Raw genomic sequence first — 58,671 nt, 5'->3', positions numbered from 1 at the left:
GGGCCCATTTGTTCTTTGCTCTTTACCCTTCCCTGATCTCCTCCCCAATTTTCCTGCCTAGAATGCTGTCGTGATACTGGAGTTGAAGCAGCCACTTTGCGCCGTAAGGATGAAAACCACATGCAGGGAAGCCAGAAGGACATCTCAAGAGGCTGCCCCGCCTTGCGTGTGCTTCCTGCTTACATCAGCATGGCTGCGGTTTCTGTGACTTGCCGCTAACTGCAAATCCTGGACTCATCAACAGGCTTTCTCAGGACTTTCAAGATGTTCAGCAGAAGGGCCAACCCAAGCAGCTGCTTAATAAACACTGAGTGAATGGATGGACGAGGGTGACCTGAGACTCCAGGACCTGAACGGCCAAATGCAGCCCGAAAGGGAAGCATGTCAAACAATGCTGTCAGGCCTCAGGAGGCCTGCGATTCCTCCTGGGGCCAAGCTGTTGTGACCCCGAGTATGTTCCTTCCCCTCTCTGAGCCTCAGTTTTCCTATCTGAAAAAGTGGTGGGACTTGGTGGTTTGTAAGGTGGGTCTGGTGGGGAATAAGGAAGCTCCTCTCGCCTTCAGATACAGATTCCGAGGAGAGATCAATAGGAAAGAGGCAGAACCAGCACTGATGGAGCACCCCGGGCCAAGAGCCACCTGTCACCTCTGAATCTCCATGCCACCCAGCAAACGGGCGCCCTGGTCAGCCCTATGTAACAAATGAGGAGACGCGACCTGGGCAACTGAACAACCTGGCCCAGCTCGCAGGGTGAGCCTGAGAGTGAAGAGGAGGCGGGGCTCACCGTCTCCGTCACCGGGAAGGGCAGCGGGTCTCACGTCACTGTCACCTGCGGGGGGGCGGGGCACTACAGGAAGTGGGGCGGTTCCCCAAGGTGCAAGGCAGAGTCCCAGGACGGCAGGTCTTCTGCCCCGCGGTGGGTGCCCTGAGCGCTGCTTGCCCTCACAGTTGGCGCTGACTGCAGACAGACACCAGGGGACCCAGCCCCCGGACACTTGCTAAGCAGAGCTGTCCAGTCGCAGAGGCGAAGAGCAGGGAATGTCCCATGGGCACACCTGGGAAGGCTTCCTGGAGGAGGCGGCACTGCAGGGGGGACATTCTGAGGGTGGGAAGGGGAAGGGACCCCCAGGAGGACTGGAGCCCGGCCAGGCTTTCTCATCCTCTCAGCTGCCCTGAACTCTGCCTCCCCCGTCAGACATGTGCTCCTCTGGGGACTCCCTCTAAGCTGGGCAGGGCCGGGAGGGTGGGGAGGCAGGATTGAGGCCAGGAGGCCAGATGAGGTGGAGGTCGAGGTGGGTCCCAGGGCACTTGGTTGGGCAGGGGTCTCGGAGGGTCCTGGAGGCATTCAGCATGGCTCTCCTGACGGGCTCTCACCTGTTCCGGCCTCTCCCTCCTTCCAGAAGACCTAGGGGATCCCGGCTGCCCTGGGGAGGCTGGAAGTGCCAGCAAGAGGGAAGCGAGGGGGAGTCTGGCCTGGAGCCGGTCAGCGGGTCAGTGTGACCTGGCCTTCCTCCTGGGACTCTGCATGACTGACGAGTCCTGGGGTTCTGAGGCCAGGCTGGTGAGCCGCCGGCTTGGCGCTCACAGGTCTTTCCTCCTATGGAAAGTGAGTCCCACCCTGGCAGAGCCAAGAAGAGGGTGAACTGGTGCATGAAGCTGGGCGTGGGCATGTGACCATTACCCACAAACTCCCCAGGAACTGGCAGAGCCGGCATGGAGCCAGGGGCCCCTGGTCACTGCTAATTACCTACAGCCGCAGGGTGATGGCCCTGACCTCTATGGAGACCAGAGACCACGAGAAACTAGAGGATCATCCAATTTGTGAAAAGTTCACTGCGACCAAAGTCTTTTGGCATCTTCCAGATCTTTTTTTTTTTTAGTTGTAGGTGGACACAATACCTCTATTTTATTTATTTATTTTTACGTGGTGCTGAGGATCAAACCCAGTGCCCCACCTGTGCCAGGCAAGTGCTCTACTACTGAGCCACAGCCCAGCCCCCAGATCACTTTTAAAATGCAGATTTTTATCAATGAGAAGAAGAGTAATTAGCCCAAGGGAAAGCAGAAAAGTGAATAAACCAGAAAACCAAAAATTAGCCTATCTCCACCCTCCCCAAGCCCACTCAGCAGGAGTCAGATATGAACTGCCTCTTCCCTTGACCAGTGTTTGCAGGATGCATTCATGTTTGCTGCAACACTGCAGGAGATAACCAGCAAGACCCATCTCTCCAGAAGAGCCCAAAATTGCCAACAGAAGCAGACACCTGGCTGGCCCCAATTTTCTCCTAAGACAAAGGTACCCCAATTTTCAGTTATTTTTATATGATACCAAGGAGCAGGTAGGTGTATTACATTTACCTGGATTACAAGTATTTGCAGGTATTTGGAGCTATTGAACACTTGCATTCGTGAAAATAGTAATCCCAGAGAACTTGTACTAATGCTCATACAAAGAGAGTCAGAAAAATTCAGCAAGTAGCAAAGTAAAACACACTCCCAACACAGGAAATGAAATATTAAAATGCATAGCTCAAGAATTATTTTTAGAAATCAGACTTGGTGGAAATTTGAAAATGTTCTTCCAAATGACTCTTGAGATTAAAAAAAAAAAGGGAACTCAAAAGGAAATTCCGCACTAATTAGATGTTTCATGCTATTTGAACATTAAATAAAATGAGAAGATTGTACAGTACAACTTTGAGGATGCAGCCAAAGCAGTACTCAAAGGCAAATTCATATCCACCAATACACCTAAAAGTTCTTAAGTGCCTGAGAGAGTCCTTTAGCAGAAAGTCGACTTTCTCATTAAAAAGCCTTTAATAAGGTGAAAAGTTCTAAGAATGTCTGGTTGTCTAATTTTCCTTAAAAGTTATAAAATAGAAAAATTGTTAATACATGGTTTTCCCTCCCAAAATTCTCCATCTCCAAACATGAATACAATGATGGCATTTTAGTAGTCATCACAGATGCATCCAGTAAGTATTGGTCCCTACTTACAGTGGTTCTGCTTAATAATTTTTTGACTTCCCAATGGTGCAAAAGCAACATGTACTCAGTAGAAACTGCACTTTAAAATTTGAATTTTGTGCTTTTCCTGGACTAGTGACAAGCCAATATGATACTGTCTCATGATGCTGGGCACCCACCAAGAGCTGCAGCTCCCTGGCAGACACAGATCTCAAGGAGAAAAAAACCAAGTCAGAGCTCCACAGTGGACTGTGTGCTGCAATGTGACACTTGGTGGGTTAGATGTATTAAGTGCATTTTTTACTTAGTGATATTTTCAACTTACAATGGGCTTATTAGAACATACCTGCACCTTTAGTCAAGAAGTACATTGGTTCACTGTCTCCCTTAGATACAGAAGGCGAGATAAAAAAAAAAAGTCCCTGGGGCCCACGGGGAACCCTCCCTCCTGATTCTGTTCTCATTCCTGGGCTCATTTCCCTGAAGTCTCCACATGTGTATGGATGGGAGATCTAAGGAGGCCAAAATTCTAGACGCCAGTTCTTCTGCTTCTAGATATGTGGCCTTAAGTCACTTAACGCTGATGGAGCATCACTAACCCTAACTGTGCTATCTTCCAAATCACCCTGGACCCTCAGAGCTTCCCACAAAGGCATTTCTTCTCATGCTCACTGGTCCTCAGTTGGACTGTGATTCAGCTGGGTTGGGCTGTGCTCACCCCAGTCATCTGGCTTCAGGTTGTGGGTCTAGCTGTGGGTTGAGCTTAAGCCTGCACACTGTCTCCACTTCCCTTTCAGACTAGAAGATAAGGAGGATATGTTTTGCCATGACAGATCACAAATGTGGCAGAGGTCAAACAGAAACAATAATCTCCTAGGATCCTCCTAATTGGTATGTTCGCCCTTCAACCCACATTCCATTGGTCAAAGCAATTCATGTGGCCAAGGCCAAAGTCAGTAGGGCAGAGAAATTTCTTCTGCCCCAGAAAAATGAAAAGTTATTGAACAATAATCCCATCTACCCCATTTTCTGAGCCTCAGTTTTCTTGTGTGAAAAAATGGAATTGCTGAAAGTTCCTACCTCAGAGGAACCCTGTGCTGGTTGACTTTCGGCATGGGTTACATCCACTGCGCAGCCAAAGCAACACTCCAAGGCAAATTCATATCCACAAATACATTTGAAAGGTTTTAAAAGCCTATGAAAGAAATATATTCTTTTAACAGGAAGTTGACTTTCTCATTAAAGTGCTCTCGGTGGGAGCGAAAACTTGCCGAGCCTGGAGCTGGAGGCAGAGCCAATGCCACCCAACCCACGGGACTGTTCCTTAGCTGAGAAGAGCCGGAACCTGAGTCAGGAAGTTCACCACAAAGCCCACCTTCTGTGGTACACATCCCTGCCGATGCACACCAAATGTAGCTGCTGACTTTCCAGAATTGCTTAAGCCCCACTAACATGTCCATGACAAGGATCACCTGGAGCCCTCCTGTGCCACAAGCTAGGCTGGCATTGTGCCTTTTATCAGCTGCTTTGTCAGCCCTATTGAGCTGATTTGCTCTGGCCCAAGGCCAGCTGGTTCATGTGCTCATCCAGAACCCCAGACAAGGAGGGCCTCGCAGACTTGTCCTCCAGGTAGGGTCTCAGGACCACTCCCCATCGGCCCATTGGTGAGACACTCAGACACAGGAGAGCAGAGCTGTTAGCATTTGGCTTGTAGGCAAGAAAAGACATGGGTTCCAACTCCAGTCCTGCCACTTTCTGATGTGTAAATCTAAGCAAAACAGGGAAGCTCCGTGCACCTCCGTTCCCTCACCTGGCAAATGGGACGATGACTGCATCCTGAGGTGGGTGGCGGCATGGTGTGGTGCAGGGATGCATGCAGACACAGGCTCTGAGTGAGGCAGTGTTGAACTCGACTCAGACTCTCTCAATGAGGGATTCTAGAAAAGCTTTGGGCTCTGAATCTGCAGAGTGGGTACAATGCAAACCCTCAATGGGGTGTTTGAAAAGCCCCAAGCCATGAAGCATGAGCACACAGCCCAGTATGTGCTCAGTTCTCAATTTAAAAAGGTCCCCTTTCCCTTCTCTAAAATACCACGTAGGCCACCTTAACCAATCTAAATGTCCCTAAATGTGGAATAGAAGATATGTGGTGTAACATGCCTGCCTTATAAATGCTCACTATTCCAATGAGCAAAACACCTAGCCCTTGTCAAATATAAGAGGCCACCAACAGTAAGACACTTTCTGATTTCAGAGATGTCAGATATGGGAATGAGGGTGCTTTAGAATAGATTAAATTCAGCATATGATACTATGGATGAGAAATCAAGCTATGGTGGTTGAGTGCTAGCCCAGCTAAGAACATTTTAGTTTATTTTTGTCTCTAAAAAGCACCTCTCCTTTTTTTGCTTTCTTCAAGGCCTTTGTGCCCATGACAAAGCTGTATATTCACTGAAGTGGGTCATAGGCTGCCTGAGCACATCTGAGGACTACATTTCCCAGCCTTCCTTGCACCTATGTAGAATCATGTGACTCACCTCTGGCCAATGAAAAGGAAGAATGCTAATGAGGGATTCACACTAACACATCTTGCTTCTACTATCAATGTACTTTCCTGCCTTCCCCGTCTGCCTTCTGGGTTGGTAAAACCACAGAATGAGAGGAGTCTGGAGCTGGAGGACAAGGGTCTGACCTACATTGAATTGCATTTCTTTTTTTTTTTTTGCACCAGGGATTGAACCCAGAGACACTTAACCACTGAGCCACATCCCTAGCCTGCCTGATGTTATTCATTCGTTTGTTTGTTTGTTTGTTTGTTTGTTTGTTTGTTTGTTTGTTTGAGACAGGGTCTCAGTAAGTTACTTAGGGCCTCCCTAAGTTGCTGAGGCTGGCCTCAGCCTCCCAAGTAGCTGGAATTAGAGGTGGGTGTCATTGCACACAGTTCACTGCCATTTTCTTATGAAGGAAGCAGTGGGTCTAAAGATGTCCTTGGAACTGCAGGAAAGCCAGGAACTGAGGAAAGATCCTGCCACAGGGAAGCACGAGGGGAGATGAGGCTCCAGGCTGGGCCATGGCAGGTGTCCCTGTAGGAGCATGAGGCAGAGCACTGCACGGTGAAGTCACGCTGCAGAGATGAGCCAGCAGCAGGGAGGTCCGCTGGTTCCCACGCACATCCATGCACCTCGGCTCCGAGTCCCAGGCGCCACCTTCGACCTGACACTGAGAGGGCTCTGGAGCCACCCACTTTGCCACATCCTGGGGTCAGTTCTGGGGAGGAGTGCCCCCGCCCTGAACAGACCACTGGGAGCTGCTCTGCAGGTCTCTCCCCACTCTTTCCCACCCCTCCTAAGGCCAGCACCTCGGCTTTTGGGACCTGTGGAGCTGGGGGGCGTGGGAGGAGCCCGGCTCCGCGCCTCAGGGGCTGCCTCGCTCCCCTGTGGATGGGACAGCCCTCCGCGACGCGTTCCTGCCTCTGCCTCAGTTTCCTCATTGGTCCAGCAAAGGCGAGCACGGCGCCTGAGCCCCGAGGGGCCGGGTGGGGGCCCTGCCTGCTGCCCCTGCACCAGCACCAGGTCCGGAACTGAAATTCTATTTGGCCCTGTTTGGGGTTTTGTTTTTTAATTCAGCAAGAACGGAAAGGAGCTCTGGAGACCCCTGCGCGGCCCGGGCCGCGCTCCGGCCTCTGCGCGCACGCGCACACGCATGCTTGAGAAATGAGTTTTTGAGCAATGCTCTCGAAACAAAAACAAAAACTCTGCTTTGTTCCGCGGAACCAACATTAAAAATTCACCAGTTGTGGGAAGCGGGAGGGACAGGGAGCAGCAGCCCCAGCTCCTGCAGACTGCTGGAGGGTGAAGAGGTGAGCAGCCGGGGAGGCCTGGGGGGACCTGCCCCGGGAGGACTGGGGACCCTCTGCCCACTGCCCTCCCTCCAACCAGTCTGTTTTCTTTATCACCCTCCTGGCAGTCTTGTTTGTTTTTCTGCTTACTTACTTTTTCCCATTTGGAATGCAGGAAAGGTCTAAGAGGCAGGGACCGCCATGGGTCTGGGTTCCATCCCCAGCACTGCAAAACCAATAAGCAAATAAATAAATAAAGACATCTTTCCCCAGCTGGGACCAGGGGCTGGTACCCGTGCAGTGGCCAAGGCATGTGTGTTCCTGGATACAGAGCTTCACTTCTGTGGGTCTCAGTTTACTCAAATGGAGGTTATAGAACTACCCACCTGGCTAGATCGTTTTGAGAATTAATGAAGAGTAATTTGTGCTCAACCCTGTCCTGGTACAGTGGTGTCTACAGTTATTATTCACTGAGTAGGGAGTTGGGGGGCAGGCAGTGCATTCACCCGCCCCCACCATGCAAATGAAAAATAAGATTCTAAGATTCAGTTCCTAAGATCCAAAGAGCTTCTCACTCCTTAGAAACTCCCAGCGGAGCCCAGGAGGGGACAAAGGTCTGTACTAAGTGAGTTATAAAAACAACTCCAAGCCAGGGGCTGCTGAACTGCCCCCCACCCACCTATGCCGCAACACACCCGCCCAGGCTGCCCAGGGTTAACCCTGACCTGCCCAGCGTGTGAAGCTTCCTGCAGGATTTGGAAAAGGAAGAAAAGAGGGAGGGGAAGTCTCCTGTTTTGTTTCCAGCTAGTCCAGTGTTCCTTCCAGCCATCTGACGCTCAGTGCATCTCCTGGAAGAAAGTGAAAAGTGAGGAAACCAAGGCCCAAGAGAGGCCATGCACGTGACCTAGGAATGACGGCCTGTGAGGGACTGATACCCATTTTCCTGGCCTCTGGCCCCACTCTCTGTGAGACCACCCACATGTCCAAAGCACTGAGCAGATCCTCCATCCTCCAATCCAGCAACCTTGCCATAAAGACTCTGCTGAGCCTTTTCACATTGCTAATCAATTGGGCACATGTTAGATCCCAGAGCTCCAGGCAGACACTACCAGTTGATCAGACCAGGTCCAGAAGATAAAAAGGCTCCCCAGCCCAACTCTGAGCAGTGAGACATGCATGGAGTCTCCCCGTAGCTTGGCACAGCGCCTACACCTTGACCAGCACTCAGCCCAGGTTGAGTAAGTGAATGAATGAGCAAATGCACACCCAACCATGTCAGAAGCCTAGAGACCCAAGACCTGAGAGGTATTTGCAGTCTACACAATTCCATCTACAAGTTCATGTACAAGTTCAGAATAACACGTTAACCTCCACCTGGGCCAGTGTCTGGTGTGGTCCTGCAGGGCTGGAAGTGAGGGCTACCCTGGCTCCAGAACCCAGCCTTTCTCCACAGTGCCCACTGGCCATAGGCCTTCCTGAGATGTAGCTCAGAGCTCCCCATCCAAGCCCCACTGGCCTCCCTGCCTCAGAGGGGACTCAACAGTGACCCTGCACTGGCCAAAGCCCATGGTGTCAGTCCTGCCACAGAAATGCACACTGGATCAAAGAGATAGGACTTTGGGGACGTCCTGAACTGGGAAGCAGGACATCTGGGTCCTAGCTCCAGCTCCTGGCCAGTGTTCTCAGGTCTCTGGACCTCAGTTTATCCATCTGGAAATTGGGCAGAGGGAAGCCTGTTCTCTAGGGCCCTCTAACACTAACAATGCCTTCTTCACAGTTGTGTTCATTGATTCACATAGGCATTTATTGCATACCTACTGTGTACCAGGCCCTTTGCTGAACCCCTTGCTGATCCAGAAGGCCCTTCCTCCTCCTTGGTCTCTGGTCTTCGCTCCCCACAGGAAGCTTCCTGGACTAGCTCTGGGCCCCTCTCCTGGGCCTCTCCGGGCAGGTGTGTGCTTCTAATCAGGCTTATCACTCCGCATTGTCCCATCCTGTCTGTTTCCCTGTGAAGTGTGACTTCCCAAGGACAGAATCACATCTTGTTCCCTCACCCATTTCCAGGGACGCCAGAGGAGGGTTCTGGGAACATTTCCCTGTTGAACAAACACATGAATGAATCCATGAAGTCCAAATCTTTCTCCCTTCCTCCCAACACGATGCCCCCAATTAAGCACTTTGCTGCTGCCCCTCTCCCAAACCCAGTCCCTGAGAGCCACTGGGCAAAACCTGCTGCTGACCTTCCTAGCCACACCATAGCCACAAGCCTGGGTGACCAGAAAGTGGCCACAGGCATCTATGCACTTGAAAGATGTCTGTGCTCTGAGGTGGGGCCGACACCCCCTGGGGCTTGACAGGAGCCCAGGTCCCCAGCGGTCCCCGCGCCCTGCTCCATGCTGTCCCAGCAGACACTCGGTAAATACTGAGCCATTAATTAACTTCCTCCAGGAGCGGTGACTCAGGCCAGACATGATCTCCCCAGCTTCAGGGGAAAAGGTGACCCCAACCTCATGCAGGTGCCCAGACAAAAAGGCCAGCCCGTTCTCCCCAAAAGCCTCACCACCCACTTCCCAGGGTGCAGATGGAGGGCACCCCCACATGAGCGTACAGAACCCCCACGTGGCATCCTGCCTGAATCACTGTGCGCCCAAAGAGGAGAGACGCGCACAGCCAACGAGCACCTGTGAATTCCTGCCCGAGCCCCAGCCCACTGCTCCCAGGGCCCCCACACAGCCCAGCTGTTCCATTGGCTCCTTCGGCGAGTGTTTTCTTACAACAGCTGCGAGAGCTCCCCTGCCCAGGCCACCCCAAAAAAGATCAAGGGATTTTATCAAGCTAGACAACTGCTCAGCCCTCCTTAATAGCCCACCTCTCGACTCCCATGGAGAGACCGAGTAAGTGTGGACCCAAGAAGCGGGGGACTGAGCACATCTCAGCTGGCCCCAGGGCGTCACAGGCCCTAAGAGAGCTCAAAACGGGCCTTGCGGCAGTGGATGGAGACAGGACTAGGAAGTACCAAGATGAGGGCCCAAGTGAGGAGCCAGAGTCAGGTTGTGGGCACAGCTCCAAGAATGAGGCGGAGTGAGGAACCGAGCTCACACTGACTTGCTTCTGTAGGGGCTCCTGCAGGCCCTGGCCTCACAGTTGGCAGAAAGTGCTTGAGGTCCGTCAATCAATCAAGGACACATTCACCAAAAGGTGCACCAGGACAACCGGGCTCAGCTCCACTCACGGCAGCAACTGATTTTCAGCAAACTGTTGACCTGGGTTCAAATCCTAACTCCAACTAAAACCGTCTTACTTTTCCCAGTAAACTGGGCAAGAACAGACTACATCGGGGCCACACTACATCGGGGGTGCCAGACTCGTCTGTTGTAGGCCGAGTCATCTGGCTACAAGTTGGACAAGAGTTACAGATTCCCTCCACATGCTGGTGACATCTCAAAGTCGAACTTAAATTAATAAAGCCTCTGTGTGCCTTTGAAACAGGATTTAAAGAAATACAGGGCAGTGTGGTTTTATTCCTACAGGTATCACGTCACAAGCAGGTTCCCCGGCCCTGGGGGTCCCTACCACCAGATGACCAGTCAGAAGTAAATAAAATGTGCTTGCTCTGAAGTTCCCCTACACATTAATCCCGGCTTCTCTGGGACTGGCAGAAAGAAGTGCTACTGGTCCCTGGGGTCTTGGACCAGTTTGAGAACGCTCTCAGAAGGCATGGGAAGGCCAGGGCACTACACCTGGAGCCCTGCAGTAGTAAGCAAATTCCAGTGTCCAAATTTCCTCATCTGAAAAATGGGGCAAACACCCTGACTTTGTCTTCACTCTTGACACCAGGCATTGACAATGTGTTTGAAGAATCAAGTCATGGGCTGGAGATGTGGCTTCGTGGTGGAGCACTTGCCTGGCATGTGTGAGGCACTGGGTTTGATCCTCAGCACTACATAAAAATTAATGAATAAATAAAATAAAAGATCCATTGACAACTAAAAAAAAAAATTACTAAAAAAAAAAAAAAAAAGGGAAGAAAGTTGTGAGAATTCTTAGGGTTAAAAGGAGACCCTAAGACTGCAGGATGGGCTGGCTGGGTCTCCTGACATTCACCTAGGGACAAAGGAGGTACTAAGCACAGACCAAGGAACAAGGAGATTAAGGAGAACCCCAAGGAGGATGTGAAGCAACAGAAGTGGCCTCCCCTACCCCAGCCCCAACCTCTCTCTGTGGATAGGTTCTACCTATCCCTCCTGGACTCTGTGGACCATGTGCACCCACTTCTGGACCCCACTCAGGCAGCCGCAGCCTGGCACCCTGGAGCCCTCCTCAGAACACCAGGCATCCCTCTTCCCCTCAGGTCTCTCAGTCTTAAGAGCCTCCAGAACCCGCTGCCCTGTCCCTCTCTGTCTCTGTCCCCAGCTGGGAGATGGTGGGCCATGGATAGCTCAGGATAAGAAGGAAAACGGTCCACAAAAGTTGTCAGCAAGTTCCTCAGCGTCTTGGGGACACACGAGGGTCTGGAGCTCAGGGTCCTGGTCCCTGTCTTAGCTCTGCCCCCAGGAGCTGTGTGACTCCCAAGTCATTTCACTCCTCCAGCCTCAGGTCCCTACTCAGCAGTAAAGGCCTTTCTGGCAGTGGCCTGCTCCATAGGAGGCACATAATAATTGTCCCTGTTGTCATTATTAGTAGTTAGGAAGGGAATCGGTTTTAGAACCGATGGTTAGGAAGCTCAGGGTCCTCTCAGAACCGTAGAGTCTGAGCCGCAGGAGGGTCCTTAGCTCCCTGGGGCGGGCCTGGGTGCTTCTCTATCAGAGATCAAAATTCACCATCCATAGGTTTTTCCCCATCAGATGAATGGGGAGAGGCGGCTGGCCCTAGCGCGCGAGCATTCCCAAAGGCCCCTGGCCCAAAGAGTCAGCAAGTCATTCTATGCGGTGAAAGATACCCCCAAACCTCTCTCCCTTGAAGGGCCCCCAGTGTCAAGCAGCGGCCCCACTAGCCTCTTGCAGAGACCTTGGCTCCCACGAGTCACTTGGGGGCGGCAGGTGAAAAGGAGGAGGCGCCCTGTGGCCGTCAATGGGGAGCCGCGCGCACCTGCCGCAGGTGAGGCCCAACCGTGCGGAAGGAGGAGGAGCCATCGTCGCGGCACTCAGGTGAACGACCCCCAGCTTCAGAAAGCTAGGCTGAAGGAAGCTGCGGGCTCCTGCGTGGCCGCTGCGAAGCAACCCATGTTGCAGACCGCAACCCCGGCGGCTCCGAGTCCCGCGCTGTGCGGCGGCCCCAGGAGAACATTCGAGGCAGCAGCGGCGTTGGAGGCCCGGGGTCCGTTCGGTATTTGAATAGCACAAAGGAACCGCCTTGGTCTGATTGGCCAGCCTAGTGGCCTGGGGGCGGGCAGCGCCTGTCACTCGGGAGGCTCTGAGTACTGCTATTGGATCGTCAGGTGTGGGGCGGGGCTCGGGTGCTCAGCTAAATAGCTGGGGCCGGGGCCGGCAGAGGCTCATTGCTTTGGCGCCGTCTGGGGAGCGCGAGCCTGCGGGTGGCGCGCAGCGCATGGTGGTGGCTCCTTTCGGAGCGCAGCCGACCCGCTGACCTGGGCTCCGTTCCCCTGCCTGGCGCGCCCAGGCGACCTTCTTGAGACAGAAACAGCAGCAGTATTAGCAGCAGCAGCGGCGGCGGCTGCTTTGCCGCCGCCGTCTCCGCGGGAGCATGGAGTGCGCCCTGGACGCCCAGAGCCTGATCAGCATCTCCCTGCGCAAGATCCACAGCTCCCGGACCCAGCGCGGCGGCATCAAGCTGCACAAGAACCTCCTGGTGTCCTACGTGCTCCGCAACGCGCGCCAGCTCTACCTGAGCGAGCGCTACGCCGAGCTCTACCGGCGCCAGCAGCAGCAGCAGCAACAGCAGCAGCCGCCCCACCACCAGCACCAGCACCTCGCGTACGCAGCGCCGGGCATGCCGGCCAGCGCGGCCGACTTCGGCTCGCTCCAACTTGGCGGCGGCGGGGACGCGGAGGCGCGTGAGCCGGTCGCCCGGCACCAGCTGCACCAGCTCCACCAGCTCCACCAGCTGCACCTCCAGCAGCAGCTGCACCAGCACCAGCACCCAGCGCCCAGGGGCTGTGCGGCGGCGGCGGCCGGGGCGCCCGCGGGCGGCGCGGGGGCGCTCTCGGAGCTGCCCGGGTGCGCCGCGCTCCAGCCGCCGCACGGCGCGCCCCACCGCGGGCAGCCCTTGGAGCCGCTGCAGCCGGGTCCTGCGCCGCTGCCGCTGCCGCCGCCCGCGCCCACCGCGCTCTGCCCGCGGGACCCTCGCGCCTCAGCCGCCTGCTCTGCGCCCTCCGCGCCCCCGGGGACGGCCCCTCCGGCCGCCGCCGCCGCCTCCCCGCCAGCCTCCCCGGCCCCCGCCTCCTCCCCGGGCTTCTACCGGGGCGCGTACCCGGCCCCCTCGGACTTCGGCGTGCACTGCAGCAGCCAGACCACCGTGCTGGACCTGGACACTCACGTGGTGACCACGGTGGAAAACGGCTACTTGCACCAGGACTGCTGCGCCTCCGCCCACTGCCCCTGCTGTGGCCAGGGTGCTCCGGGACCCGGCCTGGCGTCCGCCGCCGGCTGCAAGCGCAAGTATTACCCTGGCCAGGAGGAAGAGGACGACGACGACGAGGACGCGGGCGACCTGGGGGCCGAGCCCCCCGGGGGCGCTGCGTTCGCCCCCTGCAAGCGCGCCCGCTTCGAGGACTTCTGTCCGGACTCGTCCCCGGACGCGTCCAACATCTCAAACTTGATCTCCATCTTTGGCTCGGGCTTCTCGGGGCTGGTGAGCCGACAGCCGGACTCCTCGGAGCAGCAGCCGCCGCTCAACGGGCAGCTGTGCGCCAAGCAGGCGCTCGCCAGTCTCGGCGCCTGGACTCGAGCCATTGTCGCCTTTTAGGGACCCCCGAGGGCACGGGGCCCCGGGGGCCCCGCGGGGCTGGGGCCAGACAAAGACTCGGCCAAGGGGCGAGAGGAGGGAGCGAGCGGGCGCCTAGCCACTCGGGGCCGAGCTGGGGGCGACCAAGGGGAGGCAGCTGATGTTTTATAAATTGTAAAATAAAAAAAAAAGAAATCTAAATTCTTGGACTTTATTTTTGCAGAGAAAAAAGCGCCTATTTAAGTATGCTTTGTGTTTCTCCTACTCTTTTTTCCCCTTCTTTTTATTGTAGTGATTGCAGTGGTGTTTAGCGAGGAGCCTGCCACGTGAGGGAGGGCTGCTGCCCGGAGGAGGTGCCGGGCAGCCGGGGGCGAGGCAGGGCGCCCGGGCGGCAGGGGCGCGCTGGGGGCGCAGCGCAGGAAGGTGCGGAGCCCGGGACGCCGATTCCAATCAGTTGTCAGACCCGGGAAGCCCGACGTTCCGCTCTCCTGAGTCCCTCTGTGGCGTGAGGAATGGGTCTTGTGAAATCCTGAGCAAAAAACAAAGGCAAACTCTATCTCCAAAAGGGACGTTTGGGTCACATTTCCTCTCTGGGGGCGGCCTCCAAAGTTCTCAAAATGAGAAGGCAGAAATGAAAACACTTCAACTTTTTTTTTTTTCTTTTCTTCCCGGGGCGGGTGTCTTGAGCCCCTCCTCTCCCCGCCCCTCTGGCTCTGTTCTCCTCCCCTCCTCCACCCGTCTCCTGGACTCGGGGGTGGCGCCGGACACCCCAACACTCTTGGACACTGTTTGGGGAAGGGGTGGGGGGCGAGCACGGCGGACTACATTTCCCATCATGCCCAGCATTGCGGTCTTCACTAAACAAAAAAGGAAGTCGATTTCTTCACCTGGATCCCGGGCGGCCCCAGGGGAGGGAGGGGCCGGGACCGCCGACTGCGTTGGAGACTTTTCACTAAGTTCCTGGTCAGCTGTGGTGTTTGTGTGTGTGCTTCTAAGTTGCACTGTCCTGGTTCAGTCTTCGGTTGCATTTCATGAAACCAGCATTGTTCGAGCCTGTGAGCACCCTGTCTTGTGTCTTCAGCTCGATGGATTTTGTTTAATTTAAAATCCTTTTGTTGTAAAAAGGTGGGGTTCTTCTGCAGCCCCTCTGGTTCTCTGCCATCAGCATCGTGCGGACTCCAAAACAAGTCGCCAACCCGTCCTTTCTCGGCCCTTCTCCCTGGTCCTCCTGTATTTTTGTGCATACTGAATTGTATATCACCGGATAAAACTGTTCAGATTATTTGTTTAAATTTATAATCTTAATAAAAAGTCGACTGTAGAGTATGGTGGTGTCTTGTTTTCGGATGGGCCTGGGGTCTGAGGAGAGGATAGAGGGAGGTGGGAGACACACACACACACACACACACACGCACACACGCAAACCCCAGCTCTCCAGGGCCTGGGCGGGCGGGATCTGCCCACATCCGCAGGGCTGGGGGTGGGAGCGGGAAGGGGGAGAGGAGTGGTGTTGTTGGGGGGATGGAGCCGGTGCCGCGCGCCTCCTGCCCCCACCCCTCGCCTGCGGGTCCTGTCCCCCATGGGAACCGGCCGCCCCGGGGTCTCCAGCAGGAAGCCGAGCCAGCCTCCAGCACGTTCCCTGCGCAGCCAGGAGCGAAGGGCCTGGTCGGCCCCAAGTCTGAGCTTTCCTCGGCTGAGGGACGCCGAGGGGCTTCTGGGCCACCCACACTCCCCGCCCCGCGCCTCCGCCCGCACGTCCGCATGTCTCGGCTGCAACTTGGGGAAGTTTTTTTCCTTTTTTTTCCTTTTTTTTTTTTTTTTTTTTTTTTAAGTTGAGTTTGTTATCACTGCTCGGTGCCACTTGGTGGTGTGCTGGCGGCGTCTCCCTCCCTCCTCGCGCCCCTCCCCTCTCCTTCTCCTCTCCTTCCCTCCCGCCTCTCTTCCCTCCCCAGTGGATGGAGGCAGGAAGGCTCCAGGCGCGCGCTCCCCTCTGACCACCTACGGAATGACCTCAGAGTGGGAGAATGTGCCAAGGCCCGGAGGAAGCTCGCGTTCTCCACACTGGAACCAAATTCACATCTGGAACCGCGGCTCAGGCCTGGGGGCGCGCGGGGTGGTTCCAGCTTCGCAAAGAGGGGACAGGAAAGAAAGAACGGAGGGGGGCGGGTATGAGCAAAGCAGCAGCTTACTAGCTGCTTGAGAGTGCCTCTTTCGGTGTCTCTGTCTCCGTCTCCCCAAAGCTCTCGCTGGCTCTCGCCCCCGCGCTCCCCTTTCCTGCGCAAGCCTCCCAGCCACCCGGCAGGACGGCTCACGCCCCCCACCCCAGCCTTCACGCCTCCCGCAGCGACAGGAGGGGCTGCTGCCAAGACGGCCCAGCCCAGACTCCGAGAGGCGAATACAAGCCAGTCTCGGGGGACTGCTCGGCTCTGGATCCCGGTGTCGAGCGAGGCGAAGTTCTCGGGGACACTCTCCAGAGCGCGGGGGGCAGCGAAGGTCCGCGACACGAGTGGGGGAAAGGAGGCTGTGGAGGCGTGAGTTACGGGGAGGAAAGGCACCTTCACACACACACACACCCCAGGGCTGTTTTCTCGGCCTCCCACGGGATGAGTCTGAAGCTGCTGAGGAGGGGGAACAGTGCGTCTTCCCCCTCCCCATTTCCCCCCTGCAAGTCCAAGGAAATAGCTGCTGGATGCACGCTTTTGATTCAGTCCACCAAGCCAGTTGCCAGAGCTCCCCCTAGCGCCGCTTCGAGGGCGCTGCAGCGGTTGTGGACGGGAGTGGGCGAGGCACAGCGGGGGCGGCGGGGCTGTTGGGGGCTGCTCCGCGGCACCCTTGGCGCGGCGCAGCGTCTTCACCCAGCCCTGGCGAAAGCTGCGGCCGAGCCGCTACTGTCCGAACTCCAGGTCCGCATGAGACCGGCACGTGGTCGGCCGCCTTTGTTGAGAGCTCCGTGCTGGGCACAGAAAGCCAAGGGGTTTGGGAACTCCGCACCGGTCCCTGGGATCCCTACGGCAAAGTGTCAGTAGTGGGATGCAAAATAGGAGCCTTGAAATCAGCGGAACACCAGATTAGGGTGCGCCTCCCAACCACCTCCCCACCAGGTTTTCTGAGCCTAAGCTTAGAACACCCTGGGCACATTGCATCTAGGAAAACCTGGGGCCGGGCTGTAGAGTGCTGGGAGCCCACCAAGAGAGGTGCTGTCCCCCTTTAATCTTTCTAGAGCCCAGGGATCTTGGGCATTCACACAAAGGGTTAATGCCCTGAACATAACGCGTGACCCAAAACAAGCCCCTGGCAATCTACCAGCACGCTAAGACATTCCACACGGAGCAACGCTGTGCTCAGCCCTCAGCTGCGCACCCATGGCTGGAGCAACCAAACAGGTCTCCAACACACGAAGCTGTAAGCATCCTCCTCACCCCGCTCGCGACCCCTAGGGCCACCGGCACAGCATGCAACATGCCAGCCTTGAACATTCAGAAAGACTAATGCTCCCAAGCATAGCACACAGAAAAACTGGCTCTGGGTGGGGCTGGGGTGGATGGTGCTGTCAGGCCATTGCATCCTCTGAAAGTGGTGGGCTCAGGCAAACAGGGAAACCAGAAATCCAGCCAGGTCCACCGACAAGCCCCACTCCCTCCAGTAAACAGACCAAGACAGAGCCCACAAGAGCCCCCAGGCAGGACTTAGGGTGCCCCTTGGGAGCTGGGGGATTGAAGAGACTGGAGGCTCCAGGGAATGTGGAGGGGGAGCTTCCAGAGAGAACAGCAGCTCAGGAAGCCAACAAGCCCCTGGTTCTCTCAGGTTCACCAGCACCCCTACACACTTCCCAGTTCCTAGGACCCTGCAGGTCCTGCTGCCCTTGATACATGGTTCAGGGCTCAGCCAGGCCCCAAGCTGCACTCCCAGCAATGAGGAGCTGCTGGGCTGACAGCCCAGTGCCTTGAAGAGCCGCAGGCTGCCCTCCAGGAATGACAGGGGCTGCCCTCTGTCCCAGAAAGGCCACTGAGTAGGGCACAGACCTGAGTTTTGGGTATATGTGTGTGTGTCTGCTTGTGTCCCAGGAGCTGTGTGTTGGACACACTCACAAAGTGTTTGCTCGGTATCTAGCCCATGCAAGACACTAACCTGACCACCATGAACGATCATGGCAAACAGCAAGAATGGCAAGTGCCTCTGTATGGATTAGTTCATTTACTTTTCCCCATGACCCTCAGAGGTAGACACTGTTGGCATCCTCATTTTAGGATGAGAAAATTTGCCCATTAAGTGCCCAGCTTCTACCTGTTGGGGCTCACAGTCTAGTGGGGAAGAATTTGTAACATTACAGTGCAAGTTGGCAAATGGCCCTGATGTCATTTAAATGCCATTTTGAGAATTGCCAGCTGAGCCTAGGCTAGATTCTGGGATCGGGTCGTGCCTGAACCAGCAGGTCCAGAGCATTGCAGCATCCCTAATGTTTCAGGCTCCAAATTTCAGGGACAAGGGCTGGAGAAACACAGGACAGTGGTGTCTGTACACTGCCCCATGTGGGGCAGGGACTGACCTATTTCTGTTGGTTTTTTCCCCCCCCTTTCTTTTTGTAGTACTGGGGATCGAACCCAGGGCCTTGTGCTTACAAGGCAAGCACTCTACCAACCAACCTATATCCCCAACCCCCTGACCTATTTCTGTGTCCATCAAGACTCCCTTGTGGAAGGGGACAGCAATGTGAGTGACACCAGCTTGGGCAAAAGGTGGGATTTCTTGGTTCATGCACTAAACCGTAGAATGAGCAAGTATGCCTCTGGCTTCAGGCACAGCTGGATCCAGGCACAAACCTTTTGCATAGTGCTCTCTCTGTCTCTTGTGACTTTTCTTCTCTGGACTTGAGCTCCCCACTCTCTTACTGCAGACCAGCTTCTCCATATAGCTTCAGAAAGCAGTCTATCTGGCCTCCCACCTTACAGCTTTGCAACCCTAAAGAGACTGTCTTCTTCCCCTATTGCTAACTCAGAAAACCCCAGGAAAAGACTGTGAAGTCACAAACCTGGGTCCTACCCCGAACCTATGACCAGGATGAGGGGCAGTTGGTACACCCTACTGGAAGCTTATGGGCAGACAATGGTGATCTCAGAAAAGAATGGTACCAGGTGACAGATCAGGGATGTCCTCCAAAAGCTGCAAGCCAAGGACTTGGGGAGCCAGAGGGCTGCCTCGGTGCTGAGTGGTGCCGCGCACCGGCAGCTCTGGGGAAGGAAGCGTCTCCCTGCTCCTCGCCTGGATAATGAGGCTCAGCGCCATCTGGTGCCTCCCGGGTTTGCCACTCAGGAATCACCAGGGGAGGGCGGTGCAGCCCCCAGGGCAGGGGACTAGGTTTTCCCAGCAGGCTCTTGGCAGGGAGCTCAGCAGGAGCCACCCTCAGGGGACTTAGAGCAGGGACATCCACTAAGAGGACAAAATGGAAGAACCTGGCTGGGACCTCATATGTGGCTCCTCCAGGGGCTCCCAGACGGACCTTAGATAGGCTGAGGAGAAGCCAAGTGCCAGTCACCAGGGCGGAGGGAAAGGGCCATACAAGCCAAGCGTCACCTTCACACCCCCAGGTGGTTGGGACCTGGGGCCTCTGAGGTCCGGTAACACCATCTATTTACAGTTCAGATGTAAAAGGCTCCAGAAAGTTGAAACCATTCCTAGGTGGTGTGATTAGAGATGACTTGTAACACTCATACATTTCTGTTTTCCAAATTTTCTACAATAAGCCCGCATCACTTTTATATTAGAAGAAAAAATGAACCCGTGACATGACGGGCTATTGTCAACCTACAGCGTGCTGCGGAGCAGAGGAGGAAACGCAGGAACACAACCCCGCACCCACAGCATGCACGACTGGAAGTCCCACTGGCGGGCATCGCTCCCAGGTCGCTGTTGTTTGTTGTGGGTGCTGGGCCTTGAGCACGCCAGGCAGGGGCTCGGAGCCATGCCCCCAGCCCTGCACCCTGTTCCGGTGAAAAGGAGTGGCAGGCAAACACAGGTTGGATCGAGGGGTGGCCGAGTGGTGGGGGGTTCGCCCAGCACGCTTGCGGCCCTGGTTGATCCAGCATCATTCAAACGCACGCACACACAAAGTAACAACAGAAACCACCGGCTCATGTCCAGGGCTGTTGCAGGGCTTTCTGGAGGGAGCCTGTTCATCCTTATGGCTCGCCCCGTCCCAGCTCCCCCAGTCGAACCCATCAATCATCGCGGGACAGTTTGCTGAGAGCTTCTAGATGTCCTGGCAAGGTGGTGCATAAGAGGCAAATGTGCCTGGGAACTCTTTCCAGCAACTTGGGCAGAAGCTAAAAAGGAAAAGGCAAATCTCCGTAGGAAGAGCTGGGAACCAGGCATCCAGAAACCAAGGCAGGTCCTGGCTTAGCTGAAGACTCACCTAGTGACCTGAGATAAGTCACCCCACGTTCTCTCCTCTGTAAAGTGGGTGAGAGGAGAGGTAAGGCTCTGAACCAGCTTGGATGCTTTGAAAGTCAGAAAAGCAACCATTGCTTCCAGCATTCTAATGACCTGAGCCTTTTCGTCCAGGCAGATTAGGTACAGGTTGAATGTCAGATTCCACAGCTACCTACAGGCAGGCACATCAGCCTGTCACTCGCGCAGTCAATAAGCATTCATTCATTCATTCATTCATTCAGAGATGCCTCAGGTTCCTAAACCCGTCCAACAGCGTGCTAGGCTGGAGGATGCAGACACAGGACTCACACCTCATGGAGTTTCCACTCTAGTGAGGGAGGCAGACAGTGAACAACGGCACAGTGGCCCTCACCTGGGATCCCAGTGACTTAGGAGGCTGAGGCAGCAGGACCACAAGTTCAAGGCCAGATGGGGCAACGCAGTGAGATCCTCTTTCAAATTTCAACAAACAAAAGAAAATTAAAAAGTAAATGTTAAAAGGGCTGAGGATGCAGTTCAATGATAGAGTACTTGCCTAGTATGTTTGTAGCCCTGAATTTGATCCCTAGTACCAAAAAAAAAAACAAAAAAAAACAAAAAACAAAAACAAAAACACCGAACCAAGGAACAATTAGAAAATTGTTACAGGACAATAAAATCAGGGCTAGGGAGGGGGTGGGACAACTTTGGAAGCTGACATTTGAGCTGAGACCTACATGAGTCAGTATGGAACAGGCTATGCTGCAGTAACAAATTAATCCCCATCCTCAGAGATTCAATTCAACAATGAATTCTTTTTGCAGTGCTGGGGATTGAACCTAGGACCTTGTATGTGCTCGGCAAGTGCTCTACCACAGAGCTAATCCCCCAAAGATTTATTCCTTGACCATGGGAAGTCCATGCTCTGGTCTTCCATGCAGTGACTCAGCAGTTCTGGCTGCTCCTATCTCAACACCACCACCATGGCAGAGAAGGAGAGCTAGAGTCCTGCAAGGGGTCTTTATGGCCTCAGTCTGAAAATGATTCTCCTCACTTAACACTCCCCGCTCATTGGCCAGATTCAGCCTCACACCCCCGCCTGGCTGCAGGGGACTGGGAGGAGGGCGGAAGCGCATGTCAATGAGCACTAGAAACCTATCTCTGTCACACCTGCAGAACAAACAGCAACAAAAGCACATTCTAGCCAGAGGGAACAGAAAGGGCAAAGAGGAGCTGACTTGGTAGGTGCGGAGCTGGTGGAGTCTGGGCATGGGGAAGTGGCAGGGAGGGGTGCAGCCGCCCTGTGACCACCGAGGCGTTCCATTCCCCTGCATCCTAAGCACAGCGCGTGGCTTTCATCTGAGGCACTGGACAGACAGGGATGTGTGTGCCAGCTTTCCCCAGGCCCAGAGCGAGGGGCTGCAGGACTGATGTTTATGAGACTCAGTCACCTGGGTGACTCAGTGATAGCCTGGGAAGGGACCTGAGCAGCGCAGCACCCAACAGGCTCTCAAGAGATGGCGGCAGCTTCTTCCTTCCTTTCCCAGGTTGGGGGAGGGAGGTGCCGAGGGGCAGGGTGGGGACAAGGCAGCTGCCCTGACCAGTTTTCCTGGTTGTGCCTGGCAGGCTGAGGCTCCAGAGCAAGCAGAGGGATGTCACTTTTCCCAATGGGCTAAGCCCCATGGACATCCTCTCCAAGGGACCCTCAGCCAAGCGGAAGAAGGAAGGTCCCAGGCCAGGCCAGGGTCCCTGTGCATGGTGCGCCTCTCTCAGAGTGGTTAACCAGCAGGTGAGTGGCCGGGGACGGGCAGGCACAAGCACCCGAAGGCTTCCCAGGCCTCCCCTTACCCGGGGAGCCTGTCCAAAGCCCGGATGGTGGCTCCGAGCTCAGTCTCCCAGCCATGCCCACCTGAGGGTGAACCCGGCTCTGCTACTTTCTTGGTGACTGACTGCAGCTCTTACGTTCGCCCAGTACTAGGGAGGGAACCCAGAGGTGCGCCACCACCGAGCTGCCCCACCTCCGTCGTCAGTTTTCTTTTGAGCCAGGGTCTCATTAAGTTGCAGGTTGGCCTTGAACTTGCCATCCTCCTGCCTCAGTCTCCCGGCTAGTTGGGATTACAGGTGTGCGCCATGGCAACCGGCTCCTGACAACAGGCTCTACAGAATAAGGATGGGCCTGAGAGCGCTGCCTGTGCAGCGAGGCAAGCCTGCAGTGAACGCCCGGCAGGCGGGAGCTGTGAGGACGGCTGCAAGGTCAAGGCCAGTGGGCAGCTTGCCGAGACCCTGTCGCAAAATAAAAACTTAAAAAGAGGCTGGTACGGTGCCCTTGGGTTCAATCCTCAATTATTTATTTTAAAACAATCATAAGCTGGGTGTGTGGTACACACTTGTAATCCCAGCGACCCAGGAGACTGAGGCAGGGGGACTGCAAGTTCCAGGACAGTCTCTGCGACCTAGCGAGACCCTGTCTCAAAATAAAAAATAAAAGGGGCTGGCGATGTAGCTCAGTGGTAGAGTGGCCCTGGGTTCAAAACCCAGGACCAAGAAAATTTAAAAATCAATCAATAAAAAGGTTAGTCCCCAGCAAAGTGTCCGGGTTATCTTTAGGGCCCGGCTATGCCGGAGAGTCAGCCTTTCCTCAGGACCTGCTCGACAGTTTCATTAGGATATATGCTCAGTGGGCGAAGGAATGAATAAGTGGGTGAATGAGTAATGGATGGTGGTCCTGAGCCTAGTCCCACCCCGCACGCTCCCCTCCCTCTCCAGCTCCCAGGCCCCGGGGCCCATTACACACACCCCTCCTTTGACACCCACATCAACCAGCCTGGGGAGAACTGGAAAGACTGGGGAATAAAGCTTTCCTTTGTTGGAGGAAAAATCTAGGCCTAAGATAAAGCCCATGGCCTGAGGCCAGAAGAGAGCCACGTGGGGAGGGGCGGGGAAGCACAGCCATTGCGATGTCACGGACAACACCAAGACGCTTTAAGTCAAGAAGAGAGCCTAGGCGACTGGAAGCCCAGGCCTGCATCCTGTGCTCTGCAGGCCCCTGTGGGTCAGGCCTCAGAAACTCGACTGAAGCGTCTGCCCCGGGATTTGGTCATTGGCTGGAAGCTGGGAGGTCCCTAGGGTTTCAGCTTGGGCGCAGCACACGCTGCCACAGGGCTGGCACTTCCCTTCCCTCCCTGGCCTCTTCCTAGGTTCTCTGTGGTACGCATAAGACTGGGCAGGACCAGTGCAGTCACACAAGGCTCCGTGCGTAGGGTTTAACGCTCCGCGGTAGCCCTGGTGAAATCCACCATCGTTTCACATCTGAGTTTGTTTTCTACATGAAGTCTGGGACGTCGGGGGCATGAGCCAGGGGCTTTGAGCTTCAGCCCCCTTCAGACCTGTCCCCTCTCACTTCCCACCTCCCTGGGACAGGACCTTGCCCTGAGTATCCTGGCCCACTTGCCTCCCCTCCCAGCCTTGGAGGGTTGGGCTCAAGCAAATGTGCCCAGCAGCTTGCAGGGTATGGTGGCAGCTGTCACTGCCCTGGGTTGGTCACACCTCTGCTCACCTGGCAGCCAACCAGAGACAGTGTCTAGATGTTGTGGGGAGCCTCTCTCCCACCCTGTCCAGGTACTGAAATCCTTGGGGGCTACTTCTCCACCAGCTAGAAGGGAGGCCTAAGAGAAGGGGACAATGCCAGGCTCAGGACATTAGCCTGGGGATTGGTGGGAGGTGAGCCAGCAGGTGTCACCCCGGGGAATGGGGCATGTCCTCGGGCAGGCATAGCAGGGGTGCAAGGCACTGGCAGGGTGCACACCCCCTTGGTGGCACCCTTCTTGGTGGTGGGGAAAAGAGTCCTCCCCTCCTGCCTGCAGCCACCTGCCTGGGCCACCTGCCTGAGCCTGGCTTCCGGTGCACTCAAGGTACCTTCCAAGACAAGCTGGGAAATACAAATTGTGTCATTTTGATGATTCTGCACATGAATTTATATACATTTTTATATATATGTTACCAAAAAGTTTATTGCACAAAATTTAAGGAATTCCCCAGCACACTTATATTCATAAAAAACCAACATGTTTTTAGTTATAATCTGTTACACACCATGACGCCTTTCCCAAGAAGCAGTCCCAACCTAATGACTCCTTTTGTCTGCGCAAGAATTTAATGCTAATATTCATATTTAAACTAAATTGCACAATTTAAAAATGAGTGGCAAAATTCATACTAGTAATGTATTTTACTTATTATTTATTTAGGTACCTGGGCTTGAACCCAGAGGGGCTCAGCCACTGAGCCACATTCGTGAAGTTGCGTAGGGCCTCTCTAAGTTGCTGAGGCAGGCTGTGAACTTCGATCCTCCTACCTCGCCTCCCCGGGCACTTGGATTACAGGCGTGTGCCACCGTGCCCGGCCTCATGCTAGTAATTTAACATTTTATTTTTCCTTACTTTGAACGACATAAAAATAAAATGTAGAACACAAGGACAAGTTGAGAGAGAGGCCATGGAAGTGTCATTCTTCCTGATTTCTTAGCAAAAGGCCCAGAAATTTCATTTTCCACTGAGACCCATGGATTATGTACCGGGCCCTGCTAGGGCAATGCCCAGGATAACATCACCCCAGCTCAGCGACCCTGGCAGAGGGGCCGCTTCCCAACAGCTTCAACAGGAAGTGCCAGGGCTAGCACTCATTGGCACAACCTGGGTCACATGCCCACCCCCGAACCAATCACAATAGTGGGTAGGGAGATGGAGCCCTCTGACTGGCCAGGTCTGGGCACGTGACCATCCCTAAGACTAGGGTGCCTGGTCAGCTCCTCCTCCCCTCCCTCTAAAGGGCTCTCTCGGGAGGGATTCTGTGCCCAGAGGGGAGGGCGCAGCACTGTCACAAACCCCACGGTGCTCCCTCCGCGCACTTAGTACTTAGTTTAAAACGCAAAAAAAAAAGAAAAAGAAAAAAGAAAAAAAGCCCAGCTGGGCAGGAGAGAGCTATGAAGTTCCACTCTGCCGCTCTCACATGTCCCCAGTCTCCTTTCCAGGTCCCCCCCCTTCCTTTATGCGCTGGGAAGACCCAGGGCTGGGGCATGACCTGCCACCTTCAGGCCCCTCAGCCCACTGACAGCGCTCTCCAGCCAGGGCGCCTGTGCCCAGCGCGATCCTGGGTCCCAGGCTCTTGGGTCAGTGGCCCTCAGAGCTCATCCGAGCCTAAACCCAGAGCCACCACCTGCGCCTCCCCGCTGCGGCGTCCCACAGTCCTGCAAGCTGTCCGGCCCCCAAAGACTCCTCGCAAACCCCTGGGCCACTCTCCTTCAGAAGTCACCACCCGCCCCCTATTTCAGGGCTGCTCTCCCTGGGCCGCACCCACCTAGCCTGCCTGGACCAGTGCCGGCCCTCCTCCTGTCCCTCCTTCTTGCCGGTCGCTGGCGTTTGAAAATGTTCAGCGGGACGGTGGCCCCATCCCACTCCACGCTTCCCAGTGAGCCCTCCCAGCCCTCCCCTCCCAGCCTTGGACGGGGCCTGGCACAAGCAGAGAGGGTTGGGCTCAAGCAAATGTGCCCAGCAGCTTGCAGGGTATGGTGGCAGCTGTCACTGCCTGGGTTGGCCACACCAGCAGCACCGCCTCTCCCGGCCTCCCTCCTCGGCCTCTCACATCCCCCAATGCAGCAAAGCTGTTCCCACCTCAAGGCCTCCACACTCTGCTGGAAAATTTCTCTCAGTCCTTTTCATAGTTAGCTTGGGGCCGCTCAGGTGTCTGTTCACATGTCACCTGAGTACCCTGTCTAAGCCACACCCCTCTGTCACACTTGTCTTTTTTCCACAATCGTTCCCACTGCTGGTGCTTTGGTGTGCATCGTTCCTTCCTCCCTCTTCCTCCCCAGCAAACCCCATAGTTCCCAGCTGTCCTGGCACGTGGAGAGCACAAGGCATGCACACAGTAGGTGCTTCACAAACTTCTGTTGGTCGAAGGGGCCTGTTCCCTGTACATCGGGAGGATGGCTGTGAATGAGCCCTGGCCCAAACCAAATGAAGCTGCAGAGGGAGACAGGAGGCCAGCAAAGGGGGCCCGATTTCCTGGGAGAGCCATGCGTGCCAGGCGAGCCCTGGACTCTTCCTGCTGTGGCAGGTACCCACCTCCAGGTGGCTGACGCAGGGCGCAACTCCACCTGGGCTCTCCCTTTGCTGGTCTGCCTTCCTGCCCTTGGGAATGCTCTGCAGTTCAGCCCGCCCGTGGCCGTGGCCATGCGGTTTGCCCGTCTCCATCGAGGGTGCCGCTGTGCTCGGGAGGCAATTGCAGGACCACGGGGGCTCAGAGCTGTGGACCTAGGGCTTTGTCCTGCACCAGGGCCCTTCAGGGGAGCTCCCCCAGCACAGCAGGGAGAGGGACAACTTGGCACCCAGAGTAACAAGCCACTAGGTAGTAACATCTCAGGAGGCTCTCCCACAGCAACTCGGAGAAGGCAGAGGGCACGCCTGCTCAGCCTGGGCCTCGGCCAGCCTCAGCTGAAGCAATAGCAGATGCAAAGGCCCTGGGACAGCAACAAATTTGGCATCTTGGAGGACCATAGGGAGAGCAGTGTGACGGAGGCACAGGGAGTGGAGGGAGTAGCAGGGGCTCTGGGGCCAGGTCATGTAGCAGGTCTTCTGTATTCAGTGGGCACTACTTGAGCCATCTGATGGGATCCATCTTTGGTGGCTCAGGGCAGAGCCTGGGTGTGGAGGGCAGAGTAGAGTCAGGGGACCAGCAAGGAGAATGCTGCAGCCAGTGAACCACTGACAGCTGACAGCAGCCGGGATGGAGCTGGCCGCGGCTCAGCACATTTAAGGGAGAAGTGGACCCACCTGGTATAACCCAGGAAGGACACCCAGTAGGACCTACCCATGGGTGTAAAAGGAAAAGAATTAAGGGCAGTGCCAGGCCTGGGGCCTAATGGCTGTCCACTGAGATGGGCTCCTGGGTCCAGGAGCCCAGTTGGCTATAATCATCCCCACCACCTCAGAGAAGTCTTCCTCCTGCCCACCGAGAAGGGCCATGTCATGATGGCCCTTAGGACCTGCCTGGTGTCAGACAAACCAGGACAGGTGGAAGGCCCTGGACAGCCACTAAGATCCCCAAATTCCACCTTCATCATTCCTCAACAGGGCATGACGCCACTCTCCAGCTTGCCGTGGGGACTCCACCAGGGGGCAAGGAAGCACGGCCGCAGGCAGCAGGCTGAGACGTGTGCGTCAGCCAGGATGGAGCCTCTTCACCGTCTGTGGAACTGTGCCTGCCATCTGGACAGAAGCTGGGCTGGGTGCCTCAGCCAGTGCCAGGCTCTGAGCAGAGAAGAGGGGCCATCAGCCACAGAGGCACAGGCTTCAGTGGGGAAGAGACCCAGCGACCCCTGACTAAACTGGGCCTCGGTTTCCTCCTCTGTGAAATGGGGCGCTATCGGTCATGGACAGGATGAGGCGAGACAGGCTGTCAGACACTCAGCTCCTGGCCCAGCATGCGGGTGGGACTCAGGCCACCAACTCCAAGGACTCTGCAGAAACTCTCAGGGGCCAGGAGAGCCATGGCCAATGAGGACATGCTGGCCAGGCACTGGCACTGAGTGGGTAGGAGGCACTGCTGAAAGAGCTGGCTGAGCCAGGAGGAGCACCCAGGCCAGCGTGGCACAGGACAGATAGCAGGCTGTTCTTGGCTCTGGCTGCCCTGTGGACCTCAGAGCCCCACAGGTCTTTGTGGCCGACGGCTCTGGTCCTGCTGCATAGGTGCCTCCCACCCTGTCCTGCGGTGTCCACAGCTCCTGCGCACTTGTGTGGCCCCTGGCGGAAGGCCAGTCCGTCTCCCCCTTCACCCCAGTGCCTCCTCAGGCGTCACACAGGGCCCAGCACAGCACATACCCAGTGACGGCACATGGGACCAGCGTGTGGCTCTACAGGGCTGTGGTCCGATGGTGGCTCAGGTTTGATCAGCATCTGTCAAGGAAGTGCTCACCCCTCCACAGGCCACCACATGCCCACCTCCTGGGCCTGCAGAGTTTAAGTGAGAGTGTGCTGGCAAGGTCCTTGTACAACCACCCCATAAGGCCATGTTCACTCGCCCCATGTACCATGCAGACGCCGAGGGTCAAAGGGGTTGTGATGGGTCACGGTCACACAGCAGGAAGTCCAAGAGCCAACTCCTGAGCCCGGACATGCGCTGACCACCCTGAGCAGGCTAGGAACCTGCTCTGGAAGGGCTGGTGGATCCCATAAGCCCGGGCAGCCAAGTCAGCCAGAATGTCCCCAGGCAGAGGTCTGGGCAGCCAGTTCACCTGCAGTCCCGCTGAGCTGGCCTCGGGCACCCGAGAGCGCAGTCTGTGCTCTTCCCGTGTCCCTCTGAAAAGCTCCAGCCTAGTCTCAAGCAAATAAGAGTTAGGGGCTTGTCCACACGGACTCTCTGAAAATGTCCAGCTAGAGAGGCAGCTGCCGAGGAGAGAGCCCGGAGGCCGGAGGGGGCTCCAGAGGCACTGCGGATTCTGCCTCGTGTCCTGCTTTTAGATGGTCATCCCCACGTGCAGAGAAGTGACCCGAGTTCAGAGGGGGAGAAACCCATGCCCTTGGTCACACAGGTCTGTCTGATTCCTGGGTATTGTCCCAGGTGTCCCTGGTGCAGGAAAAGATGGTGGACGAAGCTGGACTGCCGAGGGTGCTGCCCTTTTGCTGGGGCTCAGGGAAACTCCCCAGCAGAAACAGCAGTGAGAAAAAGGGAACCATCATGCTGGACCTACAACCACCGCCACCCCCAATCCAGCCAGGCAGAGAAAAAGCACCTCGACTTGGGGACAGTTCTGCATTCAACCCGCGCCGCCAGTCCAGGGAGGCTGCCCTCCCCTCAGCCCCACCATCTTTCGTGGGGAGTCCCTGACTCCGTCGAGGTCCTTCTCAGATGCGTCCCAGGCACTCCCTGGAGATGGCAGAAGATGGACAGGAGAGGGCCCTGCACCCCAGGGAGCAGTGGGACAGGTCGAGAGCAGAGGCGGGCGGAACCTGCTTTTCATGAGTGACCATTTGCCCAGGCGGGAGCCCCACACAGAGGGGCTGCGTCTGCAGAGCAGGAACCCCCACCTCCAGACTCGACAGGTGCCCGCCTCTTCCCGTCCCCAGAAAGCACAGCCCACGTGGCCCAGAGCACTCATGGCTAGGGCCATGCTCAGAGGCCAGGTGAGGCCCCTCAGAAGGAGTGAGGCCTCGGCTGAGCCCTGAGAATGACCAGGGGTTCCCCAGTGGAGCAAAGGGTTCTGGGAACAGGGCCAAACTGTTCAGTCGCCCAGAGTCTGAGGAATGCAGAGGCCAGTGTGACTGAAACAGAGGGGCAGGGGCGGCAGGAGCCTAAGGCTGGAACACTGGCCCGTCCAGGGGGAAGATCCTGGCTCCCCCACCCCACAGGGGTGGGACTGCTGGCTCTGCCCGCTGCCATCGGTCATGCCAGCACAACTTTTCAAGCTTGGCACTCCTTGCTGAGCTCAGCATCTTCCCTTGCAGCCTTGCTCCTTTGTCTGTGTCCTCTCAAACATAGCAGGCAGGCTGGGGTCACCAAGAACAACTCCTCCTCCTCAGCACCAAATCCTACCTCCACGTCCCTCCTCCCGGCTCAGGGTCTGCAACTCCTCTTACCTGGGCCCAGGCTCCAGCCCAATCCAGCACACACCTGGCTGCCCCTGAGGTCCCCAGCTCCCCAGCCACACACATGCACAGGAGCCTGTCCCCTGGCCTTCCCCTGACACTGCTTCACACTGACTGCGTGCCTGCTGCATGTCAGTCTCTGCTGGGCTCCGGGGTCCCAGCACCAAGCAGGCCCACTCATCCCTGCCCTCCTGTGGCTCATCAAGCAGAGCAGCTTGACATGAACATGTACACCCTGCAGAGAAATAAATGCAGCTGGGTCGAGGGTCAAGGCAACGTGCAGACTGCCATGGGTGTCCACAGCGAGGCCCCAGCCTGGCCTCAGCACCCCCCCGTGAACCAACCCCACTCAACCCTGCGCCGCCCCCTGCCACCTACCCGGCACACTTCTGCCAGGACTGCTGGGCCCTCCTCCGCAGCCATCCTGAGCACAGACCTGAATCTGGCTGCCTTCCCCCAGCGTTGGTCCATGAGCTGGCAGGAGGGCCTCGTCCCCCATCTCCACCTTCCCCAGGCCTTTTACTAACACGCACCTCATGCTTGCTGGATTTGGGAAAAATGTGCCATCTGACCAGGGCCTGAGTCCTGAGCTGCCAAGCCCTCAGCGGAGCCAAGGGGCACTGCCTACAAGCCCACCTGTTCTTGGGTCTCTTTGGCCCAGGTTGGTGGGGAGAGGCACCCCACCCTCCACTCTGATCCTCAAGGGATGAGAGCAGGCAGCCATCCTTTGCCAGGGAGGGAACTCGCCCAGGTCCTGTCTTGGAGGCCCAAGCATGCCTCCCACCTGCCGTCCTCTCCACTGCCCCTGCTCCTGCCTTGCGGGAGCTGATGGCACTGCCTCACCTTCCCTTGCAAGGTGACCCTGGCACAGCTGTCCTTCCCTCAGGGAGGGTGGCACAACATGGGCCTGGTTGCCTGGGAAGGCTGCCTGGGCTTCTCAAGGACCAGCTCCTTGTCTCCCCTCTGGCCCGCCCTGCAGGGGTGACCTTGTCCTGCCCCCAGGATCCCGTCCCGCCATGCACCAGAGGAAGCAGCACGCCCTCCCCAGCCTTCCCTGCACCTCCAGTCCCACCACTCAGGCCTCTGTTCCTCCAGGAGCCTGAAGAGAGGGACAGGATATGCAGCTAAGAGCTGGCCTGGGAACCAGACTCCTCCCAGCTGGGTGGGCTCGGCAGAGGCCCTCAGGGGAGGCCCTCTGGTGACAGATCTTGGGGGTCTTGCCAAACACCAACCTGTCCAAGGCACCCCCAGCTACCCCTGGAAGAAGCCCTTAGCAGGATTCTGCCTTTCCCCTTCCTCCCACACCCCCACCCTAGTCACAGGGGTCAGGTGGCTGTATCCTCACCACGCTGCCCATCCCCTGATCTTCTTGGGCAGCCCACCCTGCCCAGCCAAGGGCAAGACTGGCACCCCAGTGCCTGCTCCCTGTCTCCCAGGGGAACAGGCATGCCCAGCACCAGCCAAACCCTCTCCCTCTGGCTCACCAGAAATGCTACCAAGCCATACAGGCCCAGAGCTTGGCCCCCGCCACACCTCCCAACACCTGAACAGTACCACTGCTCAGCCCAGCCTGGACCCTCACCTGGCCACCATCCTGTGCCCAACCACAGCTGTAGCCTCCCACATGGGACCCATGGGACTCTCCTCCCGCCTCACCATAGGCCCTTCTTAGGCACAAATCCCCAGGCTGGGAGGCTGCCGCCTCCTCTGGGTCTCACTCCACACCCTTTGGGGTCCTCTTTTGGACCCTCTAGCTTCACCCTAACTGCTACTGCTTTCTCTCCAACACACCCCAAACCAGCATCAGCACTTTTTGATTCACGGCTGCCATGAACACAGCCACTACCAGAGAAAGGAAGGCATCTTCTAGATCCACCAGGATCACTGCACCCACCTTTCAGATCTGGAAGTTGAGGCTCAGAAGGAAGCCTGTCATGGGCTTCCTTGTCAGTCACAAGCAGCAGGCCTTGGGTTTGGCCCCACATGTGCCTAAAGGAACTCCTTAAAGGAGGTACAGGTGACCTGGCGCTGAGGCCTCCAGGTCTGGGGGAAAGACTTGAGGTCCATTTAAGGAGCCCCAGGGTAGAGCAGCCAAGACTCTCCACTCCAGCACAACAGGGACAGAGGGTAGAAGAAGATCACCCCCTTAAGAACTGCAGAGTGTCCCCATGCCATGCCTCAAAAACAGCTACAGGAGGCTGGGGACAGCTCAGTGATAGAACTCACGCTTCACAGGCACGAGATGGAGTTGCACCCACAGTACCAATAAACAACCAGCAGCAGTGACCAGGAGGCATCTGCTCTGTGCCGGGCCTAGGCCACGGATTCACATCCAACGTCCACCTGAGAGATGAAGAAGCTGGACTGAGGACGACCCACCCACAACCTCGCCACCAGGGACAAGGACAGCAGGGTCTGAGTGCCATGTCTGCTTCAGAGCCTGTACTCGGTGTGTCATATGACCAGGGGCTCAACCCAAACTCAAATACTGCAGGCCCAGACACAGTGGCCCTTGGGACAGGACCTACGGGGCGAACGATCACACAGAAATGAGCAGCATGTGGCAGCAAAAGATGGGCCACACGCTGGTGACAGGTGCAAAACAGAGGCTTTAATCCAAACAGCAATGAAGGCGCAGGCTGCAGGCCTGGGGGCACGTGGGGGCTAGGAAGGTGGTGGTCTGGCCCGGGAGGAAGGCAGGCACCGGCCTCTCCTAGGAACTTTGTCTGTGACTCAAAATCCTGTCCCAGCCTCTGCCTGGACCACTGGCTGGTCCTGGCTCCAGCCTTCCCTCAGTTGTGCTTCCCGGTGCCCACTCCCTGAAGGTTCCATAGCCAGACCAGGGAGCGGGCCATGGAGAAGGGCAGGCCTGGGCTGGGCAGGCGAGCCTGCGAGAGCCAGCCCAGGATCAGCCCCAGGAGAGACGTGGCCAGCTGCTGTCAGCACCCCACCCTTGGGGGCCCACCAGGCAACCCGTCCCATGCTCTAGCCAGGGTCTGGGGGCTGTTGCTCACCTCAGTCCATGAGAGGCTGCAGCTCTCTGGCCTCCCACCGCTGGTCCCGCAACCTGCTAGGGGAGCAGGGCGGAGGCCCAGGGCTCAGGGAGGCTTGTGCAGTGAGGAGGCGGCAGAGGCAGCTGGGCCCAGGACAGGCTGACAGAGTGAATCCAGGCTCTCCACAGACCCAGGAGCCCACGCCCCTCCCTGAGTCTCCGACACCCCTCCTGCTGGGGAGAGCTCTGGGAGCACAGGCCCTCCTGGGTGTCCAGAGCCTACCCAAAGGGTGGCTTCCATAGCTGGGCCACCCGGGGAAGGGAGCTGGGTGGCTACGGACAGGAAAACCAGCAAAGTCAGGGGCCAGAGCACAGAAGAGCCAGGACAAGCCTCTGGACACAGGTGCGCTCTGGCCCCGAGGGCCGCCTCAAGGAATCTGGGAGGTCACTGGCCGCAACAGTCAAGGCCTCCCCAATGCCCATCCTGCCCACCCCATGGCTGTCCGCCAGCCTCAGCCTCCAGCCCAGGTGCTGCCCGACATGGCTTGGGAGTGGCCCATCCCTGCACAGGGCAGCCACTCCAACCTGTAGAAAGGCATCACTGGGAACTGGACCCAACAGCAAAGGAAACAGCGAGAGGCCTCTCCAGTCCCTGCCTCAGAGTGGGACTGGGCAGGAAGAAGAGGAGAGGGGCCAGAGGCATGAGTGGGGGGCAGATCCTGTCCCTTTTTTCTTGCCCGTCCACTCAGGGGAGGTCAGGAAACTGGCCACACTTTGGTCACTTCTCCTTCAGCTTTAGGATCTGAGCCCTTCTCAAGCCCCCACTTCCCACCCCCCCAGTCAACAGCCTCTCATCAAACAGAAGAACAGAGGGAGGGGCAGGAGGAGGCGTGCCAGGGTCAGGGAGGGCACGGGAACCCCAGCCTGGATGGTGCTGGTGGCTTGGCCCCTCCTAGCCAGACGTGACAGGATGGATGGGCAGCAGGCTCCCGAACTTGAAGTGCTGGATCACAGGGAACTTCTCCAGGCACTGTGAGGAAAGGAGAGCAAAGAGGCGAGGTGTGAGGCCACAGCACCCTGCCAAGACCTGCCTGCCACTCAGGTCCCACCTGGAGGCTGAGACAAGCTGCTTCCAGGAGGTGCCCCAACAGGACCCAGGAAATGGCCCTGTCAGAGCAGCCCGGGGCCTCCGAGGAAGGGTGACAGCTACTCTCCTGTTCCCCATGATCAAGGAGAGAGACAAGAGGAGGTGCTGCCCAACCCCAGAGTGGAAGCTGAGAGACATCGCTTGGCCCAGAGAGAAGCTGGGCGGGAGACGAAAAGAACCCTCCCAATCATGGGACCGCCAGTCCAGCACAGGTCCGGGCCTTAGAGGTTTGAGGCCATCAACATAAGCTTACGAAGAAGCTGGGGCCTATGGGAAGCTAGGGCCCATCTCCTCCAGTTTTCAGTTCTCTGGACTGAAAAAGGCATGTTGGCGGTTCAGAGTGAGACAATGGGCACCAGCTGAAGCCCAGGGCAGTTCCCTGCAGCCTGTGTGGGCACAGGGGAAAGAGCACTGGAGGCCAATAGGGGGACGGCTTGACACCCGAAGCCCAGCCTAGCCCAGGCCCCTCCCAGAGGGCAACCAACAAGATCTGCCCCATAAGCTGGCCTGGTGCACAGGAAGCCCAGGTCCAGGCCCACGGCCCGCACTGCCTGTGCCCGCAGCGCAGTCACCAGCCAACTCTAGTCTCCAGGCAGCAGCCCCAGAGGGGAGACAGGGTCTGCCAGGCTGGTCAGCATCTCCTCCCATGCCCTTAACCATGGAGATACCAGTGTGCTGGGTACCTCGTGGCTGGGCTGGAACAGACTTATGGCCTCAGAGTGGGGGAAAGCCTCGCTCTGGCTGTGGTCTTGACCTCAAGCTAATGTAGAGGGACAATGGGTCCTGGGGCTGGACCAACTTCCCTCACCTCTAGTCACTTGGTCCACAAGTCAGAGGAAAGGAGAGGGAAGGGACCAGGCTCAGGCCCTGGTGTGGCTCCTGGAGGAGCAGCAGATCCAGACCAGAAACAGAGGCAGCTGCCATTATGCTCTGGTCATCTGGAAGTGGTGGGAGTTTGGAAAGCACTGCCCCACCTGCAGGGCCTGGAATTTCAGAAAGGGTCAAAGGTCAACCTGCCTCCAGCTCTCACACAAGAGGCCACAAAGGGAACAGGGTCAGAAGTTGTCCCCACTCTGCTGCCAGACCTCCAGAGCCAGAGGAGAGGCCAGGGCAGGGTGAAGGTCAAGGCAGTGGGAGGAGTCCAAGGCTCCCAGGCTGGGGAAGCCTCCCGCAAGCCCTTCTGCAGGGGCACCCGGGCAGGGCGCCCTGCCCGTCCCCTCACGGGACTTCCAACACTAGGCCCTTGAAGGTCCCAGGGATTCAAGCAGGGGGAGGGTCTCTCCCTGGACACAGTGAGGCCCTCAGGACACAGGCCCCTGAGAGCATCTGAAGGGCCAGGCCGGCCAAAGCTCATCCCACACCTGAGCCACCCAGCGTCAGGCCAGCTCAGGCTCTGTGGCCGCCCTTGTGGGCCCCTGCCCTCCAGCAGCCAACTCTGGCTAGTGGCCCTGGTCCTGCTAACCCCCTTCGGGACTTCAAAACTGATGGGTCTCCAAGGTCCGCTGTGTATGAAAACTAGGCTGAAAAAGAAAGTCCTTCCTCAGGGACCACAGGTAAGGGCTGCTTGCTACCAACTCAGCAGTGAGAGGCGGACACTACAAGACCTGCGGCAAGGGCGGGGCAAGCCCAGCACAGTGGAAGCATCTCCTTGTGACCTACGGCTGCTCCATGACTCGTCCTGAATTGGTGGCCATTTTTAGTGGGGTCCTCCTTGTGTTAACAACCACTGAAATACCGGCCGCCTTTACCCCTCCACTCTCCTGCTGTGTGCAGACCACCCTTCTGAACCCATCTGCTCCCCTCAGCCTGCTGGCCCGCAGCTATCTCTGGCCTGCCTTGGGGTCCTGGGTCAAGATCCCAAACAGGAAAGGTAGCCACAAGACTGTCCTGACACTGGGGCAGCCATGTACCCTACCCCTTGCTGCCAGGCAGCGAGAAAGTCCTGAGAAGTCAAGAGCGCCCAGCACTGTGGTGAAGCTCCCAGCAGCGATGTCAGAAAGGACAGGACTAGGGACAGAGGGTGCGGGCCCAGTGCTCCAGGCCAAGGGAGAGCTGGGCAGGTGGCTGCCGGAAGGAGCTTCTCAGATTAGAGAGGTATGTGGGCTGGAACCCAAACACAGGATGTGAAGTCCAGAGGAAGGGGATCCAGGGGGAGGGGCGGAAGGAGAGCAGGCCAGGCCCGGTCAGTTCAAGCAGCTTGCCATTAACCCCTTCAGGACCAAGTGCAAAAAGACAGGCCAGCTAGAAGCATCTGTACTACCAAGTGTCGCTGCCCTCTCACACCTCCCTGGCTCCTGCCTCCACCCATGGAGAAAGCTCTGGGTACACAAAGCAGACCTGGAGCACCCCTCACAGGAAAGAAGGGTCAGCCGGGACTCAAGACACGGGCAGCCACAGACAACACTGGAGACCTTAACAGCTGCCAGGGTCAGCCCCAGGACAACCACCAAAGGCACTCTGGGGTCTCATGGCTCGGGTAAGGGACCACAGGTTCAGGTCTTCCTGGGCCAAGGTCAAGCAGCTTCAACCTTACTGTGCCGAGAGTGGGAGGGGCGGTGGAAGGCATGTGGGCAGGAGGCAGCGGGTGAAGGGCAGCACCTCCCAGCAGGGGGAGCTCTAGCACCCAAGGCCCCGCCCAGCCACAGGCCCAGGAGCAGGAAGAGCACCGGCCATGGCTCCCCAGCCTCTCTGCAGACCCCGCCCGCTCGGCAGCCACACCACTACACTGGAGAGCATGTCTTCAGAAGGGGCCTTTGGAGGAACACCCCTCCCAAGGATGCCTTGTTTTCAGTCACCACGGGGACAGAAGCTCGGGCTGCCTGAGCTTCAAGGACCTCTGGGCTCACTGGGGCAGACCAGGCTCAGTTGGTGCCCTTCTGACTGCCCACACACCACATGAGAGGCTCTGAGGTTCAGGGGTCACAGGTCCTGGTCTAAGCCTCAGAGCAGAACAACAGGGTGGGCGCAGCAGCCTTGGCCCCCACCTGCTGGGTCCCCAGCCCCAGGAACAGCATGGCAGCAGGGGGAGGGCAGCAGCCCAACTCACCTCAGCCTTGTACATGCGGATGAGGCCCTGGTTCACCTTGGACCAGGAGGGGACGGCACTGATGTTCCACAGCTGGTTGGAGTGTTCTGCAAACGGGCCAGTCTTCATCTGGAAAGGAAGATCACCAGCTGGAAAGCAAGCCACCTGGAAGGCTAGCCCTGTCCCTGCGGCATGTTTCAATCACACACACACCAGGGCCAGGCCACAGCACATTTTCAAGGGGCGTGCGCGCGCGCGCACACACACACACACACACACACACACACACACACACACAAGCACAAGTGCCAGAGACAGGGGTCCCCCTTGGCCTCTGAGGCCCACTGGAAAAATACAACTGCACTTGTCCGTATCCCCAGTTGGCTCCTCCCGCAGACAAAAATAAGGGCTGGATTCCTGTCACCTGCCAAAACCTGCAGCCACAGAAAATGTGATCTCCACCCAAGTTCCTGGTGTGGCTCCTACCAGCTTCCTCAAGCCATAGAGCACCTCTCCAGCAGAGAACTCGTTCTCACTGAGGTAACAGCAGCAGCAGCTTGGATCCCACTCCCTCCCCGGGCAGAGCTAGGGGACAGAGGAGGGGCTGCAGGAGGGCTGTGGTGGGTCTGGCCAAATCAGGCATCTGTGCTGCCCTCTGCTTGGCAGGCGGGGGAGGGAAGGAATGAGAGGCGGACAGGAGGCAGGGGCACCAGCCACAGATTCAGGAGGAGGATGTGTTCAGAAAGGTACCCCAGCTGCCAGGAGGGAAGAAGAGATGACCACACAACAGCAAGACTTGCAGGGGACAGTCCATCCCTTAGCCCAGAAGTCTGACCCTCCAGGAAGAAAGAACATTCTGCAGCAAACCCAGTGAAGTTGCCAGGACATTAGAAACCACAGCCTGGGAGAGGGAAGCGTGGGGGCGTCTGCCCTCCACAGCTGATGCGCACACACCCTCCCTGCCCCCCCCCCCCCCCCCCCCGTGGCCTGCAGGCAGCACTTATGCTGGGGAGCAGGGCTCAGCACCTGGGGCCCCAGACTGCAGAGACAGAAAAGCAAATAGGCTTGAGTCTGGCAAGGAAGCAGTCTTGGACTCTGAGTGGGTGGAAAGTTCCAGATGAAGCTGTGCATGGAGGCTTGAGAGTGGGGGCTGTTCAGTGTTCCAGGAGAAAGGACAAGCCCTAAGCTCCCTCTGGGCAGTGGGGCAGCATAACCACAAAGCCCTCAGGAGTACAGAGCAGCAGCCCTGAGCTGTGGCTGCTGCCTGGGGGCGCAGCCTGGGGACCCACCCGGCAGACCCCTCATTTCTGCAGATTCTGAGATTCCATCTATGCCTCAGGCCCAGTTGTGAGGATTCCAAGGAGGCACCCAGGCACCAGTGACCGGCCCGCCTGGCCCCAGGAGGCTTTTCCTGGGCCCTTCCTGCACCTCATATCATCAGTGCACCCCAGCTGACGGGGAGCGGGGGTGCCTCTCTGTACAGCTTTATTAACGGTCCCACTCGCCAAGACGTCACCCAGATGCCCCTTTCCCAGGTTCTCTGCAGGTGCCCGCCCAGCCTGCCCCAGGCTGCATACTCCCAGGCGGCACCGTGTTCTCCAGGCTGCTCAGGAAGGGCTCCGAGGCAAAGGCAGGCAGATGGGTGCTGGGACTCTGCTCTGCAGGTCAGCCTTGCCGACCAGGGGCATGGGCTGCATCCCCCACAGCTGCTCTGGCCTCATGGCAGAGCCAGTGAGGCTGAAGCTGTATGGAAAGGCAGATGTTGCTTCTCTGGAGGCTGTGTCCTGGCCCCAGGCTTCCAGAGCCCCCAGGTCTGCCTAAGTCCTTCAGAAGGAGACTGCAACTCTGGGATAGGAAAACAGATGAGGGGAAAAAAGAAACTGGGGGCGAGGAGATGAAAAAAATTAGCTCATTCTAGCCACAAAGGGAGAAGAGCGCGCGAGAACGAGCAGGCAGGCTGCAGTCCCGCAGTGACCCCAGGGGAATCGTGTGAGTCAGAGCAGCCATATTGAGCAGGAAATTACTCACAGACGCTGCGTTCCTGCCTCTCCACTCCCCAGAGAATCGGCCTTTTGTAAATGGTTCCTCTGTCAGTAACTGAGGGGGATGGGCAGGGGGTGGGGGAGGCTCTGCACAGCGCCTTCCTGTCAGCTCCTTCCCTTCCAGCTGAAATCTGATCCCTCCCTTCCCAAAACTCCAAATTTAGAAGCCAGATTGAAACTGAAATTCTTTTCCTGCCTGCCCTGGGCTCTTAAAGGCGCCAGAGCTGCATTTCCCAAAGCAGTGGAAAATCTCCAGGGCAGAGAAGGTCCTTCACTCAGGATGCGGGGCTGCTAGGGAGGCCCAGCAGGAGACCCAGGAAGAGCAGCCAACTTCTGCTCTTCTGCCTACCTCCTAACTGCATCGACCCTTAGGGATTTCCAGGTCTCCAAGAGCTACAAAGCCCCCTTTCTAACTAAAGAGCACACAGCTTCCACGTAAGCCCCCAGGTTCCTGAGCCCCAGGGTCTGGGTGGACCAAATCAGGCCACTCACTTACCAACCAAGGGGGCCCATTGCGCTCAAGTGCAAGGGGGCTCTGGAGATGAAATAAACACAAGGTGGGGCTGCCAGCAGTCATCCAGGCCCTGAACGAAGACCTCAGAGCCTCTGGGGCACGTCTCCCAGAATTCACTGCCTAACAACATGTATTTCAGTGAATCTTGACCCACCGGAAACCAGCCCATGCAGAGAAGGTGCAGAACAGCCCCAATCTGCCCCAGTTCCTACATTTCCCTCAATTAAACGTTAGCCAATCCTTCCAGAGTTCAGCGTTGTCTTTGGTGCCACCTACTGGCTACAGTTCAGGAAAGCTTTGGGCCTTTTATACCACCACACAACTAAACAAAAACCACAAAGTTTTAGCATGGAATCAATTCTTAGTCCCTGAAGCCTGCACAACATTCCTCCTTCTCAGAATCATTGATGGGGATCTGGGGCGTGGAATCTGCACCCCAGCTTCCCACCGGCTCTCCACCTCATCCTGGAGACTCCCAGGGCTCTGCAGACCCCTGCACTGAACTCCTAAGAAAGCAGCACGTGACTGGCTTTCAAGGCAGAGATCCAGACTGCCCCCAAGTCCTCCTGACCTTGGGCCGGCTACACTGCTGAAGGCAGCAGATCTCAGAAAACGAAGCGGTAGCTGTCCAGCCGTCAGTCCCAGCTACATTTGCTGACTTGGGAAAAATGTGTCATTCCCCTCTGGCCTCCGGAGTTTGGCAGAAGCCTGAGCCGAATGCTGACCAGGAGGAGCTGGAAGCTCTGGGCTCCTAACCAGGCTTATGCCTGCCTCAGGGGGCTCGGAACAGGCAGTCAAGGAGGCAGCCCCCTGGGGCGGGAGTCCCTGGGTGCCAGGGGACAGGCATACATGCAGCTTTAGGAAAGAGACAAGGGGCATCTCTAGAGAGCAGTCAGGGCACCCTTTGCAATTTTAGGGCTGGCAGGATAGGAGCTGCAGGCACAGGGTAGAGATGGTAAGGTCTTCACGCCTCCTGGAAGCACGGCCGAGAGACCTGGGCCCCCAGGTTTCCTGTGCAGTCAGGTGTTCAAATACAGGTTCCTAAGATTCTGATTCAAAAAGATGGGGTGAGGCCTGGGGATATGCATTTTAACCAAGTCCCTGTAGGTCTTGATGAATGGTGACATGGGGGTTCCCTACGAGACAAGAGCTTGCAGCCAGAGCCCCTGCCAGGTGGGCTAGGAGAGGTACCACCATCATAGGCTGCTCATTTTCACTTCCAATGCTTCGCTCAGGAACACGTCCTCAGGCACAATGAGGTGTCCCTTCAGCTGGAAAGGTGTTCACTCCAGCTCCCTCCAGCTCCTCCAGTCGTACACGTCCACAGTAATGGTCTGCAGGCTTTGGAGGCCCTGCCTGGAGATGCTGGCCCTCCCCCCATAATACCCACCACCCTTTCGGATCCACTGCCCAGGTCCCCAAGTCCAGCTAATAACTGTCTTAGTTTCTTAGCTCAAGAGTCCTGCAAGGCCCAGAAGAAGCAGATTAGCCCCTTCAGAAAAGGCCAAATGGACTTCTTTCTCAATACCCACCTCTGGTGCCATGCCCGCCACCTTTGGTAGCCTCTCTGGCTGCTCTGAACCACCCCAAAGCTACCAGACTTGGTTCACCTGGGCTAGAGGCTACTTCTTGGCCATTCCCCTCACCTCAGTGATAAACAGGATACACTCCAGGAACATGTAGTCCTTGTGGTTCTCGTTCACGGCCTTCTCATCCACAAAGTGCCTGGGCTCCAGGTATGGATGGTCTGGGAAGAGCAGAGAGCCCTGGGGTTCAGAACCAGGCCTTTGAGCCACCTGGGCACCCCGGCCCAGCACACTCTTGCCTGCAGTGTCCTCAACACTTGACCTCGCAGGAGAAATAAATAGCCTTCTCTATGTGTCCAGTCACGCATCACATGGTGATGCTCAGTCAGTGAGGGACCACATACATGAGAGAAATCCTGCAAGATTATAATGGAAGGGCTGGGGACGCACCATGTGGTAGCATGCATGGTGCCTTGGGTTTGAACCCCAGCACTAAAAAAGTGTGTGTGTGTAATGAAGCTGAAACATTCCCATCAGCTAATGAGGTAGCCATCATAATGTCACAGAGTCAGAACAGAACCTCATTCTCAAGTCCATGGTGATGCTGGTGCAACAAGCCTGCTGCACTGCCTGTCACAGAAAATACGACACATACAATCAGGTGCTACATGTAACCCTTGATCACGATGACACACGACTGCGACTGGCTTATGTATTTACTATACTGTACTTTTTATCATTATTTTATAGTATACTCTTATGTGTACAAAAAAGTACCATAAAACTGTTGTGCTCTGCCACAGTGGCCTGGAATGCCTCATTTTTATGGCCACCTCCTGCGTCGGGAGGCAGCTCAAGTACAGCTGGGTTATGCCAGCCGGCGCATGGAAGCACAGGACGCTGGCACTGAAACCACCTAACAGCACGTTTGTCAAACCATGTCCAACGTTAAGCAACCTGTGTTCTAAGGTACCAAGAGGCGCTGTCTCTCTCCAGCAGTGACCTTGGAGGAATGAGGTCAGCCCTCCAAGGCTGTTTGTTTCCTCACCTGGGCAATGAGGATGAGAAAGTAGCCCCTGGGATGCTGAGGCCACATGATGATAATGACCATAGAGCACTCAGCACGGTGCCTGGCCTTAGGCTGGCAAAGACCCCTCACCAGGTCACTGAGAACACTGTGGGGACAGGGAGAAACCCGAGCTAGCACTGAGAGCAGCGCCTCACACAGAGCAAGTCCTCAACCAACAGGCACCGAGCACCGCTTTGCAGGCAGTCCATTCTATATTAAAGTGGGATGAGCCGGTGCGGTGGCCACATCTACAATCCAGTGGCTCGCTCCAGCCACATCACTTTCCATTATCATGGTGGCTCACAGCACAAGGTCGACAGCAAACAGTCTCCATCAACAGCCAGTCTAGTGCCCACTTCACACGCTGTCACAGTGGGCCCTGGGCAGGCAGGAGGGAAGGGAGGAGGGGCGGAGGGCACGGAGCACACCCAGGGCCCGGGCAGGGACGGGCACCGGCTCAGTACCTATCAGCTGCGAACTGCCCCAGATGAAGGGCAGAAACTGGAAGTCGTCCAGGCCCCACACGCCCTGGCTGCCAGCCGGTTCCATCCTGTATGTTTTCTGGAGCTTCCGCATGACTTCAAGGTACCTACATGGGAGGGAGAGGTGAAGAATGAGAGGACAGTCCCCATCCCTCTGCCACCAGAAGAAAGAGGACAGAGAAGCACATGAGGGCACAGCTGGGCAAGGGAGGGAGGTGGCAGCAGCACTCTCAGGCACCTCAGGACAGCCTAGCTCTACCCCCCACACTCACTCTTTTTCAATTGGGACACTGGGTTTTGGTGCCATGGACTATAGCGAGTAAGACTTCAGGCAGAAGCCTCCACCGCTCCAACCTCTGGGTGCCTTTGGAAAGTTGGCGGGAGTCTACGGAGACCATCTCCTCGGTCCTTCCAGCTCAGCCTCCAATTCTGTCAGAATGGGGCTTCAAGCAGGCTGTGCCTGGGCCCCGCGGGCCTGTGCAGTGTCATGGAGGAGTGTACCCAGGAGGGGACGCTCCACACACCACGCTGCCCAGCGGGCTGCCTGGCCTCAGGAGGCTGAGTGACCTCAATGGAGGTCCGTCCCCTCCTCTGTACTTCACAGGGTTGTCACAGCACTCAGGACGGTGCCTCCAGGGCCCGCATGCACGTCACGCGTCACACTGCCTCCGTGGCTTTCACCTAGGGTGAATCTGAACCTGGCCGAACAAGGAGTTCTGGACACCCACCCACAGCCTGGACTCAGGATGGGATGAGGACTGTGAGCCACTCAGGACCCTCCAGCACCCCACCCCAGGACCAAAGAGACACCCCCTTGGCTCCCAACCTGTCCCTGCTCCCCCTCACCGATTGAACACCTTGAAGACAATAGCCATCTGGTCATCCACCCGGAGCACCCCAATCTTGCAAAGACAGCAGAGGAAAGCAGCAAAGGCCGCCTCATGCCCTGGGGGAGAAGAAACAGCCAAAGTGGACAGTCTTCCAGAAAAAGGACTGGGCTACTCCTGGTCTCCTAGAGGTCAGCAAGGAGATAACAGATCTTCTTCCCTATTCAGAAAGACCTGGGCCTTTCCAGAACCATCCACAATAGTTCCCAAGAGGCCCAGGCTACTCTTTTTTTGGTACCAGGGATTGAACTCAGGGCACTCAACCACTGAGCCACACTCCCAGACCTTTTAATTTTTTTTTATTTTGAAACAAGGTCTTGCTAAGTCACTTAGAGCCTCGCTAAACAGCTGAGGCTGGCCTCAAACTTGCAATCTTCCTGCTCAGTCTCCCTGGTGGCTGGGATGACAGGCGTTGCCATTGTACCCAACCACGCTACTGGCTTCTGAGAAAGGCATGTACATTTTATTTTACGGGTTTAACTCATCCAGCAATCCTACCCAATTTATTGAGCACTTACTATATGGGCAGACATTGTCCATGTCAACTACTGACGAGATAGTGACAAATGAGTCCCTGCTCTCAGAGAATGTATGCCTCACAGGGATAACAGACATTAAATATACAGTCCCTACTTTGATTCTAGCTCTGAAGGAAAAAGACAGGGTGATAACTGTAGGTCATCACAGGAAGACCCTGTAAGGGTTCAAGGTTTCCCCTAAGGAAATAACATTTAGTCTGAAAGATGAATGAGAAGAAGCAAGATAAAAGGGGTGACAGAAGTAGAAAATGCATTCTAGTCAGAAAAAACAGCAAGTGCAAAGGCCCTGAGGCAAGAAAAAAACCTTGATCTGTTCGAAGAACCCTAAGAAGGCCAACATGTCTACAGCAGAGAGAAGGGAGAAAGCTATAGGTCAGATGGGCCGCAACAACTATGGTAAAGAGCTCAAACTTGACAATGGGGAGCCACTGCAGGCTTCAAAGCTGGGAGCATGTGGGCAGATTACAAGGCAAAAGGCTGCTCCCCTCCTCCCCGAGTAATGTCCAGTAGGAATGGTCAGCACTACAGAAACTACTGACTGAGCTTTGGATTGAGTCTTCTGGTTCATGGGGCTATTAAAAAAAACATACACAGTCAGGCGCGGTGGCGCACACCTGTAATCCCAGTGGCTTGGGAGGCTGAAGTAGGAGGACCATGAGTTCAAAGCCAGCCTCAGCAAAAGCGAGGTGCTAAGCAACTCAGTGAGACACTGTCTCTAAATAAAATACAAAATAGGGCTGGAGATGTGGCTCAGTGGCCGAGTGCCCCTGAGTTCAATCTCCAGTACCAAAAGACAGACAAACAAAAAACATACACAAAGGTGGTAAGGAGAGAACACCCGAGGGACATCCTGCCCTGCTTCTGCAGAGGCAAGACCCTCCAGGCCCTGGGAGCATGTGAGCTCAGCTACTTTCACCTTGAAGTTTCCAAATATGACAGGCAGGATCTAGGATCTTGTTCAGGGGCCCATGGGGGATCTTTCCCCCACTGTTTTGTCAACCTGTTCCCCAGGAAGAGGGGGAGCAGAGGACACAACTGTCCCAGGCCTTCTGTCCAAGGGGAACCCTCTCCAGGGCCTGCCTGTGACTTGGGCTCTGTCCTACGGACCACGTTCTCCAGGTGAGAGAACAGGTGCACCACAACTGTCTGCTTCAGGGCAGAAACAGCGGGACCCTCTCCAAATAGGTCTCCTGGCTATGGAGCCACCAGCGACCTAAAGAACACTTCCTGTTAGGACCCACACATGCCCTCTCCTTAAAGTCCAGGTTGGCTCGGCTGAAACAGAAGACAACCAGAGCTCAGTAGCACAGAGAATGTGGGTAGGAGGCAACGGGCATCAGGGAGGGCAGGCCAGGATGCTGCTGTGGGGGCACTAGGGTTCTTTTGTCTAGCAAAGCTTCTGTAAGCAGTTGCCTTGAGATATAGTAAGTGCTCAACAAATTATTATTTGAATGATGATGCAGCGATTACAGAGACCATCTTTACAAAAACCTGCAATTAGCTCTGAGCAGCCACCATGCATTTGGCATTGGCTCCCCCTGGTGGCCCACACCAGAGCTGCAGCATCAGGGCGCCCAAGGGTGTCCAGAGGGCCCCAGGAGGCTGCAGGGGCTGGTGGAACTGCTGCCAGTTCAGAGGGCCCCCGAAACCATCCCCAGTAAGAGGAAGGCAGAGAGGCCAAAGCAGGGCAGAGCCCCACGAGCAGCAGATACCTGTGCCGTAGTCGATGCGCGTGGAGTTCCCCACAGACTCCTTCAGGTAGACAGCCACTTCAGGCACAGCTGCAGCCAGCTGTGGGGGGACCACTGTGGCCACCAAGTTTTCTGCTTCCTGATAGCACAAGAGACATAAGCAGATTAAGCAGCATCCAGTAGCAGGCACCCAGGGGCAGCATCTGGCCAGGGCCCAGGCTGCCACGCAAGCCAACCCTGTGTTCTGCTCCGACTGCCTGGTAAGGAAAATCACTTCCTTTTTTTTATTTTTTGTACCAGAGACTGAACCAGGGGCACTTAGCCGCTGAGCCACATCCCCAGCCCTTTTTATATTTTATTAGATACAGGGTCTCACTGAGGTGCTTAGCCTCGCTAAGTTACTAAGGCTGGCTTTGAACTTACAATCCTCCTACCTCAGCCTCCAGAGCTGCTGGGATTATAGGCGTGAGTCACCTGCCCTGCGGGACTTTTACATAGCAGAAAGAATACCCAGGGGTGGGCTATCACCTACTGACCCTTCCTTCAGGGCACAGGGGTCTGAGGCCAGGACAGGGAATCAAGTATCCCTCTGGTAATTCACTGGGAGCCCAAAGAGACACTGGGAGACTACGGCCATTGTCCCCATAGTCAACATCCCCTTCACATTCCAGGGTAGCAAGAGCCTGTGCCATAAATATGCCAAAGATGTACACAAGAATGTTCCAAGCAGCATTATTTATATAACCAGAACACTGAGACACAACTGAAATGACCGTCACCAGGAAGAGAACAAACTGTGGTGTATTCCCATGATGAAACAACACCACACACCAAGACAGAGCACAGAGCACAAGAGGCAAAAACAATCATTGTATGGGGCAGAAATCAGGAAAGTCTGGGGGATACCAACTGGGAGGAGGCACAGGGAACCCTGATGGAGAGCTCATACTCTGCAGTCTGACAGAGTAAGTGTGATGGTAAAAACACAAGTCATGATCCAAATAGCTGGCCAGGTATGGTGGTACACCATCTGTAATCCCAGCAACTAGGGAGGCTGAGGGAGGAGGACTGCAAGTCAAGACCCAGTCTCAGCAACTCAGCAAGGTCATGTCTCAAAATAAAAAATTAAAAAAGGGCTGGACAAAGTGCCCCAGGAGCAATCCCCAGTACCAAGCAGACATCTTAGATGAGCAGCTCAGGTCTACTCCTCCCCTCCCTGCCCTCAAAAGAAGCCTTGCTGAAGAGCCTGCCATGCACCTCCTAGGGTGCTCCCTCAGGCAAATGCGATCAACACGGACATGTATTTTATGTCCTCTTTCTTACCACCTGCATCACTACACCTGGCTCTTCTTTCATCTGACATGAGTCATAGAGTCCCTTCCAGTGAACTCCCGACATGGTTTCCTTATTTTTTACAGTTGCAAAGCACTCCATGGTGTGGGTGGCCTGGTGCATTTGACTCCTCTGGATGGGTACTTGGGACATTTCCTATCTGCTGCCAATACCAGCAGTGACTTAATAAGTAGCCTCCTGGCTGGGTATTTAGCTCAGTGGTAGAGCAGTAACTCAGCAATTCAGAGGCCCTGGGTTCCATTCCTAGCATCACAGAAAAATAATCACACAAAAAAGCGAGCTTGTTCATGGGATCGTGTAACCACAGTAGCAGACCCCAGAAGATGGCTGGGACACAGGGTAAACATATTTGCAATTTGGAAAAATGGAATTGCCATTTTAACAAATTCCCTATGACTTTTATGTGCCCGACAGCTTGAAACGCCTGCTCTACATGCAGAGGCCCTTCTCCACCCAGTGCCAGAACCGGCCTCCCACCCATCCGTGCTGTGGCAGCCTCACCTCGTCAAGCTTGGCGTACCAGGTCCTGTAGGCCTTGTTCCCGAATCGAGAGGGCTGGTCCACCGGAGGGGTCTCATCGATCCACCGGTCTAGTGTGTTGAGAAGAGCCACCAGCTTCTCAATGGCCTGCGGAGTGAAAGACAGGGCCAAGTCAGTGCCTGTGTCCTAGGCAGAGCCACTGGGAGAATCAACTGCTGCTGGACAGTGAGGCCCAGCACAGCACCTTCTGGTCACGTTCCTGGCTCTCCCCATTCCTTCCCAACTGTTCTGAAGATGAAGGAGGCTCAGAGGAGCTACAGAGGGGGACCAGCACTAGGCCAGTGGGAAGGAATGGGCACCCTTTCTACAGCCAGCCTGCCAAGGAGGGGCTGCTGGACAAGCAGGCAGTCGAGGCCTGAGCGCTGCTGAAACAGACTTTATGGTGAGCCTCCAAAAGGCACCTTCCCTCCTGCAGCCGGAAGTGTGAAGGGATGGCCCTGCCATCCAGAAAGACCCACGTCTCGCCACGCCCCTGCTCCACCCTTTCACACCTTGCCTTTTTCCACTGTTCAGCATGAACTCGGAAGGCAGATGGGCCGCATTCAAATCTCAGCCCAAATTCTACTGAGCTGCTGCGAGACCTTGGGCAAGTGACCCTAATTCTGACTTCCACCTCTTCACCTCAAACCCGGGGACGAGGGCTCCTAAGGAGCAGAGCGCCCACTCAGGGTGGTGGGTGACTGATGCGCAGATGACTCTGAAACAGAGAGCGAGCTCATTCCACAACAGCACGAACTGAATTCTCGGCGGCCTCTCCTAAGCACACACATTCCACTGTCTCAGCGCATGGTCATTTACTGGGCGATTCCTTGCTGCTAAACATCTGGCTGTTCCCTGTGGTTTCCCCAGCAGACCCCACCGTAGTGAACCATCATCAACTCAACCTCTGTGGAAATGCTCGGCCACTGTGTGCAGCACGCACCTCACCCCTTTCCCATGAAAGACAGGGACGAGGGTGGAAACGGTGCCACTAGCCGTAGGGCAGCTAGAGACTGGTTTGGAGGAACTGGCCAGAACTAAGGGCTGGAGGGAAAGAACACGCAGAGGCAATCCCAAGCCAGGCAGCAGGAAGCAGACCCTGCCTGAGTCTACAGGAACAAATGGCATCAGGAGAAACCTCCAGGAAACCCTGGCACTGGGCAGGAAACAGCAGGGCGATGCCCACAGAAAAAGTTGTGTGTGAGAGGGAAGGCAGAGTCAGGCTGCGGCAGTGTGCAGGGACTTCGCTGGGGTGGAGACCCAGGGCCGTCTACGTGTGGGGAGGACTCCGGCTGGTCGGCAGCCCCAGCTGTACCATCAGGGAAGCACCGACCATATCGACCTTGAGGTCTGCTGTGTGCCTGGCGGGGCAGCCCCAGGCCCTCTCCTCCCTCTTGCCTCTGCTGCACGTGAGGGAGAAGAAGAGAGCTCTCCTTGAACCCTGGCAAAGGCAGAGCACTGGGGTGGCATAAAGCTGTCCTGCCGAGCTGTGACACCAAGGGCTGCCAGAGCCCGGCTTTGTGAGGAACCAGGTCACCAGGAGCTGCTCATGAGCACAGCCCAAACCGATCCCACGCAGCAATCAGCGCTTATGGAGGAGGACATGAGGAGGACAGGGTAGACCTGGCTCCAGGAAGCACCAGGCTCCCTGGAGACACACCCAGGCTTTGAGCTTCCATAGGCATGAAGAAGAGCAAAGGGGTGGGGGCTCCAGGAAGCAGGAGCCAGGCCCCAGCTGCTAGTTCAGCGGAGCCAATGAATAATTAAAAGGTTCCCAGCTCCTCCTCCTGGAGAGGGCTTTTTGAATGCAGGGGCGGCCTCCACTGCTCAGTCTGTGAGGGAACAGTTGAGGAGGTCGGGGACTATGGGCTAGATTCCCTCTGAGACACAAAGAATAACTGCCCTCCTTCTGACCAGGCATTCCTTTATGGATTTCAAACCAGGAAAATCTCCCCGAAAACTCTATCAGCCGTCATCTCATTCTGCACCCTTGGCATGTTAGAAAAACAAACAACAAAAATAAACCTATCTACTATCACCTTTATTTTGCAAAAATAAAAAAACCTTTGGTTTTTTGGTCTCAAAAAGTAGGACTGCTATCTAAAAAAAAACCTAGCTTTTAAATCTAAAGTAAAATCTAAATCTAATACAAAAGACAGCTTCTAAGTCACAGGTTGGGACCAACCCCCTGCCCCAGGCCTGTATGGAAGCCATATCCAGGTCATTCTACCCTCCCCAGAGCAGCAGCTACATCTATGCAGCAGGAGGCAGAGGTGAGAGAACAAGGAGGCTGGCAGCTGTGCAGACTGGTGGGGGAGAAAAGGCCCCCTGCCATGCGCAGTGCCTCTGCTACCCTGCTGGCTGTGGGCAGAAGCTGGGAGACGCTAGAGACCAAATCAGTCATCTCTGAGGGTCAAAAAGAGCCCCAAATGAAGCGACAGCACAAATACTGGAACATTAGCAACACCGAACACCACCACTAGCGAGAATAGCAAGGGCCTGTGGTTTGTGGTAGGCTCCGTGGGCAGGAAAAACCCAGCTTGAGAGCTCAGAGGCCCTCCCGTGGGGCCATGTACAATCTGTAGACAGATAAGGACACCAAGAGTCAGAAGGGACAGAAAGAAAGTGCACATTAGCAATCCCTGTCAGCCTGACTCCAGGACCCCAGCACATAATCCTGACAAAAGAATAGCACTTGCAATAAGCCTGGCATGGTGGCTCTCTCCCAAAGAGCCTCAGGGGCAGCTGAGGAACCAGAAAGGGATTTGGCAGCTAAGTCCTCGCTGGGGTAATTATTACAACATTTCCCTTTAATCAGCCCCCTCCATATTCCTGGCCCACTGAGCACAGCTGAGCAGCCTCACCACAGGCTCAAGGAGGAACCCTTTCTCCCTGAGTCACCCTGAGCCCATAGTCACAGCCCAGGAAAAACCAACCTAAGAAGCCAGGAGTGGACTGGCTCCCAAGTTTCCCTCAGGAAGACAGAACAGGCTCTGGCTCACTCAGCAGCCAGGGAGGGCCCAAGAAGAGGTGGCTCCACCAGGAACATGGTGTGAGGGCTGAGTGGGCAAGGTCGGCCTTGGCAAGGTGAAGAAACTGGGCCAGGGCAAGCCAGCCCTTACCCAACAGGCCCGAGGCTGCAGATGGGTGGGCCGGAGCATTGATAGAGGCCACTCAAGCTCTGGTGGCAGAGATAAGAGGCTCACAGTGGCTCTGGGCCAACTAGAACGTGAACCCAAGAGGCCACTGGCAGCCTGGGACCTAGCCTGGGAGATGGCATTGCAACAGCAAACAGCCTGCAAGACCACGCCCTTCGATGGGCTCTGCCTGCCCAGCTCTTGCCCGCCCCCCCCAAACAAACAAGGCTATCTGTGGAACCACCAGGAAGCACCCACTGAGCGGTGCGAGCCAAAGACCAACAGAGCAGCTGCATGTGACCTCTGCCCCAGCATTTCCCCTTCTGAGAATGAAACCTCAGGAAACAAAGCCCACGGGTCTGGGGTCTGCGTGTCGGTGATTAGAGCAGCAGTGTCCAGGGACACAGCCCTAGCTCTCAAGTCAGGGCTGTTTAAATAAACAAGGGGCTGGCTGGATGAGGTGGTCACTCAGGCAGGGGAGGAGGCTCACCACCTCCACGGAACTGGGGAACAGGTCAGCTTTTTTTTTTTTTTAAATATTTTTAGTTGTAGATGGACATATTTTATTTATTTATTTTTATGTGGTGCTGAGGATCAAACCGAATGCCTCACACGTGCTAGGCAAGCACTCTACCACTAAGCCACAACCCCAGCCCAGAGGTCAGCTTTTTGTTAGTGTTACATACATTTTTATCAGTGATCTCTCCAGAGAACACATTTACTTCTTTGGTCATTTATTTTAATTTCAAAAGTTATATTAAAATAGCAGGTAATCCCTGGGTTCAATCCCCAGGATCAAAAACCAACATCAGCAAAAATGCAGACTATAAAACTGTCATACACTATTACAGGTGAGGTGGGGCACAACTGGGATCCCAATGGCTCAGAGGCTGAGGCAGGAGGACGGCAAGTTCAAAGTCAAAACCTCAGCACCTTAGCAAGGCCCTAAGCAACTTAGCAAGACCTTGCCTCAAAATAAAAAACAAAAGGGTTGGGGACGTGGCTCAGTGGTAAAGTGTCCCTGGGTCCAACCCCTGGTACCAAAAAAAAAAAAAAAAAAAAAAAAAAAAAACCTGTGTATTTGCCTTGATTCCAGTTATAAATTTTCAAAAACCTGTGTATTTGCCTTGATTCCAGTTATAAATTTTCAAAAACCTGTGTATTTGCCTTGATTCCAGTTATAAATTTTCATCGACTCAGACTTAAAATGTCGTTAGAGCTACGGACAGAAGAATAAACCGTGTGTCCACAAGCGGTTCAGCGGCCTGCAGCAGGCTCCACCTACCTCAGAGACTCTGTACTCAAAGGTCAGCTTCTTCCCCTTCACGCCTTCGTTGAGGGTGAGGATGAATCCAATGTAGTCAGCGTATGCCTACCAAACAGAGAGAGAGGGCGTCGGACCCCAAGCTCTACCCTACCCGTGCTGCCCCGGCTGCCAAACCAATGGCAGGGCTCAAGAGATAATGCCAGCAACGCTGGCAATCCCCGAGCACAATGACTCCTGGCTTCAGCAGAGCTCACAGAATGCTTGCTATGGCTGCCAGTGGCTTCCCTATACAACATTCCCATGAGGAGGACGCTACTGCTGTCCCCATTTCACAGATGAGGAAACCAAGGCTTCAAGGGGAGGAGTGCTTTGCCCAAGATGTTCCAGGACCAAGACCTCACCAGACACAGAGCTGCAAGCCAGCCAACCAGCCCAACTCCGCAGCAAAGTAGCCGGGCACCTGATCACTGTGCTATACCCCTAGGAGTTCAGGGAAAACCACCAAAGGTCCTTCCCCGTCACCTTCTAAAAGTTCTCCGGCTGCAGACAGGGCAGGGTATCTGGCTGCAGTGCAGACGCTCTGCTCCCAAGAGCTGTGTTCTGCCTATAGCCAGGTTCCCAGCACATCCAGCCCCAGCTTCTTGCTGGACCCTCCTCGAAGCCAGCTGGAGGTGGCCCCCAGCACAGGTCTAAGGAAGCACAGAGGGGCAGCTCCTGAGGAGTCAGCTGCTGGGAGCAAGTGCGTTCCCTTCGGTCCGGCTGCTCTTCCCTCTGTACTCTCACCTTCGTCCTTCCTCTCCCCAAGCCTTGGGAAGGGTCCTGAGAACCAAGGGCTCCCAGGGGGATTGCCCCGGCAATTCTCCTGGTCAGGGTCTTGACTGGAGCGTGTTCACTCACTGCCCCACATGGGGATCTTGACGCACAAGCAGGTGCAGGTAAAGGAGTGGGTCTCAATGGCTCCCAAAGGACAGGTGACAATGCCTGGAAACATTTTTGGTAGTGATAACTGGGAGAAGGGGTGCTGCTGGCATTCAATGGGTAGAGCCTACCATGCCCTGGACAGCCACCTGCAAGAATTCCCTGCCCCCAAATGTCCGTAGTGGAGGTTGAGAAACTCTTGAGGCAGGGCAACTGAGATGATGGAAGGACTTGAACTTGACCTTCTGGCAGCCGGAGAGGCCAAGGTGTTTATTCTGGGGAACATTCAGAACACTAGAGACAGACATATGAAGAAGGAGCAAGACGAGGCACAGGACTGCAGATCTGGGCTCAGTGCAGCAGAGCAGACCCACACCTCACAGAGAAGCTGGCAGCATGCGAGGGCCCGTGGCCTACCTAGCTGCACAAGCGACACTCTCCACCCCAGCTGCCCAGATCAGGCACAGGTGCCTGCCTGATGGGTGCTGTGCCCAAGGCCTTCCCTGAGAATTCAAAACGGGCTTTATTTCTCTCAGTCCCCAGCTTTCCACAGCTGGACCAGAAGCCTGGCCCGTACAAGTTGCTCTCTTTGCCACCGTTTGGGCTGAGCAGCACAGAGACACTGAGCCCTGTCTGTGGTCTGGTGCTCTGCATCACAGTCCCTAGCTATTTTTAGTCTCAGTTGTGTCCCTGGCCAAAGTGAACCTGAGACAGTCTTTTCTCTCTCTATGCCCTGGCTCCCAGTGGCCAGAAATCATCATCAGGCCACTCACGTTCAGCCAGTACAATATTCAGGGGCCACGCTCTCTGACAACTCTGCCGGGCTACCAGGAACCTGGCCCTGAGACTTCCTGATAAAGCATCTCTGAGGGTTGCCCCTGAGGGCAAGGGACAGTCAGTGACCTTGCCATTCTTCTCCCTAGCTTCTGACAACTCAGGATCCAAGAGTAAGAAAGGCCAGGATACCCACGGTCCCAGTCATGCCTAGAAAATCCTGTCTATGAAGAAGCCCAACCCCTCCCCCAGTTCCAACTCTACAGTACAGACACTACAGGTACCTGGGAACGCTTCCATTTGCCCATATCTGGAACTGTGTGGATCTCCTTTTTTGGAATGATAAAGTTCTGAGTGGCTGGAGGGGTCTCCTCTGAAGAATCTTGATAAAGATAATGAAAAGGCAAACAGGTAATTACACACAGTACATACACACACATGTGCACCCACTGTCTCTGTTTCGCTCTATCTCTCCCTCTCTCTCTCTCTCTCTCCTCTTCTCTTCTCTTCTAAGCCAAGAGTCCAACACCCGAACCCTAGCAGAGCCAGACATTCACTTCCAGGACAAAGTAATGGCTTGTTAAGCCAAACCCACTGGTCTCCTGCCTTCCTCACTCTGCAAGGATAAAAGGCAGGGTGATCCCAGCAACTTGGGAGGCTAACGTAGGAGAATCACAAGTTCGAGGCCAGCCTGGGCAACTCAGCAAGACCCTGTCTTTAAAAAAAAAAAAAAAAAAGACTGGGGATGTAACACCCCTAAGTTCAATTCTAGTAACCATGACCTGGCCTACACTGGCTAACTGGGCAAGAGTCAGAAAAAAAAAAAAAAACCAAGTTGATACTCAGGCAATTTAATGAAGGGGGAAAAAAAAAATACAAATTGCAACCAATATTAGGAAAAAACCAACAACCTTCCAAATAAGTAGAGACAGGTAAACGACCAGTGAGCTCTTTTCCCAGATAGGGCTGGCAGACTAAAACAGCTGGCCCTGAATGGGGAAGGGGAGACAGCACCTTCCTGCGTTAGCCAGCCGGAGGAGAGGCAGCCAGCAAGACCCGCTCAGGGCACTCTGCCACCTCAAGGGCAAACTCCAGCAGCACCCACTGGGCCAGCAGCTCCTTACAGCATTCCTCCCTGTAGATGCACTTGCACAAATAGACTGAGGTACACACAAAGGTGCTTACTGCACTGAAGAAACCAGAAACAACCCAAATATCAATCAATAGGTGATGGGTCAATATGACATGACCATGAAATGGAAGTCTTCAAAGCTTTCAAAAGGAATGAAATCTATATGATGGACCTAGGAAAGACAGCCTAAATGTTAAAAAGTGAAGAAAGAAAACTGAAGTATGTAATATTTAGCATGATCCCATTTTGTAAAAACACCCACACATCCTAATAGAAATAACACATACACATAATAGTATATGAATCGAAAACACCTAAAGGATTAAACACCAAAGTTACCCATGGTCGTCTCTAGGGGATGCAATATAAAGGACTGCCAAATCAGAAAGAAAAAACAAGACACAATTTTAAATAGAAATTCTGTATTTTCAGAAGCTGGGGGAAGGAAGGCAGGGGAGCACGATGTACCGACCCACAGGCACGCCTCACACCAAGCCGCAGACACCCCCGCTGTAGGATGCTGGGCAGCACGAGCCCCCAATCCTCATTCATAATTCCAAAATCCAAAGAGCTCTGGAATCCCAAAGGTTTTGTTTGTTTGTTTGTTTGTTTTGAATTCATTACAAGCTCATATGGAACAAAACCTAAACAGATATGAGGGCAATTACAGGCTTTGTGTGGCCCACTTGGTGGGGGGATTTATACATTTTGTGGAAAAAAACTGTTTGGTTTTGGGATGCAGCTTTCTGAAACATGAGAAACTCTGAATTCCAAAGCACGCCTTGCAGCAGGCTTTGGGAGAGGGAGTGCGGGCCCAGACCTACAACTGGAGTTGCAGGGAGCTCCGAGTATTTCCTTTAAAGAAGCGAACCCTTGAGAAAAGGACTACCACTCAACACAGCAAAAACTAGTTGCCATTAGCTGCATGAAGGGACAGGGAACCAGGAAGGTTCTGCAACATGCAACGTTTTGGGGAACAGTCGCTGCCTGGAGTGGCCCTGAGGAAAGGAAAAGCACCAGGAGATTTGGAGACCTGAGGGGAAGGACAGAGAACCCAAGAGCAAGAAGACAAGCCTTCAATCCTCTGCCTAACCCGTAAGTCGAACCAGGACCCCAGGAAAAGACCAGCTCTTCCTCTTCCTGCCTGTCCTACAAGTCTTGTTCCCAGAGCCCAAAACTGAGGCCCCTACTATTAGCAAATTGCTACCTTAAGCATGATGCCAAATAAAAAGTTTTGTAGGCTAGACTGGTAACCCAAGTTTCTATGTGGAAACTAACCAACTAACCAACCTGCAAGGGATCTTTGGGAATGGAGCCTTTTTTTTTTTTTTTTTTTTTGGGTGCTGGGGATCGAACCCAGGGCCTTGTGCTTGCAAAGCAAGCACTCTACCGACTGAGCTATCTCCCCAGCCACAGGAATGAAGCCTTTTGTAAGACAACTGTTCCCTGCAAGAAACAGCCCTCCAGACATTGTTTCACAGGGAGGGGCCTGGCCCTGTCTCCAAGAGCAAAGGCTACCTTTGGCAAAAGCACTGCAAAGCACCACTGGTGCAACCAGGGGACCCTAAATTCAAAACACAAGACTTCAAAGACTCATGATGAATGAGGGCTAGCCTGTCCTCTACAGGTTCTGAAAGAAGATCCAGGGAAAAGTGAATCCCCTATGACCTCAGAGTACAAGGTGGCAAGCAACATCCAGGGTTTTAGAGATGTTCCTAAAAAGAGCATAGTGGATTATTATCCACTATCTGGGAACAGGTCCACATGTTCAACTGTCCAAGTCTGAAGAGCTTATCAGCAACAGCATTCACTGCCCCCACCCACCATGTCCCATGCTTTGCTCTTTTGATTGAACACACATAACTCCCTGAAGAAAGTGCAGTACAAGTCGTCTCATTTTAAAAGACGACTGAGTCTCACAGAGGCTGTGACTTGCCAGGCCAGAGCCAGGACTGTGTGACTCCAAATCCCAAGTTTCCAATACTGCACTAGGCAGAAATTCCTTCCACTTGATTCAGAAAATCCTATTTCAAGCTTCAAAAAGGGCCCCCTCCAAGGACCTGGATCTCTCTAGGAGCCACAGGTAGCCTCCTGAGCCACCTCTCTGAGTCCACAGGTTCTTCCCCCATCTTTAGAAACACACTCGTCTCACTGATGATTCTGGTTGCTTCATGTCTACTATCTCCTGCTATCATCCCCTGACAACCCGGAGGGATATCTCGTATCTCCAGCTGTCACTGCCAGATGACCTAAAAGGATCTCTCAGTTCCTGATGTCATCGCCAGAACTTACAAGGGCATGTGCACACAGAGATTTTGTACAAGTTAACGTCTGTTTTTGTATTTCCTAACAGACAAACCAGCGCTCTGTTCATCTATTTTTTGCGGGGGTGGGGGTGGGCATGGAGGGGATGCCTCCTCTGTCTGCAGACCTTCTCAGGAACCAAAAAAATGTGTGGCAGGACACACAGAATATCAAATGCTTTCAGAACATTAGCTGTGTTTGGACTATCTATCTGCTTCTCTGTTAAACTTCTAAGTTATCTAGAGCCTGTCCTTCTCAGTTCAAGGTAGGGTCAGCCAACAGCCTTTTCCAGGTGAGGGATCTAAGGGGCTTCCCTAGATCCCTAGGGATCTCTATAAGAAGAGGTTTCTCTAGGCTTCCCTAGAGCATTTCTTAACCTCCACCCCAGTTATTTGAGATTAAATAAAAAGAAGCCATGGTGTAAATAAAAGTTACAGTAGGTGACGCCAGAGACACTCTCATCTCCTTGCACAATCAGCCTTTTTAAATTAGTGGTTTAGACACCAAGGGCAGTTTCTCTCAATAAATTCCCAGCCACTGAAACCCCAGTGCCCTGCCTCCAAGGAGAGAGGATGATGAGGGACGGGCAGGGCGGGGAGGAGGCTGAAATGGGGCAGGCAGGTCCAGGCCCAGGCCCATCTAAATACGGTCTCATAAAAAAAGCAGCCTCCTGAATCCCTTTCACCCCCATCCCTGGCAACTTTTCCACCAGGTCAAGAGCTCACTTAAGCACCGCACTGCCCAAATGCCGGAAAGGCCGCCGCTCCCTGGACCCCGCGCTGCGTCCCAGGCTCCAGGGTCCCGGCTGTGCCGCGCCCCTGCAGCCCCCCACTCCTGTCCCCCCTCCAAGGCCCCCGACTGCCATCCTCCCTATACCCCCGACTCCTGTCCCCCTGAGCCCCCCCCCCGACTCTTGTCCCCCTGAGGCGAGGCCCCCCGACTCCTGTCCTCCGTGAGCCCCCCGATTCCTGTCCCCCTGAGTCCCCCCGACTCCTGTCCCCCTGAGCCCCCCGACTCCTGTCCCCCTGAGTCCCCCCGACTCCTGTCCCCCTGAGTCCCCTCGACTCCTGTCCCCCTGAGGCCCCCCGACTCCTGTCCCCCTGGACCCCCGACTCCGGTCTCCGCCGGGGGTGCCCGGCTTCCGCCTCCCGGGCCCCGCACCACACCCCGGCGCACCCCGGCCTACCTGGCGGCGGCTGCCGCTCGCCCTCGGCCATCTTCTCGCGCCAGCGGCCGGCCGGCGCCCGCGGTGCCCTCTCGCCTGGCACGCCGCGCCCGCCCTCGGCTGCGCGGGCTCCGAGGTCCGGAAGAGAAGCGAGCGCCGGGCGGCTACAGCCGAAAGCCGAGGACCGCAGTCACCCCCGCGCCGACGGCCGCCATGCCGGTGCGGGGCGCGCGGGGAGCATGCCCACCAACGGCCGGATCGCGGCGCCCGCGCCGGCGGGGGCGTCGGCCATGTCCGTGCGGGGCGCCGCGGAGCATGCGCGCCAACGGCCGCCAACGGCCAACCGCCGCGGCGAGCGCGGCCGGCGGCCATGCTTCTGAGGGGCGGCGGGCGGCAGCCATGTCTCTGCGGGGCGGGCCCGCCGGCCATCTTTG

At 55.7% G+C, this 58,671-nt stretch overlaps 2 protein-coding genes across 2 annotated transcripts; one reads left to right on the top strand and one right to left on the bottom strand.

Moving 5' to 3' along the window:
• The first annotated feature begins 12,316 nt into the window (after positions 1-12,316).
• Positions 12,317-15,029, top strand: IER5L (immediate early response 5 like). The gene has a single exon (XM_079113597.1). The coding sequence runs from the start codon at positions 12,509-12,511 to the stop codon at positions 13,727-13,729; it is 1,221 nt and encodes a 406-aa protein (XP_078969723.1). The 5' UTR covers positions 12,317-12,508; the 3' UTR covers positions 13,730-15,029.
• A 17,316-nt stretch (positions 15,030-32,345) lies between these two features.
• PTPA (protein phosphatase 2 phosphatase activator) lies at positions 32,346-58,470 on the bottom strand. Its single transcript, XM_079112480.1, has 10 exons — positions 58,259-58,470; positions 53,921-54,018; positions 51,963-52,049; positions 47,523-47,648; positions 45,690-45,807; positions 43,398-43,497; positions 42,534-42,658; positions 41,121-41,221; positions 36,940-37,047; positions 32,346-33,776 (listed from the first exon to the last, which is right to left on the bottom strand). Exons 1-10 carry the CDS (start codon positions 58,287-58,289, stop codon positions 33,699-33,701), a joined length of 972 nt encoding a protein of 323 aa, XP_078968606.1. The 5' UTR covers positions 58,290-58,470; the 3' UTR covers positions 32,346-33,698.
• Between the last annotated feature and the right edge of the window lie 201 nt (positions 58,471-58,671).

Source organism: Sciurus vulgaris (genome assembly GCF_902686455.1).
Source record: "Sciurus vulgaris genome assembly, chromosome: 15".
NCBI lineage: Eukaryota > Metazoa > Chordata > Mammalia > Rodentia > Sciuridae > Sciurus > Sciurus vulgaris.
Note: the sequence above shows the minus strand (reverse complement) of the source record. Positions and strands in the feature narration are given on the sequence as shown.

Coding starts and splice junctions, on each gene's coding strand:
- IER5L (XM_079113597.1), top strand. CDS start 12,509: ATGGAGTGCGCCCTGGACGCCCAGAGCCTGATCAGCATCTCCCTGCGC.
- PTPA (XM_079112480.1), bottom strand. CDS start 58,289: ATGGCCGAGGGCGAGCGGCAGCCGCCGCCAG. Junction 47,649..51,962: donor TTGAGTACAGAGTCTCTGAG/GTAGGTGGAGCC, acceptor TTCACTCCGCAG/GCCATTGAGAAGCTGGTGGC. Junction 42,659..43,397: donor GTCTTCAAGGTGTTCAATCG/GTGAGGGGGAGC, acceptor CCTCCCATGTAG/GTACCTTGAAGTCATGCGGA.